We start from the raw sequence: 72,089 nt of genomic DNA on the forward strand, positions 1-72,089 counted from the left end.
AAACTTTAGACTTTATTGGAGCTCAGTTAGACACCATTCAGAGCAAGGTTTTTCTCCCTCAGACATCATGTGTTGTACATTGTTCAGACCCAATATCCCCCTGCAGAATCAGTTCTTCAGGTGTTGGGGTCCATGGCGGCCACCATCACCCTCATTCCTATGGCTCATCTGCATATGAGGGTTTTTTAATGGACCCCAGTGGTCCTTACTAGATCTACCATTATCCCATCCAGTTCATGTGTCTTAAGCCTGCAGGGATTTGCTTCTCTGGTGGCTTCAGTCCCTGGATCTCCTCTTAGGTCATCCCTTTATCTTTCCTGCCTCGGTGACCACGGATGCCTCCCTACTCGGGTGGGGGAGGCATTGCATGGGAAAGATAGTCCAAGGCACTTGGTCTTCCCTGGAGACCAAACTGCATATCAGTATCCTGGAGATGAGGGCAGTGTTGCTGGCGTTGCAAGCTTTTCATGCCCATCTTCCCCTATGGACAGTTACTATCCAGACAGACATGTCTGTAGTTTGGTATATCAACAAACAGGGGAAACCAAGTCTTATCCCCTTTGTCACAAAGCCATGAGATTGTGGAAGTGGGCAATTTCCACCAGCCATTTTCTGGTGGCAATGTACATTCTGGGAGGTCCAACATTCTGGTGGACAGGCTCAACAGATCTCTTCTGATGCCTTACAAGAGGTCTCTGAATCCTTCAGTAGTGGAACAGATCTTCCTAAAGTGGGGTCAGTCTTGCTGCAATCTCTTCTTCTCTCCTACCAACGTGAACTGAAGTGAGTATTTCGCTCTGGAGCCGCCCCCCCCCCCCAGAGACGCTCTTGATGTTCATCGTGCATACAGCTGCAGTCCTCACAGATGGGTTCTCCTGCCGTCAGGCGGGTCCTCGGTCGGCCGAATTCCAAAGTCTAGGTCCGCCGTCGGTTGTTGTCGCTTCTTCCCTGACAGTGCGACAGGGGTATAAAGGAACCAGCCGACTCCATTTTCTTCAGTCTTTCTTGCCGTGCGGTGCCCGAAGCAGAAGCAGTTCGCAAGTGCCGGTCGGCCAACTCCTGAGATTACGAAAATTTGGAAACCGAAGTCTTCTTAAAAGCCAAGTACCCCGTTGGGGAACCTTTTCTTGCCTCAGACCGATATCAGACAAAGTTAATAATTGTATTTCTTGTGGGAAGCAAATACCGCATAAGGATTTCCATTCCCTCTGTATACCTTGTTTGGGCCCAGACCACGAGGTCTCGGCCTGCCGCTTTTGTGCTACATTCAACAAACACACTATTAAGCATCGGGCGGAGTTCGCCCAGCATTATTTTGGAAAAGCATTTAACTATACTATGTCGGATACTTCGACTCCGGTTTTGTCTAAAAAATGAAAAGACAAGGACCGACACGCGAGGTCCGCGGCCTCGACCGACACCACGCCAAAGCCGGCTTGGCTACACGTGGTCCGGTTCTCAGTGAGGCACCTACGCAGCCCCTGCCTACCGACGACCTGTCTTTGTACCCGAGGTCGCAGGCTCCACGGCCCACACCCCGACTACAGATACCGAAGCCACTGTCGGAGTTGAAACTCAGAATGTAGACAGGTCCACCTCCACTCAAGGTGTCTTCAGACCTTCCTCTTCTTTTTCTATCAAGGCTTTCACTAAGTCTAAAGCAACCATGCACTCTAAGAGACCAGCTGCACAGGGGCCATCTCCAGGCCCCATGCCTAAGAAACAGATGCTTAAAATGGCTGAGGATTTAATTACTCTTATCAGAGGTTCTCAGCCCCCTCCAGACAAAAGACCTAGAGTGGAGGAAGATTCCCCTTCCTCTGATCAGGGCTCCATTATTTCCGAGCACTCTGATGATCAGGAACATTCTTACTCCCCTTTTGAAGACTCTGATGCGGAGGAGTCCATCCCTTCTGTATCTCCCCCCCCCCCCTGAGGATTACTCATTTGGGGAAACTTTGCATAACTTAAGGGAACACTTCCACTGGGAAGGCCAGGATTATTCTGATTCCAAGAAAAGGCTCAGGGAATTTCTCTTGCTCCCTCAGCACAGGCCTTTGGCTATACCTCCTGTCTTGGACATTCTAGATGATGTTTACTCGGAGGCCTGCATTAACTCAGACTCTCTACCTCCAGCTCCAGTTAAGCCTGATAGGTACTACAGGGTCCCTGACTCACACCAATTTCTATACAAGAGCCATGCTGCTGACCCAGAAACCATCTCACAGGGCCCCAAGGGAGTTAAGGCCTCCATTGTTAAGAATCCTTTGCCTTCCGAGAGAGATTCCAGATCCTTAGAAAGGTGGGGAAAAAAGGTATATACCTCGGCTTCATTATCTATGAGAGCCTTAAACTGTCAGTTTCATATGCTAAAATACCAACAGTCTATGTTATCACAATTGAAAAGTAAAATGTCACAACCAGATTTGAAGGAGTTGCAGGACTTGATACATAGTGCAGAACAAGTGGGTAAGCATACCTTACAATGTGGTTTTGATGCTCTAGAGGCCTCATGCAGAGCTGCTGTTACAGGATCATTCATACGTAGGCATGCTTGGCTTAAGGAACAAGCCTTACCTGATCATGTCAAAGCTAAATTACTAGACGCTCCTCTTCAAAAGGATGTACTATTTGGTGCTAATGCTAAGGAGGTATTAAGGAAAATGGAGGAATAGGCTAAATCAATGCAAACTGTGAAGGAATTTCTACATGTACAACCCCCACGTTTTAGTAGAAATTGGCCTTCCAAAAACTGGCCCTTTCCTGCCACAGACAGACCCCCAAAGAGGCAGATACAGGCGCCCAAGGGGCAGAGGACAATCCCAAGGATCGTACAGAGGCAGACAATGGCAAGCTCCTTCACAAAGAGGTGGTGAGGACAACTCGCAATCTATCAGAAAGCAAACACAATGACTTCCCACTTTGCATGCCAACCAGATCTCAAATGGCAGCCCCCTTGGGAGGAAAGCTGGCATTATTTTCAAAAAATTGGCATACTGTCACAAAGGACAAATGGATCCTGGACATTATAAACAGAGGTTACAAATTCCATTTTCACACTCTTCCAAAAATGAGAGGCATGCCAAACCTGCCACACAATCAAAGGGCAGAGGCACAAAGGCTAATTACAGATCTCAAAAACATGAAAGCTATTCAAGAGGTACCTATGCATGAACAAGGTCAAGGGTTTTATTCCAGGCTATTTCTGGTGCCAAGGAAGAGAAAAGATTGGAGACCTATTCTGGATCTATCCATCCTAAACACATTCCTACTCGTACCAAAATTCAAGATGCTCACTCTACAGCAGCTTCTTCCCATGCTGGGCAAGGAGTCTTGGCTGGTAACATTGGACCTCAAGGAGGCATACCTGCATGTCCCAATCAGACAAAATTGCAGAAGATACCTCAGATTTCTTGCAGGTTCAACTCATTATCAATTCTCTGCATTGCCCTTTGGCTTATCTACTGCGCCCAGAGTATTCACGAAATGCCTGGCATCAGTAATTGCCTACTGCAGACTTCAAGGGATACAAATATATCCCTATTTGGATGACTGCCTGATCCAAGCGGACAGCAAACACATCCTTCAGAAACATCTGGCTTATGTAATAATGTTATTGAACTCTCTGGGATACACAGTCAGCAAAAAGAAATCAAGACTAATACCCTCTCGGAAGATACTTTTCCTGAGTGCCAACTTGGACACAAACACCCAGATGGCCTACCTCACGCCAGAAAAGCAGGGGCAACTAATTCAATACTTCAGAACACTGGCAAATTGCACCAGGCTTACTGCAAGGAAAATACTGCAGGCTCTGGGATTCATGGCATCTTGCATCTTACTTATCCCATGTGCAAAGCTGCATATGAGGGAACTACAATGGTACCTGAAAAACATATGGTCTCAACACAGTCACAGTTTGGAAAAAATAATACCACTAATTCCATGTCTGCAAAAGGAATTTCTGTGGTGGGCTCAAGCATGCCAAACAAACACAGGCCTTCCTTTCGGCAAGCCTCAAGCAAATCAAGTCATCACAACAGATGCCTGGGGGGCGCACCTGACAGAACGGTGCATTCAGGGCAAATGGTTCCAAAAAGAAAAGCACCTTCACATCAATCAAAAAGAAATGCTAGCAGTAATAAATGCTATTATAGCTTTCAAGAACTTTCTACAACCAGGTCAACTTTTGATAAGAACGGACAACACCACAGTTATGTGGTACATAAACAAGCAGGGAGGAACACATTCTTACCCCCTATGCAGACTGGCCATGTCACTTTGGAACATGGCCGTGGACTTACAAATGGAACTACAAGCACAGTACTTGCCAGGCAAGGAAAACACGCTGGCAGACAACCTAAGCAGGAATATGACAGATCCACACGAATGGAAGTTGCATCCAAAGGTTTTTACAGAAATAATCCAAGAATGGGGAAGGCCAGACATAGATCTATTTGCCTCCCAAAAAAATCATCAATTGACAAAATTCTGCTCAAGGATCTTCCATCCAAAGGCCTGGAGAGTGGACGCTCTCTCTTTCAGTTGGACATCAATGACAGTTTATGCCTTCCCTCCTCTTCCTCTGCTACCCAAAGTACTATTGAAGACCAGAGCAGACAGACCAAAGATGATCCTCATTGCTACGGACTGGCCAAGACAACACTGGTGCCCACTCCTGAGGAGCCTGACGCATTCCCCTCCATGGACCCTGCCTCTAATGCCTCTTCTTCTGACTCAACACAGCTTCAAAACCCTTCACAGTCAACTAAAAACACTCAATCTAGCCGCATGGAAGATTCCTTAGCATCACAGCAGGCCCTACTCTCCAAGGAGGTGCAGGATGTCATTTTGGAGGCCAAAAGGCCATCAACTAGGAAAGCTTACTCCGCAAAATGGAAATGTTTTTGTGCCTGGAATGAGAAAAAGGGCCAGGACCCTGGAAATCTGAATTTTACCACAAATACTACAATATTTGACTGAATTGCTAAGCAGTGAACTTTCTTTCTCCATCAAAATCCATGCCTCAGCCATTTCTGCAGAATACAACACTGATCCACCTTTATTCTCTCACCCTCTCTTAAGACAGTTCCTCAGAGGGGCTAAGAATTTGAGACCTCCAAGGAAACAACCAATACCTGCTTGGGATCTTAATTTCATTTTGGAAAAACTGACCCTGCCTCCTTTTGAGCCAGCTGCTTCAGCAGATTTGCAATACTTGTCCTGGAAAACAGCTTTCCTTCTGGCTATCACCTCAGCTCGTAGAGTTTCAGAATTACAGGCTCTCATGGCTGTCCAGCCTTTTATCATCTTCCATCAGGACAGAGTTTCCTTACGAACCAACCCGTCCTTTATGCCTAAAGTGGTATCCAGGGTAGCTTTAAATCAGGCCATACACTTACCTACTTTTTATCCTAATCCTCAAAACAAAGGGGAGAGATTACTACATTCCTTGGACATCCACAGACAACTGCGTTATTTGGACAGAACAAAGCCTTTCAGAAAATCGAAACAGCTCTTTGTGGCCTATGCCGTAGGATCTCAAGGAAAACCAATTTCCAAACAGACAGTTTCAAAATGGATAGCCCACTGCATACGCTTTTGCTATTCCTTTCATGGCAAAACTGTACCTACAGGCATTAGAACTCATTCCACCAGGGCCACAGCCACCTCTACAGCCTTCCTCAGAGGAGTCCCTACCAAGGATATCTTGGAAGCAGCCACTTGGAGTTCTGTGCATACCTTCTCCAAGCACTACAACTTACCATTATACTCCAAATCTAGAGCAGGCTTTGCCACTGCAGTCTTGCAGGGCATTTTGGCTCCTCCTAGTTACACCTAGTGCCTACCACCCCTTCTTAGTTTTGGGATTCTACCCATCTGTGAGGACTGCAGCTGTATGCACGATGAACATAGTACAGTTTTGTACCTACCATAAATGTAGATGTTCGAGTGCTAATACAGCTGCAGTCCAGGTTTCCCACCCTCCTTCCCCTCTAGGGGTATTCTTTTATGGTGTATTTGCTTGCAACTACTGTTTTTGTGATTATATTGCATGGCATTATTACCTAATTTTATGTATTGCCTTCTTTCTGGGGGCACCTGACATCTGGTGCAAGAAAAACTGAAGAATATGGCGTCGGCTGGTTCATTTATACCCCTGTCGCACTGACATCAGGGAAGAAGCGACAACAACCGATGCCGGACCTAGACTTTGGAATTCGGCCAACCGAGGACCCGCCTGACGGCAGGAGAACCCATCTGTGAGGACTGCAGCTGTATTAGCACTCGAACATCTACATTTATGGTAGGTACAAAACTGTACTTTCATGCATGGCCCTCCGGTCTTCTGTATGCTTATCTTCCACTTCCTCTGATCCCAACGTTCACTATGAAAGCTTGACAGCTGGGGAGCTTAGTGATCCTCATTACCCCCTTCTGGCCTCACCAAGTATGGTTCCTCTCTTTGTGGTCTCATGTAGTGTGTCCTCCTTGGACATTAGATCCAGTTCTGGATCTGATCTCTCATCCCTCAGGGATTCCCACACCCAGATCTAGTCAGTCTGAAGCTTACAGCTTGGCTGCTCAAGTTCCAGTGATAGCTAGGACTCCCGGGCTGTCTTCTTCGGTTAAGAAGATTTTGGTAGCGGCTCATAAATAGTCCACTAGGAGGGTTTATTCCAGTAAGTGGAAATGCTTTTTGATATGGGTGTCTCAACATGATTTGGATCCTTTCACTGCTCCAGTTCCTGTTATCCTGGAGTTCTGGGCAGATATTTTTCACCAGGGTGCCAGCTTTTCTACAGTTAAGCTTCAGCTGGCAGCTGTCTCTAGTTTTCATATAGGAAACAGGTCAGCTTCCCTAGCTTCTTCCAAGCTTTGTAAAGCCTTTTTGAAAGGTACCTTTTTACTTTGGCCCCCAATTAAGGACCCTATGCCACCTTGGAATCTTACTCTAGTTCTATAAGCCTTGTTTTTTTCCCCCTTTGAACCTGCAGCTACCCATAAAGATGGGGTGTCCTTACGCATGAACCCTTCCTTTCTTCTGAAAGTGTTTTTGGAATCCAACATTAATCAGGTTATCAGTCTCCCTGATGACTTCCCCAACTCCTTTAATAAGGGAGTGTATAATTTGCACTTGCTTGACGTTCATAGGCAGTTGTACTTTTATTTCCATAGAACAAAGTCCTTTCGTATGTCGGATCTTTTTGCTTCCTTTTCTAAGCCTTACTTAGGGAAACCTATGTCAAAGATGACTATTGCTCACTAGATCTCTCACTGCATACTTTGGGCATATGAATCCAAAGGTTTATCTCCACCAGTTCAAATTAAGGAGCATTTCACTAGATCATTGGCTACTTCAGCGGCCTTTTGGTCTAAGGTTTCCTTGGATGGCATTTGTTCTGGGGCATCTTCGCACACGTTTATTTCCCACTATAAGTTGGATCTCCTGTCCAGAGGCAGGGTTTCCTTGGCTCTGCTGTGCTTCAGAATATGCTTTCATGAGGATCTCCCAGGGTCTTGTGGAAGCTGGGGACTCTGTCCCACAGGTTAAAGAGCAAATGAAAACAATTTCAGATAAGTTATGTACTCACCATAATGGTTCCATCTGAGTTGTTGGTTTTCGTGGGTCTTCAACCGTTCCTCCCTCATTCCCCCTGCTTTTTGCGGACTAGGTGGATGAGATACAGCCCTTACTTTGGCAAGGCTTTTTCTTTCCTATAGTGCTTTCAGGATACTAATACCAAGGTGTTAGGCTCTTGGTTAGGTCAGGGTGTTATGGTCGGCAGCAAACTTGATCTGAGAGTAGGAGCTTGGAGCGCAGATCTGATGCTAGAAAATGTGGCTGAGTCAGGTCAGTGTTGAAGATAAATGAGATGCAACAGCACTGATGGAATGTTATGGTGAGTATATAACTTTTTTTTTCCTAAATAGTACTATTAAATGATGCATGACGCATGATTTTCTTTGCATGTTATAAAGTTTTTAAGTGTAGTGGGGATACTAATGTAAATAGGTGTGCCTGTTTTTTTCTTTCTTTCTCCTTGTTCAGTTTTTAAGAAATGTAGGCACTAAAATGTATTACAATGGTTAAAAAGAGCATGGCAAAATAATTTTTTTCTCTTTCTCACATAGAGAAATGACTGGGTTAAGGCCATTAGTTTAATCTAGTAACAAGTTTTATGAGAAAGCAAATACATGGGAAAAAAGAATATTGCATAGTAAAAGGCTTTTCTGTTAAACAGTTTGTCTCTCGTTCTCATGTCTCTAACAGACAATCTGATAAAGGGAAATGGCTTAGACAAAATGTTTTCTGAAAGCATTCAAGTACTTTTCCCAGCTAAGAGAGTTATAAAGATAAAACAAAACCAGACAGCACTTAATAGAACTACAGACTATACCATGAATCTTAGCATAGATAACCTTTCATTTGGGTTAGCTTGAGTCTGAGTGTGGCTGTCAGTTTGGAATTTTTGTTGTTATTAGAAAGGTAAAACTTCAATATTGGAAAATGTACACAGTTTTGTGTGCTATTAAGTTCTGTAAGATGTGACAGGCTCACATATCAATACAAAAAAGTATAGTGAACTATATTAAAAAAATGTAGAGCACAAATGGCTATGCTGTGAATTTGATACAGAAAGGTTTTCAGAATGGTTATCCAGCAGAATATCTGGCACAAAGGAAGACAGGAGTACTTCTGTAACTATTGGAACTCCTCTTGCAACTCATAGAAGAGGATTTAAAAGAAAATAAAAACAATAATGGTAGATTTTATTAGTACTAAGATGCTACTGGCAAGGGAGGAAGATTACTCTGGCATGTATTTATAGTCCACTGCAAACTCTTATAATGAAGCTTAAGAAAATTCTGGGAGAAAGAATCAGCTTTTAGCAAGGAGTATTACTTACAAATCAGGACTGGAATTTGACTTGCAATAGTGAAGATGTGTTGGGAGCAGAAGAAAATACAACAAAGAAGGGTATATGTTTAAAGAACTTTATGAAAACATTTTCCATAAACTATGTGAGTTTCAAGTGAATTTACATAATTTCCAGGATACAAAAAGACAGGGCTAGGCTAGACAGAATTTAAATTTCACAGGAACACATGTATTTAATTGAAGGTCTTGATACACACCCGATAACTTATAGTAATAACTGAAATAAAAATGAGAAACTGGCACTTTCCTATCTGTTGAAGAAAGAGGAATTTAAGGACTGGGTAATGGAAATTATTCAGGAGCTATTAGAGAAGATAAAAAGTTCTTCTGAAAGTATACGTAGCAAGTAGGATAAAATTAAAATGGAGTTTTAAAAATAGGTTGGATATAAAAGAAAGGGAGATATGGTTAAGAAGTAATGAATTATTTAACATGACTGATAAATGTTAAAGTCTTGCAAAATAGGCAGAACCTCACAAAACAGGAAGAGGAGCAACTGCAGCAAACAGACAATAAAGGATTACCTCAATAATATGCATGAGTTGAGAAAGATTGCTGTTAAGCAACTGTTTGTGATAACTGTGGAGCACAACTCAGACAACAAAGTACAAAGGGCTGTCCCCAAGCATAGGGAACATGTTAGAAATGTCAAATTCTATGAAAGTTTGTATAAAGCAGAGAAATATGGAAATCAAGAAAAGGTACAAATTAAAATTTTTATGGAAGAATTAAATATGCCAAGATTAGAGGTAGAGGAGGCTCAATTACTAACAGGATAGGAGGAGATAAAATAAAAATGGTGGTGTATAGCCAATCTGCAAAAATGTTCCCAGGAAGAGATGGTATTCCTGTGGAAGCTAGGAGGGGAAAAACTGATAAAGATCTGGTTTAATAGTATTTAGAAGTACCACAAAGTACCAACTTCCTGGAAGAAAGCAGTGGTAACTGTAAAACTTAGAGGGTAAAGCTCAATCAGATACAGCTTCATACAAGTGTATTTCAATACTAGACCAGGATTATAAAATGTTTGTCTTTAATGGCAAAAAAATGGCAAACATGATGCCAATATTGATAGGTATGGATCAGTGTGGTTTTTTGGAGGGGAGGCCAACATTTAATAACAGCACTGATGATCCAAAGGAGGCAGAAAGTAAGAAAATACTACTGTTGCTGGTAGGTCTTGAGGCAGAAAAAGCATCTGACAGAGCAAGACAGGACTTTATGAGTAGAGCAATGGAAGCATTTGCATTCCCTGATAAAATTATAAGGTTGATCAGGAAGATATATGAGGGATCAGAGGCAAAAAAAAATTAAAGTGGGTGGGGTCCTCTTTGATAATCTTTGCTTGAGCAGACACCATACAGTGGAGATATTGGTCCAAGGCCACTTCCCCCAATAAAGTCTGTATTCCTCAAGGCTTTTGATGTAGGCCCATCTTTGACCTGGGTGGTACCCCCAGCAGACTGTTTAGTGGACTTGGTGTCCCAACAAAATTGGTAGGAACTAGATGTAACAGAGAATCCCATGGAAACCAGACAGGATTGTGGTGTTCCCAAAAACCCAGCATTTTTGTGTAAGGGCTGCAGTGGATGCCACTGTGTTGGCTGCAGCAAATCAAAAGGAACTCTTGGAGAAGACTTTGACTGTTCAACCCCCAACAGTGAGTCCAGGGAGATGGGCAGATATGAGAGGGGAATGACTGTCCAACCCCCAACAGTGAGCTGGACAGATTTGAGAGGGGTTTCTATGCTTTAGTAACCTTTGCCTCATGATCGATAAATTACATGGCCCACTTGACCAGGCTGCAGAGGGATGTGAGGAAGGAACTGTCAAATTCCCTGACAGGTTCCACTGTGGTGACCTGTATGACTTTTGAGTTCCAGTTGGTGACCATGCAGTCTATCACCAACTTATCCATGTGTCTGTTGTCTAACACAGGATAGTACAGTTATAGCAGCATGCACCAGCTGTACTTTCCTCTGTTGTGACTGCAGAAAGTTTCAAGATATTCTTCCTGAATGCCCCATTCTCTGGATCAACTTTATTTGGACCAAGGGTCAATGGCACATTAACCAGGTGCGAAGAGGATGACAAAATCTTGCCTGCCTTTGGAAACCATTTTTTCCAATGCTCAGATGTACTTCTCTCACAACGAGAAGGCTAGAAAACATTTTTGATACTGGAAATTTTGCCCAGGACATTTCTGGTGACAGGGCCCCTGGGGCAGAGGGGGAAAACTATAATGGGTGTCACCCTAGAGAGAGAAGCAAACTGTAGAACCAGTGTTTAGAGGTTCTTTTGCCAACAAACCCTTGCAATGCAACTGAATGGTCACCCTTAACACATTTATTGAATTATCCCTTAAAACATACATTTGTATAAAAGAAACCCAACCATATTAACTTATTCCCAGTTGCCAATATTATACATCACATAAATATACAAAATAATACATCAATCCAACATTACATAAATTGATCAATTCATGCCTTCTTTTAAACCTCACCCCTCCTCCAAAACATTATTCTGCATATATTGTTCATGTAATTTCCATTTTTTCTATGTAATTTGCCCTTACCCTTTTCTAAAGGTCCCACTTAATTTTTTTTCTCTGTTAAAATATTCATTACAGCTGGTTTAGACTTTGCTTTCCATTTTCTAGTAACTGCTTTTTTCAACAGCTACCAAAATTAAACTTAATAAGGCTGTCTAGACAATTTTGATCTAGTATCACAGCTCAAAAAAAATAAATGTCTGTAGTCACACCCATTTGTGCACCTAATATTTTTGACAGAGTACTTTGTAGGGAATTTTTAAAGTATGCCAGCTCATTACACTCCCAAAACATATATTCCCACAGTTACCTTTTCTTACCCATCACACCTCCAACATTTGCCATCTAGCTGAGGGAAGAAAATCTATGTAGTCTGCTTGGACTATATAAATACCTATACAAACACTTCCAAAGGAAAATTCTAAATCTTCTAGATTTTGTTACATGTTTAGAAGCCATACATATGTCCTCCCATTGTTTCCTTTTGAAATACTTATCCAATCTTTTTCAACCTCCTCTGATTGAGTCCTGTAGTTATTGTACAGTATTTTACATGCTCTACTATTCCTCTTTTTAACAAGCTCTTCTTCTAGATTCAATTACAAATGCTGCCAAGCAGGTCTTTAACTTAGGATTCCCTATCCCTTTCTACTCATTCCCTGATAGGGAAGGCAGTCTCTTCTAGCTTCTTCCCTTTTGAATACCTTTGCCAGTTTTCACCAGTAAAGTCCAGCCCCCCTTGTCTATTATATGTATCTGCAATTGAAGTAATCACTGTCTGCAAAATCTCCTCTCATGTTTTCTGTTACTTTATGCATGTAATATGCTGTGTGGCTGTCATTCTCATTAAAGATCTGCATCCAAAATACCACACACTCATTTTTTGAATTCCCCCCTGCTTCATCATCAGTTTCCACTTTGAATTATAGTATTCTGCTTGTGTTATGGATACAAGCCCTAAATGTGTAGTTCTAAAATATCCCTTCAAAACAGGTAATCCTAATCCACCTGGTTATATTGGAAGGATCAAAGTATCTCACTCTTCTCTTGCCCTTTTCCTGTCCCCGATAAAATCCTTAAACTTTGTCAATCACTGTCACAACTACTTCTCCAGTTGATAAAAAATATGCCTGACTTGTATGTAAAACTAAAGGGACTAAACATTTTTATTCCTTGTATCTTGCTATCCATATCTGTAAACAATAGTTTTCAGTTTCTGTATTATTTTTTTTAGTCTCTTCCCACATATCCTTAACTCAATCCTTTTTAATCTATACTCCTAAATACTTCATTGTTATGTCCCCATAAACGTGGGTATTGCTGGACCAAGTCATGTGCGGGTACATAGTTTACAGCTATAACCTTTGTTTTATCTTCATTAATTTTATATTCTAAAGACATGAAACTGCCTCAAGATGTTCCATCACATGAAGATATCCTTTTCTGGTTTTATCAGGTAAAAAATATAATTGGTAAATAAAGCTAACCTTCCTTGATTATCATACAAATTATATCCTTGAATTTCTAACTCCCTTATTTTCTTTGCCAGTGGCTCTAAATATAAAGCAAACAGGAAAGAGAGCAGCACTGCCTGGTTCCTCTATTCAGACACAACTTGTCAGAAAAGCACCATATCACTTTAACTTTTGCCTCCTAATTAATTTCATTATTGTATCAGGGAATGCTTATGCTTCCACTGTCCTACTCATAAAAAAATCATTGTTTAATGCTTTCTCTGCATCAAGATCCACCAACAGCAGCAGTATTATCTTACTCTGCTTCCTTGAGGATCATCATTGTTCTATTAATGACAAGTGATTGCCTCCCCTCCACAAAACCATACTGATCCCCTATTGATCAGTTTTGACACATTTGCTATTTATAGACAAACATTTTTTAATCATGGATTAAAACTGTGCTAGACCTGTATAAAGCAGGGTCCTTTGGTACTACAGCCACCTCAGTTTTATTCCCCCTCATTTTTTTAAAAAAAAAGATATATACTGTTAAAACTTTCAAGATCTTAGCAGAGAAAGCCAGTGGACCTAGATTTCTGGGTAAATGCCCTGCCCAAATGCCAGGATATAAAGGACCTGGAGGAAAGGTATCTGTAACAGTTGAGGGGAAAACCACAGACTGGTAAAAGTACTGCAGTTCTGAAAGAAGCAGTGCAAGTTCCAGACATGACTTACCATAACATACAGGAAGATATAAAGCAGCTGCACACAGACCTGGTTAAAATAAACCAAACACTGATGGAGTACATCAGCACAAACAATAAAAAAGCTGGGAAAAATAGGTGACAGAACTACAAAACTCTGAAGCTGAAATGAAAAGACTGGCTTAATATGAAACTGCACAACAGATGTTTTTTTTTTTTAAAAAAAAGATAGACTTGGAGGGCAGAGCACATAGGGAAAACCTGATATTTTCTGCTGTACCAGAAAAGCTGGAAGGAACAGATTGTATTAATTTTATGAAAGTCCAAATAAGAAACTGGACTGGTGTTCTACACCAGGAATTGTTAATTGAAAAGGCACATCATGTCTATGTGCCCAAACCTGGCTATTAGAAAACAACCTAGACCTTTAATAGTAAAAATGCAATCTTACCAGCAGAAATAGTTGATTCTGAAAACTGTGGCAGAAGGGCAAAGTACTAAAAGTGGGAGAGAGCAGTGTTTGTGGACAATGACTACTCACTGCACACCAGGCAAGAGAAATACATTTATTCCATTATGTAAGGAATGCTGAGAAGCAGGCATGAGTTTCAAACTGCTGTACCCAACTATCCTCAAAATATTCTTCCCTGTAGGAACAAAAACATTTTTTGATGAAGTACATGCTAAGGAAGAAATACAAAAGTTTGTCCAACAAAAAGTGAGCTGTGAAACAGAAGATTCTGCTTGTCTTTCTTCTGGTAATAAAGACCACAGTGAAGCCTTTCCCAGTGTTTTAACAGAAAATGATTAAGAGAGGGGAAAACCAATACAGTTTTTTAGATGATTATAGGTATCACTTAAGCATGTTTTGTATTCACATATTTAATGATATTTAAATTTCTGCTTTTAGGATTGGTCAACACTTTGATGTAACTATATCAATTGTTAGATTTATGTTATCCAATTACTCTGATGAAGCCTAATTATTGGTGAACGCACTTAGTCGTTGGAACATTGTGTGAAGAATAAAGTCGGAGTGTTTTCAGCTGGTTGTTGGGATTATTAATTTTTAAACTAAGTAAATTAAGTGGTGCATGATTTTCTCTGCATATTGTAGTTTATTCAGTTGTTTTTTGAAAAGTAATGAGGATAAATGTGTGCTTCTGTTTTTTTCTCCCTTCTTCTGCCTTTCTCCTTTAGTTTTAAGAAATATAGGCACTGTAATATGTATAAAAAAAAGGATCCAATTAAAAGAACATGACAAAAGAAAATGTTCTCATTCTTGCATAGGGGAATGACACTGTTAAGGTCTTCAGCTTTTATATAGTAAAACATTTTGACAGAAAGCAAGTAAATGAAAAAGATTATTATAAGATCTGTTTTCTAGTAAACAGTCCTGTATCTGGTTCCTGGAAAAAATGGCTTGGATAGAATGTTTTCTGAAAGCATTCAAGTGTTTTCCTAGCTGGCAAAGCCAGACAACACTTAATAGAATCACAGGTTCTACCACCAATCTTAGTATGAATAAGCTTTCTTTCGGTTTAGTTCAATTGTGTGTGTGGCTGTCAGTTTGGAACTTGTGTTCCTGTTGGGGGAAGGGGTAAAACTTCAATATTTGAAGATGTACACAGTTTTGTGCATTACATTAGTAGGTTTTAGGGGGGATACTGTGTGTATTTTAATTGAGGGTCTTCAGTAAAAAAAAAAGTTCTGCAAGATGTGATACAAGCTCAAAGGGAGATGACAAGAAACAGCTGTATAAAAGATTAACCTGCCAAACAGTGCATTCATGCAATATGAAAGCTGTTATACATAAAAGGTGGGAATAATAATCCCTCAAGAATATGATTCTTTGTATGTCTTTAAACATTAATGGCCTCATAGAGAAATTCAAAAAGAACAAGTAGTGAACTAAATTATAAATGTAGGGTGCATGCTAAAGGAGAGACACTTGGAAAGAACTGAACATGTGAATTTGATAAAGTTTTTCTGAGTGGTTATTCAGTGGAATAGCTGGGGCATAGCTAGAGAGGAGTATAATTGCAAGAGGAGTTGCAATAGTAATATAAGGGAGGCAAAAACTAAGTAATGGTATATTTGTAGTACTAAGGCACTACTGGCAAGGGAGGGGGGATAGGATTACAGTGTCATGCATTTATATTCCACCAAAAACTGCTATAATAGAGCTAAAGAAAATTCTGGGAGAAATCAGTTTTCAGCAAAGAATATTACTTATAGGTGGAGACTGGAATTTGATTTGCAACAGTGAAGATGATTGGGGGTCCAGAAAGGGAAACATAAAGAAGGGTAGATTTTTAAAGAAATTTATAGGAATATTTGGTATGGAAGATGTGAATTCATTATGGATTTATATATTATTCCCCATGATACAAAAACTGGGCTAGGCTAGACAGAATTTACATTTCACAGGAACATGTGCATATAATTGAAGGTCTTGATATGCACCCAATAACTATTTTAGATCATGCACAAATAACTAAAATAAAAACTCATTTTTATTTCATTACCCTGTGACACTGGCACTTTCCCACTTATCTGTTGAAAAGAGAGGAATTTAAGGGATGGGTAGTGGAAATTATTCAGGAGCTATTACAGAAGATAGAGACAATCTGAAAATATAGCTAGGGAGTAGGATAACATTAAAATTGTATTTAAAAATGGAGTGGAAATGAAAGGGAGATAGAGTTAAGAAGTAACAAGAATTATTTAGGATTGACAAATATTAAATTATTGCAAAATATGGGGGTCTCACAGAACATGAGAAGATGCAACTACAGAATGTTAAGCAGAAAATAAGGGACTACCTTGATAATATGCATGAGTTTAGAAAGATTGCTGTTGAGCAACTTTTTTTTGATAACTCTAGAGCACAATAACTCAAACAGAAAGGGTCATTACCAAGCTTAGGGAGCCTATTGCAAGGAAGATAACTAGTTGATCCTGTAGAAGTATTAGAAATATTTTGGAAATTTTTTAAAGTCTGTATAAAGCACAGAAATCAAGAAAAGGTACAAATGGAAGAATTAAATATGCCAAGGCTAGAGGCTCAGTTGCTAACAGTTAGGGATAGGAGAGGAGATAAAAAATGGTGATGTATAACCGATATACAGGAAAGTCCCCAGGATTAGATGGTATTCCCGCAAACATTTGGAAAGAAATTATGAAGATCTGGAAGGTTGTGTTTAACAGAATTTTAAGAAGAGCAGAAGTATCAACATCCTGGAAGAAAATGGTAGTAACTGTACTATTTAAAGAGGGTAAGGCACCATTTCAATACTAAATTGATTATAAACTGTTTATGTCTATAATGGCTAAAAGGGCAAAAGTAATGCAAAAATTAATAGATATGAATCAATGCAGTTTTGTGGAGAGGAGGCAAACATTTGACATTAACAGAACAGTAATGATCCAGAGGGGAAGCAGAAGGTAAGAACATACCACTGTTGCTGGTGGGTCTTGATGCAGAGTAAGCTGTGATTTTATAAGAGCAATGGAAGCATTCACATTCCTGATAAACTTATAAGGTTGATTAGGAGAATTGAAGGCAAAAATTAAAGTGGGCAGGGTCCTCTCTACTTGAGCAAAGAACTAGGCAGGGGTGTCCTCTCTCTCTCTCTCTCTCTCCCCCCTTTATTTACATTATATTTAGTACCATTGGCAAAGAAAATAAGGAACTCAGAAATTCAAGGATATAATTGGTATGTTAGCTAAGACAAGCTGGCTCTGTTTGCAGATATTATTTTAACCTGACAAAACCAGAAAGGGTCATTATAGTACTGTGGTACATACTGATAGTTTCAAACCTTTTTGGGATACACAATTAATGAAGCAAAAGAGGTAAGTTATGTACACACACAAATTGGTTCAGCAATATCCATATTAATGGGGACATGACAAAATGAAGTATTTAGCACTATGGATTAAAATGATACTGGTGTGTGGCAGCTAAGGATATGTGGGGAAGAGACCAAACAAAAGATAATACAAAAACTGAGAAAATGGGAGCTCTGTTATATGGATAGTGATAGTAACATAAAAGCTAAAATGTTTTTGTTCATTTAGTCTTATACACTGGTCAGGCATATTTTTATCAACCAGAGAAGATGGTGATAACAATTAAAGAGCTGAAGGATTTTATCTTGGGTGAGGGGGCGTAGCAAAAGCCAAGTTGGATAAGCTTATTTTTCAAAAGAACAGGGTGGATTGGGATTACCCAAGTTGAAGGGGAAAGCTCCTCCATGCAGCTAATCTCTTATGCAGCCGATGGAGCAAGTAGGGCCACTGGTACAGGCGTTGCGTTGAGACGTCACGCTTGGATGCAACTCTGTAACTTTGCCAACCCCTTCAAGGTGTCCTTCACCAACACCCCCTTTGACGGTTCGGAATTCTTCGGGCCTCAGGTGAAGAATACCCTCACTAGATGCGAGCAAGATGGTAAGACTCTCGCTGCCGTGGGAGTCCGTTTTTCCACACCTTCTAGACCTTATCCTAAGGGACAGAGGGGTGGAAAGATGTGGTTCCGCAAACCACAGGGAGTCATGCCTGCCGCACGTGGTGAATTTCCCCCTAGAGGCAGAGGGGGGAATAATAACAGACGCCGCCCCAGGGGCAGAGGGGGTCCACAGAACCAGGGAATCTTTCCCTGACCAACCCTTTCAGCATCCCTGAGAAGCTGCCCGACTGTCCGCCTTCGGAGGCAGTTGGGGGAAGATTATCTCTGTACCCGGAAGCCTGGCAATCCATCTCCCAAGACACATGGGTACAGAAGATCATATCCGAGGGTTACAAAATTCCTTTCACTTTCCCTCCGGTACAACCGCCAAAACCCCTACCAGACGTACCACCCGCACAAAGGGGTCAGGCTCAGCTAGAAATAAAAAAGCTGTTAAACAAAAGAGTCATCCAGGCAGTCCCAGCAGATCAGCTAGGATCCAGAATCTACTCCAGATTCTTTTTGGTACCAAAAAAGACAGGAGATTGGAGACCCATTTTGGACCTCAGTAGGTTAAACAACTATGTATTAAAGACAAAATTTCGGATGGTAACACTGCAGTCCATTCTACCCTTTTTGGGCAGAGACAACTGGATGTGCTCGTTAGACCTCCAGGACGCGTACTACCACATAAAAATACACAGGCGCTCCAGGAGGTTTCTCCACTTCCGGCTGGGAGTCAGTCATTTTCAGTTCAGGGCCCTGCCCTTTGGTCTCACCACAGCACCCCGGGTGTTCACCAAATATTTGGCAGTGGTCACGGCTTACCTGAGACAGAAAGGATTCCAGGTGTTTCCATACTTAGACAACTGGCTCATTTCCGTTACCACCAAACAGGATCTCATAACGGCCAGGGATTATACTATCCATCTTTGCAACAGCCTGGGTATTTCTATAAATTTTGCAAAGTCCTCCTTGTCGCCTTGTCAATGTATAAACTTTATAGGCGCTGTATTAAACACTACAGAAATGTCTGCAACATTACCACCTCAGAGAGTGACAGACACAAGGCGGAATGTTCAGCTTCTGTTTCAGCCCAGCAGAGTCCAAGTCAAGCTAGTATTGAAAGTGTTGGGCCTCATGGCGGCGGCGATTCTTCTACTTCCATTAGCCCGCTTCCACATGAGACTCCTTCAGTGGATGCTGTTTTCTCAGTGGTCCTTTCAACAGCTGCCAATGACCCACAACATTTTGATAACACCATCTTGCAAGAAACATCTCTCCTGGTGGATGGTTTCCCCTCAGCTTTTTCAGGGCAGACCCTTTGTTCTCCCCCCTCCAGTTGCACGGTCACAACGGATGCCTCCCTGATCAGGTGGGGGGGCATTATCAGGGCAGGACAGTCCAGGGCACTTGGCAACAGTCAGAATGCCACCTGCACATAAATGTCCTGGAGATGAGGGTGGTGCTTTTGACGTTGCAGGCCCTTCAGAGCTCTCTTCCCACGGGGACTATAGCAATTCAAATGGACAATATGTCTGTGGTGTGGTACATAAACAAGCAGGGCGGAACAAGGTCCTACCCTCTCTGTCGAGAAGCACTCAGACTTTGGCAATGGGCGATTTCATCTCAACGGTTTCTGATAGCAACGAACATTCCCGGGAAGTCCAACGTCATAGCAGACAGATTGAGCAGAACTATCCTCATGCCTCACGAGTGGTCTCTAAATCAAGTGGTAGTAGATGGAATTTTTCGGAAGTGGAGCCAGCCTTGCTGCGACCTTTTCACAACTCTGCAAAACAGCAAGTGCCTCGACTTCTTCACACTTTTTCCTCTACCAGGCCAGCCCCTCAGAGACGCTCTTGTTCACGTTTGGCCCCGGGGTCTTCTTTATGCCTTTCCTCCCTTTCCATTGATACCACAACTAATTCAGAAAGCAACCGCATTGAGATCCAAAATGATCCTCATTGCCCCGTTTTGGCCTCGACAAGTTTGGTTCCCGTTCCTGCACAAATACCTACTGGAACAGCCTTGGCATCTGGAACCCCTACCGGATCTATTGACCCACCTCACGGGCAAGCTGCATCAGTCTCTACATTCCATCAACCTCACAGCTTGGTTGCTCCACTTCCAGCCATAGCCAGGCTTCCCCTTATTTCTCCTCCTGTTCGTGATATAATTCTGGCTTCCCATAAGTCCAATACTAGGAAGACTTATGCGAGTAAATGGAAGCATTTTTCACACTGGGCACAAACTAGATCCTTTCCATGCACCCATTCATGAGGTTCTAGACTTTCTGGCGGAGCTTTTTCATTTGGGGTCATCATCGGCCACCATCAGGGTACAATTAGCAGGCCATTGCTAATTTTCATGTTGGACTTTCAGAAGCAAATATGTCCCACAAACTTTGTAAAGCCTTTCTCAAGGGCATCTTGTTGCTCAGACCTCCAGTCAAAGATCCACCCCCACAATGGGATTTGAATTTAGTTCTAAACTCACTAATTCTACCCCCTTTTGAACTGCCAGCTTCTTGCTCCCTCAAGCTTCTTTCTTGGAAAACGCTGTTTTTAGTAGCTATAACATCTGCCAGAAGGGTATCGGAACTTCAAGCTTTGTCCGTCATCCCTATGTGGTTTTTCATAAAGATTGGGTAACTCTCTGAACAAACCCTTCCTTCCTACCAAAAGTGTTATCGGAAGCAAATCTAAACCACTCCATTGATTTGCCTGTCTTTTTCCCAGACTACACCAACAGGGCTGAACAAAAATTACATTCATTAGATGTTCGTCGCCAATTACGGTATTACCTAGACAGGACAAAACAATTCAGAAAGTCAGACCAGCTCTTCCTCTCATGCTGCAGGCAAGAAAGGGCTTCCAGTATCGAAAGTTACTCTTTCCAGATGGCTGACATCTATTATTACCTTGATCTATGAGTTGAGACACAGGCAAGTACCTTCTAGGCCTAAAGCTCATTCAACCAGGGCATTATCAACTTCATCGTCTTTTCAAGCAAGGTTACCACTAGATGCCATTTGTGCAGCAGCTACATGGACGTCCGAACATACCTTTATTGCCCATTACAAGCTTGATCTAGCCTGCAGAAATAGAGCTGATTTTGGTTCCACTGTACTCAGGAGTCTGTTCCATTGAGCCACCCAGGACTAAGATGCTAGGGACACTGTCCCATCCAGCAAGAATGAAGGTGAGAATGACAACTTAACATTAAGAAGTTATGTCTTACCATAACGTTCCATGTTAGTTGTCTTCTTCTCGCCTTCTTTCTTGCGTCCCTCCCTCCTGCCCCCTAGCCTGGATAGACTCGAGGTTCTGAGTCCTTCCATTTCTGGAGATACAATATGTTGCGTCTTTCCTGGTATCCTTAGTGTTACTAGCAGGTAACCTGTACTCGTAAAGAGGATTATAATATTACTTTTTATACTATGTCTTGGCTTCCAAACGAGATCTGGGGAGTTAGCGCATGGTATTGTGGGATATAGGGCTGCCTCGAGCCGGTAAAAAATAGCTCTCGAGCTATAGTATAGGCCGAGTTGGAGCCGAGGATCGGCTCCAAACCCATCCAGCAAAAAAGAAGGCGAGAAGATGACAACTAACATGGAACGTTATGGTAAGACATAACTTCTTCTTATACCCCAAGCAGATTTCAAATAATTTTTCCTCAGGCAGACAGCAAATGCTGGCGGTGTGATAGGGCAGAAACAGGTAACTAGTAACATATTTTCTGGGAGTGTAATGAGTTGATAGGCTTTAAGGATCCCCTGCAGACTGCTGTATCAGAGATGCTGGGTTAGCAAGTTGGATTGACTAAGGAAATGAATTTTTTGTGAGTTATAATACAAAGTTGGAATTGCCTAGACATAGGAAGGCCTTGCTGAGTCTAAATATGATGGCTGGCAAAAAAGCAATTACTAAAAAATGGAAATCAAAGCCTAAACCAACTTTACTAGAAGCAGTGAAGATAACAGAGTTAAAACAATTGGGATCTTTAGAAAAGGATACGAGTAAATTACAAAGAAAAAATGGGAACTGTGGAATCAATAAATGCAGAGAAGGAACAAGGTTTAAAATAAGGCAAGATTTGAATGAGCTATGTAATGGTTGACTAACAATGACTGGTTATGTTAAAAGTGATGTATGTTTGCAGCTACAGCTGTGTCGGCATGGTTTGGAATGTATAATGTTTGCAAATGGAAAAGCTCACCCAGACTCTGCCACAGCTTGCTGTAAGGGAAATGTTAGTTTGCTTTTGATTTCTTGTACTTTGCTTTTTTTCTTATTTTGTATACTGTGTTTTACTTGTATTCTGCTTTTAATTGCATATTAAAACTTGGAGACCACAGTTCTGTCTCTTGAGAGCCAGACAGAAATTAGAACAGGCCAATTAAGGAGTCACATAGAAGTAAGAACAGGTCAGTTAAGGTTAATCCTCTATGAACTGAGGGGGCGGAGCTATGAACTAAACCTTCTACTTAAAGGGTAAAAAAACATTTCAAAGCTTTACTGAAAAAGCTCACCCAGACTCTTCCAGTTTGCTATGAGGGAAAGGTTTGCTTTTGATTTCTTGTACTTTGTATTACTTTATTGCCTTTTTCTATTTTGTATACTGGAATTTTTCTTTACATAGTGTTTTACTTGTATCCTGCTTTTAATTGCATATTAAAACTTGAAGAGACCACAGCTCTATCTTTTGTGAGTCAGCCAGAATTTTTCCCACCCTGTTACTGTCATGTTCTTAAACACCTTTGTCTTTCTAGTTGCTTGCCCCTTATGTTAATTTGGGTATATATCTCCTTCCCTCTGTCCTTTCACTGGCCTGGTGTGAGTAAGCACAAAACGATCATTTTGTGAAATCACTCCCCATCAACTATTTAAACTTATTGGCCATCTCACTGTATTCCATAGTACCAAAGTACAAAAGTGCCCACTCATTTACAATATATTTTACTCTTTTTAAAACTAGTGGCTCTCCACTTAGCTAAAAGTTGTTACCCACTTTGATATCTAACTACTTAGTGAACACTGCTGTGTTTAGGATAAACCATTTTTACATCTTACCTTTAAACATCTATTGCAAGGTCAACTGTTACTTAAGAGCCCACATTCTGCATCTTGGGATTAGTGCTTCTATTTTCTCCTAGCGAGATGAGGAGTACAGGGACATTATTTCCTGGAAACTGCTGATCACCAGAAAGCCTAATAACTGCTTTATAGGTGACAGCTTGGAATCTGTGCTTATATTCTTGTCCTGGTGAGAGAAGGAGAAGAGTGCATTGATTCCTGTTTTTGGTTGGGCGAGTGAGTGTCTGTGCTTAACATGTCTGGTTGGTATTCAAGGCATCTACCAGAAAAAGTCTACAGACCCTTGCATCATTGGAGACAAGACTGCAGATTACCAAATAGGCTGTGGCCTACTTCTCTGCTTGGGATTGGTGCTAACATTTTATTTCTGGTGAGAGAAGAAGCAAGGGAGCACTGTATCCCAACAGAGTGAAGCTGTGGCAATACCAGCATTAGTAGTAGCCATTCATGTGAGTACTCTCTTTTCTTCACTGACAAGCTAATTATTTGATTTCAGTAAATAATGCTCAATTTGTTTCTAACTTCAGAATATTTGCCTAAATATGTCATCCTTAAATTTTCAGGGTTTACATATTAGTTTCCCCTCAAGTATTTGGCAGTGCTCTGTACAGACTCAGACACCTTAAGTGACATTTTTCCTGTAAAAGCACAATTGAAATTTTTGCAATACCTAGTTGTACACAGGACAACTAGTTAGCAGTGACAAGCACTATCCACATAGTTGCAAACCAGATACTCTTGACAGTGATTGGTATTCTCACTCCAACTGTCTAATCAATAAAAAAAGGTCTGTTGGCATGGATATGAACTGTCTTACTGTCTCTGTTACTGGCTTGATGGATATGGGCAATATAGAAATTGCCTCATGTTTACTGACAACCAGTTAATTCTCAAACTGATATGGTATGTGACTGATGTATTTACATAATGTCACTGGAGGCAAAGCTCTCACATGAAAGTAAACCTAATGTCAACAAAGTTGTCAGTAGGACACACACTGCACCCATCACACACAATTCAAAGCAGCCATATCAATCCACAGATGCTAAGGCACTTGCATGTAAACTTCCTAAACCACAAAGACCTCCTAGACAAAGTACACAAAACAAATACCCTCACCAGCCCCAAATGCACTCTTTCAAAACACACATCAACACAGAGCTACATCTCATCTCTACCTGTAAAGCCCATAAGGCAACCCACCACACAATCCAACATTCTATTGGGAGACACCATCGTGAGACAGACTGATGTCCCTCTCACCAGGCTGAGTAAGAAGAAAGTTACGGTCAGTTGCTTATCAGGGGGCTAGGATCCACCACATTACATATGCACTCAGGTCATTGGACCACAATTACCAATATGACTCAGTCATAGTCCATGCGAGAGTAAATTACCTGAGACGTACCTCCTTAGACTATATGAATAGACACATCATGGAGCTCTCAGAATGCGTTTCAGGTTGATATGAGCCTACAGTTGAGCAGCATTTAACCTTCTCCAAAGATGATTTGGCAGGATATGGTCAACATGCTTTGCCAGGGATGGTCTGCTCCTCTTCTCTCTAGGCTTTCGAATATTAGCTAAAACATGGTCTTCCCCCATGGTGGTTATTTTTTTTTTTTTTTTTTTTTTAAGGCAATGCCAAACTGAAAGTACTTCCATCATAGCAAATCAAAACCAAGAAAATCTAAAGGTATTACTGCTCAGTGCTAGGAGTCTAAACAAAATACTCCACTCCCTAGACGCTCTCTTTACCATAGAGAATGCTGATGTCTGTGCAGTCACTGAGATATGGTTTAAAGCCATGGAGAAGACACCAGCAGTGCAAAGTTATAATGCCTTCCACACATTTAGGCTAGCTACTTCACAGGCAGGGACTAAAGGTGGAGGGGTGTCTATTTACATCAAAAATATACTTCAAGGTTGGTCAAACAGGACAATGCACTTGAGTGGCTCCATGTTCAATTCACCATAGGTAAAATCCAATACCACTTCCTTGCAAGCTACAGGTCCCCCTCTATGACCCAGGAAATCCATACCATGTATTTAAACTTATTAGAAATTACCCCACTATTAACTGGGAATACTATACAACACCAAGTAAACACACATTTCCTGGACCAGGTAGTGAATACACCAACCAGGGGTGCAAACATAATGGATGTAGTCCTCACTAATATGGGAGACTGCTGCACACCACCTACTGTAATGCCTTCCTTGATAAGGTCAGACCACAAAATGGTCTCCTTTGAAGTAAAAATAAAACCTGGAATATTCATGAACTATTCTAAGGCTAATCTGCTATTAAGTGGGAACCTGACAAAATTTCAAGCTCCCATAAATCCCGAGAACACTGCTGCCTATGCAGAACTGTTCACAGAAACCCTGTACATACATAGAGGCAGCAGTACCCACCAGGAAGAAGTACAGAACAAAAAAAAAAAAAAACAAGCCACCCTGGTGGAATCACAAAATCAATAGGCTGTAGAACAGGAGGAAGAAAATCATGGCAAAAATTAGGAGGTGCAGCACCCAGCAGGATAAAAGTACTCTCAGACTAAATAACTCAGAGGGCAGATAAAGTCTACCAAAGCCAGATTTGAGGTAAGTTTGGTTTCCCAGGCCAAGGATAACCACAAAGCATTATTCAGCTATGTCCGCAACCTGAAAGACAATATACAACTGTGTGCAGAGCTCATTGTAAATTGAGCCACCTATACTGAGCCAGAAGATATAGCAAACCTCTTGGCTGATAAATTCAGCTCCAACTTTACCCATCCTACCCTCAATCTTCCCTCAGGAAATATCATCAAATATAACTTCCCCTACTATCACTAAGAAACAGGTCCTTAATGCTGTAAGAGCAAGAACACTGGATCAATGGGCTCAGACAATATCCCATGATGGCTTCTAAACAGCATGATATATGACTTATCAGGGCCTCTGCCATTACTATAATGTTAGTCTCCAAACAGGCTTCATTCCTCATGAATGGAGAGGGGCAACAGTCATCCCTCTGCACAAAGGTGGGGCATCTACAGACCCAGGAAACTACACACCCATGAGTCTTATATGTAAAGCCATAAAAAGAATTATGGAGATGATCAACAGAGATATAGTAAACCTCCAGACACTGGACCCAACCCAGTTTGGTGTTGTCATGGGCAGATGATGCCTACTCAACCTGGTGGACTTCTTTGAGGTGGTCACCAAAGCAATGGATGATGGCAAAAATCATTCACACTGCCTACCTTGACCTAGTCAATACATTTGATACAATACCCCACTCAGGCATTTTTAAACTCAAGAGGTTAGGTACAAGCCCATATGTCACCGGGTGGAGAGCCAACAGGCTCACAGACAGAACCCAGGAAGTTATAATTGGGGAGTCCATTTCTACAGAGGTCAGTCACAAGTGGAGTCCCTCAGTCCTTGGACCTCTCCTTTTTGGCATTTACCTCTCAGAAGTCAAGGCCAATGTTAGTGGTCTCTGGCTGACTAAATTTTCAGATGATTGCAAATTAGGAGCGGTCATTTAATATCACACAAACACAAATGTTCTCCAGGAGGGCTGACACAGACAAACTGGTGTTAGAGCCATGGACTAAAACTAAATGCCAAGAAATGCATAATAGTATCTTTTGGGAAGTCATCCATCCCTGGTAACTATCATATTGACAAAACACCCCTTAGAGTTGACCCAGTAATCAGGGACTTATTGACACACACAGATAGTAATCTAGCCTTTGACTATCACTTGTCTGCAGTGGTGAGGAAATCATTCTATGCTGCGCAACTTATAAACAAAGGTATGGCATCTAATTCCAAGGAAGTCATTGTTCCACTGTCCTCTGCATTCATCAGACCTATCATTGAGTACAGTTCCCCCTTTGGTGTGTACCTAAACTAGGCATATCCAACAATTGGAATGTCCACAGAGGTTCTTCACTAAAAGAATACAGGGCACAAGTAAAATGTCCTATGCAGACCACCTCAAGCCCCTATCCCTGTATGGTCTCCTACAGGCTTTTGAGGGGGAGATCTATGCCTGGCATATAAGGGTACTGTCAGACCCCACTCTGATGGACCTCCTGCATATCCACAAACACAGCACCAGAATTACCCATTCTAGAGACTTAAACCTTGCTTGTGATATAAATAGGACCTGCTGGAGAGATAGGTATGTATCCCAGAGACTACCCATCTATGGAACAGGCTCTCCATCCATATGAAGCAAAGTTTCTCCCAATTCAAGTGCAAATAGGGCAATTGGATGGGGAAAACAGAAATTCATCCCTGGTTTGGCACCTATGGCTCTAATGGACTTGGGTAACCTGCAAATGGTTCACCTCCCAGGCCCATGCTTACACTTATCAAGGGTATCAAAACTTGTCAGAGATTTGGGATGTATAGCTAGACTTAAAAAGGCCCTTGTGGTCATTATCCTAGTAAGCACCTATGAACATAGGAGATTGTGTCTCTATGGTTTATGTCATACTTGATAATTTAAAAAATACATTTCTTGTTTAAAAATATATATCTAATATCACTACAGAATCTCTGGTTATTTTAATTGTTATACACTTCCTAAGTTTGGCAACAACCCTTTCCACTTTGTTGACAAAGTCATAAAACAGTTGCTTAATAGCAATGTTTCTAAACTCATGCACATTAGCCAGATACTCCCCTGTTTTCACTTTAGAACTCTACAATTGCACCTCTTCTTGTTGTGTGTGATAACCCTTAGTCTGCAAATACTTTAATCTTTGTCAACCACTCTAAATTATTCCTTTTAATTCTTAAAACTTTTTCTTTTATTCTTAAATTCCACTTTCATTTCATCACACTCATCAGCTATAACATCTGAAGAAATGTCTGACTTACTCAATAACTCTCAAATGATTTCCACTACCACTTCCTTAAATTGCTGTCTTTCCAACAGGTAGATGGGGAAGTACCAACATCTCATTTTTACTTTATTACCCAGCAATTTCATCCCAGTTGTTATTGGTGCATGATCTAAAGTAGTCATCAGATGTGTTGAAGCTTTCAACTAAACCCACACATTCTTTTGATATACAATTTCTGTCTGTTCTAGCCCCAGTTATTGTTCCTTTGGGAATAATATGTAAATTCTCTCAAAGTTTCTACTGCTGAATTTACATATTCCATACCAAATATTTTAATACATTTCTTCAGAAATCTACCCTCTAGTTATATTTTCCCTTCTAGGTCCCCAGATCCATCCTCACTGTTGCAAATCAAATTCCAGTCCCCATCTATAAGTAATATTCACTGCTGAAAGTGGATTATTTCTCCAAAAAATGTCTTAAGCTCCATAATAGCAGTTTTAGGTGTAATATAAATACATGCCAGTAACAGTCCACCTGCCTTGGCAGTAGCCCCCTTACTACCACAAATCTACCATCATTTTTTTCCTCTTCTATCACTGGTTGAGCTCCTCTAGCAGTTAGTATGAGACCTCCAGTTTTCTTTCGTCTGCTTAATATCCCCTCTGAAATCATTTCTTTCAACGTGCATCTCCTGGAGCATCGCTATTTCCACTGTGCATTTCTTAGTATAATTTTAACACTTTTTCCTTTTTGTCTACATCTGTGAGGCCATTCACATTCCAAAATAATATATTTAGTGTAGCCATTAAGAGAAGTAGTTATTATTCCCACCTATTATACATGACAGCTTTTTTACGTCTGTTTTCAGCTTTTGTGTTACATGCACCCACTACTGTTAGGCAGGTTGATCTTTCATAAACTGTCATCTCCATTTGAACCAGTGTAACATTTTACTAAAACTTTTTGTTTTAATGACCCCCCCCCAAAAAAAAAAACACCTCCAGAACCTATTAACTTAAAACACAAAACTATATCTTCATTCAATCATTCAATGAAGTTTACCTCTCCTGCTAGGAAAAAAAAAATACCCCATATGAACAGCTGCATACACATAGTCTAACCTAAAATTAAGGCTATCCATGCTAAGATGCACATTACAGCCTGTGCTCCTACTTACAATAATTGCTGTCTGTTCTTGTCCTATCTTTATCCTCCAATGAGAAAAACAGCTTGGACATTTTCAGAAAAGTAGTTATGTACTCACCATAATATTCCATCTGTGTTGCCTGTCTTCATTTATCCTTGACAGTTGGGTTTGTTTCCGATATAGGAACAGACTCGAACATTACTACAGCTTGAGCCTGCCAAAAACTCACGAGTTTTGCCTCTACCCAGAATCCCTCTCTCTCAATTACCTCAGATTGAGTTTGCAGAAAGTATGGAAACATATATATATATATAGGTCTACTTTTTTTGTTCAAAATTACATTTTGAAGAAAATTACAGCCCCCACATCCACAAAATGCACTTTCGTGAAAGCTGACTCAGAAGCATGATATAGTGGGGTAAGGAAATATATCCTTTTCCCCCACTGTAGTGCAATCTCGGAGTTGGTGTATTTAAGTAGCAGGGGTGTGGGGGCACAGCCCCCCATTTGTGGGTGCAGGGGGGCTTGCCCCCCTGCAAAACAATGTTTATTTTGTATAAACAAAGAACACTGTTTTGCAGTGGGGGGGCAAGCTCCCCTGCACCTCCCACACCTCCGCTACTTAAATATACCAACTCCGAGATCGCACTACATTGGGGAAAAGGATATATTTCCTTATCCTCATTGTATCATGCTTCAGTGAGTCAGCTTTCGTGAAAGTGCACTCTTGCTGAAGTCAGGTCGTACTTTTGTTAGTCAAAGTAATGTAACTTTGACTAATAAAAGTAGACCTAGATATATATATACACACACACATTTGTACAGAGACTCTATCCTTATGGAAAATCAGATAAGGAGGTTCCAATGATAAGACCTGGATCTTTGAAATCCTCCTGGTGGAAGTAATGGCTACCAAAATTAATGTCTTCCAAGATAAAAACTTTAGATCACATTCCACAGGGGGTTCAAAGGGAGGAATGCATTATGGCTTTTAGTACTAAGTTCAGGTCCCAAGGAGGAGTGGGATCTTTGAACAGCAGGTTTTAATAAAAGCATGCCTTTTAGAAACAATTTACAAAGTCCATGAGAGGCTAAAGAACTTTCTTCTAAACTGTCATGAAAGTTAGAAATTGCAGCCAACTGTAGTCTGATGGCAGAAGGAGAAGCTCCAGCATTGAACAGAGAGGCTAAACAATCTAAAACATGCTCTATTGAAGCAGAAAAAAGGATCAATTTGCTATTCATGGCCCCAAATGGTAAATCTCTTCCACTTACTTAAATATAGCATTCTTGTGGAAGGTTTATGAGCTGACAAAAGGATGTGCCATACTGAACAGGAAATAATAGGATTCCTGGCCGCTAATGGAATTGGAGGAACCACACAGTCAGCTTGAGGTTCAAAATGTCTGGGTGAACAAGACCATCTAGATGGGGCAGATCTGATACTGGTTCCCGAATCCAAGATTGTCGAATCAGAAGGCCAAAGAAAGGGGAACCACATCTGTTGAGGCCAAAAGGAAGCAATGAGGATTACTGTGCTTTTCCACCAGAGTGCTAAATATTTTGGAATTAGAGGTAACGAGGGATAGGCATACAGGAGACCATGAGGCCAATTGTGGAGGGCAGCATCTCTGGGTGACTTCCTTAGAGGGGGAATAAGGGTGAAGTAATTTCTGTACTTGTTGCTTGGGGGCAGGCAAACAAATTGCACTTCTAGATTGATAGACCACTCGTGAGGCTGAAGGATGCATCTGCTTTGCTTGTCTGCAATCACACTGGAACTCCCCACAATGTGCGTTGCTGTTAGAAAGCAGTTGGAAGAAATCATCCATTGCCCCACACTGTGGGCTGCTTGACAAAGGGAATAAGACTTGGTTCCTCCCCGCTTGTTGATGTACCAAACCACTGAATTCTTTGAATTGCAATAGTGCCCAGAGGAAGAGCTGCAAGGCCTGCAATGCAAGAAGCAGTGCTGTTATCTCCATGATAGTGATGTGCAAATTGTCCTCTAATGAGGACCAAGTGCCTTGGACTGTCTGATCCCCATTACAGGCCTGGGAGGCTTCCATGGCCACTATGGATGTGGGCTCCAGAAGAACAAAGGGACAACCATGGAGCATTTGTTCGGAATGTACCCACCAAAGATGATCCATTTTGCAACAATTGGTGATCAGGACTTGATCAGACACCGGTTGTTGAAGGATAGACCACTAGGAAGCTAGTAGAAATTGCAGAGTTCTCATTTTTAATCAGTCTAATGATACTAGAGTTACAGAAGCTGCCAGCAACCCTAGAGCTTGTAAGACTAGTCAAACTGGTACCCTCTTTTCTGTGGATTATCTTTTGAACTTGTACCACTATTCTCTGATGTATTTCTGGAGGAAGTGATGCTATTGTTTGTGTAGTCAGAACCACCCCTATAAAATCTAAATTTTGTGTTGTGGTTAAATGTGACTTTTCTAGAATTACTGTAATCCCCAGGTGGGCACAGATGGGTGTAATCTCTGGCTATCACTAATTGATACTTGGTCAAAGTGGTTATGAGCCAGTCATCCAAGTAAGGAAACACTCAGAATACTTACAGTCTCAAGTGAGCTGCTACTACTGCCATGACCAAAGGGCAGTACTCTGAATTGGTAATGACTGTCTGCCAGCCTGTAGCAGAGGAATTTTCTGGAGTGTTTGTCCATCTTTATGTGGCAATACGCATCCTGCAGGTCTGTTGAGCACATCCAGTTATCTTTCTTCAGAAAGAGGAGAATAGACTGTACCTTGACCATTTGGAACTTTGTCTGATGAACAGATTTGTTAAGCACACTAAGATCTAAAATCAGTCTCCATTCCCCCTGACTTTTTTGGCATTAAAAAGAATCTTGAGTAGGTTTTGGATCCTTTCTGGTCTGGCAGGATCTCTTGGATGACTGTTTTGTCTAGCAGTTTTTGAATTTCTTCCACTGCTGAATCTCTCTGATTGGATGGAATATCAGGGATTTTCTTGAGTACAGAGGTAGGGTGAGAAAAGGGAATGATATAGCCCTTGGATATGATCCGTTGCACTCAAATGTTTAGTCAGGCATTTTTAGGTGCAAGGATAAGCATCCCCTGTCTGCCTCCAGAGGAAGACAGTCAGTCCTCCCTAGAAAAAAATCCTTAAAGTCCTGGTTTTGCAGACCACTTCTGTCACAAGGGAGGCATCTTCTGTTTTGGTTCCCCCTCTGCCCCTGGGGGAAATCCCTCCACGTGCAACTTGGAAAGGCCCTTGGGATTTCTCGAACTACATTTTACCACCACTCCTCTGGTTCCTAGAAATGGACCTTTGGGGGGTTGAAGAAACATATGCCCACAGCAGAAATGGTCTTATCATCCTTCTCTCACCAGGTTAAAGTCTCTCTTACTTTAGGGCCAAACATAGAAGTTCCGTCATAAAGGGCATTGATGAAAGGCAACTTGAATGGTTTCACAATATCTCACAGGTGCATCCAGGTGTCTCCCCTTATGGCTATGCCTATACCAGCTGCTCTAGACATTCCTTTGGCTGGATGAGTGATCAGCCTCATGGACAAACTGAACACAGACTCCAGGGTTGCTAACTGGGAAGCCACTTTCTCTTGGACTCCCTCAGCTACAGTTCCCACCAGGGTGTCTGACAACTCCTTAATCAGATCCCACTGGAGTCTGGTGAAATTTGCCAAAAAATTCAAGGACCTTATGGAGAAGGTCGAAGCATAGACCCACTTCCAAATTCTGTCCATAGCCTGAGACTCCCTGTTGGGAGGATGGACATAGGAATTCTCCTCAGTAAGTTCCTTTTTTAGTGGCAGCCGCTATGACCGTAGCATCTAGAGCTAACCCCTTGGCCCAAAACTATATCTTTGGAAGCGGAAAGTATCTTAGGTTTTTTGGGGATGGGTTTGAGGGTGTCTGGAGCCTTCCACCCCCACTGTGAAATCAACTCAATGAGTTCATCAGTAGGTGGTGTCACCCAAGATGTAGACGGGTGGGTGCCAAAAGCTTCCAGGTAAGCAGATTCCGGAGAAAGGGTTTTGAGACTTCCAGCCACCCCTCTGTTTTAAAATTTCCAGGATGTCTTCAAATGAGACATCTTCAGGGGGTGACCCATGGGGACCTTTCCCCCTCATCGAAATCTGTGTCCTCAGTGACCAATTCCTGGTGGAATTCAAGTGCTTCATCTTGCACTTTTTTTCTGAGGGACCTCCTCAGGAGGATGATCTGGGGAGGTATCAGAAGATGACAGCACCTGATCCTGTAACACCTGAGGTTTCAGCACCTGCTGTCCCAGTGGAAAGGCAGGAGGAATAACTGAACTAGAGGGTAACTGTTCCAAGGGGAAAGGTGCTGACAGTCTCTGCAAGAGAAAAGGCCCTCTGCATAGCCTCAAAGGCCAACCCCCCTGAAGAGGGAAGGGAACCCAGAAATGAGAAAGACTGTCTCGGAACCAGGGTCTCTCCCTGATCCGATGAACCAACCCTCGAGACTGAAGTTAGCGCCAAACTAACTTCAGTTGAAGCTCTGGGGAGCAGGGCCAGTTCTGAAAAAACTGGAGTAGAGACCTGCCCCCCAGAAGTGACAGGGTAGCTACAGCTTCGAGAGATCCCAATTCAGAAATAACTGAAGAGCTCAGAGTAACTATTCAGAGTAGCAAACAATTCCAGAGCTGGAGCAGTCAATGCTGGGAGATCTGAAACAGAGGACCCCAATACCTCCCAGGAGGCTAGGGGAGGAGTAGTTTAGTGGTGTAAAGGAAGTTTCAGTACCAAAACCTGAAGGGGGACCTGAAAGCCCTCTAGCCCATAAAATTTTATTCACTAGCCTCTCCATATTGAGTTCTGAAAGACTTTTGGTGGAACAGACCAACGATGTAAAAAGAAATTTGGGTATCTGCAAAATAACTTCTGGGAGCTCCACAACAAAAGGATCAATTGAAGAAGAGTACATAGTTCTAAGCAATGTGGTCTTAGCAGGTGAGAAAATATTAATTTCCTGTATTGAGGCTTTCGACATCAATGGGCTCAAAATGACAAATCGGTGACAGAGTAGACATTGGCACTAGAGTGTCAGCAGCAGAAGCCTGGGGTTCTGCAGAAACTTTCAGAACTGAGGTCTTCAATTTCTTAGCTTTCAGAACCGACTGGGAGGTTGGAACAGAGAGACCTCTTTTCCCTCTTTTTTCCCCAGAGTAGATGATAATGGAGATGAGCCATCTGTCTTTGCTTTATCTACAGAAGATAAGGCTTTGCCAAAAGCTGAAGGAAGTTGTCCTTTAAAGATAAGCTTATTACACCTTTCCACAAGAGCTCAGTGGCTAAAGGTGTGACAAATGCTGCAGTCTTCCTGTAAGTGGTGGGGCCAAGACAAACACAGAGTGAAAAATCTGAGGAGGAAATTTTATGCCTACACTTCCGGCATTTTTTGAAGACGGAGGGGCCCTTACCCTTCTCAGCCATGTCAAATCAATTAAAGAGGCTATTAAAAATAGCTACTGAAAAATATCACACTACAAAGAAAAAGGTCATAGGAGAAAGATTTTTATTATAATTTTATATATATTTAAAGCAAAGAAAAGAAAGGGGTAAGGGACTATCAGCAATAATAGTTGTAGATGTACACAAGTGTGTACAGGGATGTGAAAAAACTACAAGAGAGACAGGGAGGGAACTATCAACAATGATAGAGGGAAATGCACAAAAGTGTAAGGGGAAAATGTATCAACAATGATACTTGAGGAATACACTAAGTATAAAAAGAAAGATTAAAAGGAAAAGAATCAGAAACTAAGAAAAGGACAAAATGTCTACATAAACCCACTAACGCTCAAGAGTAGAAGCTAGACGCAACAGTTTCATAGTGGCAGACGAAATCTGAGGTCACGTCCAAGTCAGTTCAAGTATAAGAACTTAACCCATCTGTTAAGGGTAAAATGAAGATTGACACAATCAGATCAATAACTTTTAGCCTTCTGGCTTTCACTGCATACCAGTCAGCTTGTCCCCATGGAAACCTAAAAATAAAATTTACATCTGCCATCAGCTACAGACTTCACAAACTGAGAACGTATTTGCTAAAAATAACTTTTCATTGCATTCAGTGCCTTATTTACTTGCTTACACAAAAACATGTCTTGTTAAACCAAGAGCCTTAATCCAGACATTCACCTATGGATAAAAACATAGGGCTTAATATGTGCACTTTTACACCTCATCCTACATCTTAACAATCCAATATTACAACATATTAGCTCAAAACATGCTTTTATTCAGACTTTCATTTTACATTGCAATACGTACATTTTAGGAAAGCACTTGCTTACTTCAGTACCTTTATTACATACAGCAATAATGGAAAATACATTACTACATAACATGCAATTTATATCATGAAATGTTTTATACAAATACTTTTTTTGTTCTGCTTTCCCTTTAATGTCCTGCCAAGCATTAATGACAAAGTGAGGTATACACTTTTCAGTCCCTCCACAAGTTTAACAAAGTCAACAAAAGTCAAGTCTTCACTTTTTCTTGCAAAGCCATATTTCACAAATGTGATTGGTGCTTTATAATTTCACATTTATTCATTCATTTCATTGTTGCTGGTCTTTTTCCTGTTCACCATCTCCCAACCACAAACTCTGGTTCAAGTTCAAGGAACTCCTGATTATTCTAGTCAACTCCTGATCTTTTGGTGTCTCAAGCATTGTCCATTGGAAAAGGTTGTACTGGCAAAGTCTATCTAGGAGCCTTATCATTAGAACAACAAGAAGCAGAGTCCCCTTGTTTGTTGGGCAAACTTCCTTAGCCTATTCTACATAAAAAAATACTTTGATCCTCCATTAAAAAGTATTCTGAAGACAGGATACAACAGGTTGAATTTCACATATGGCTCTTGAATAACATTCCCTGATTGCTGAGATAAATTTGCGTAGCTCCTACTTGGTGTACAGTTAAAAGTCACTTTCCACAAATACTCTACTGTCTCTAATTTGTAATACTTTGCCCTTCTGCCACAATTTTGTCAGGATAAACTATTTTTCTTGTATAATTTTTTGTTTACTATTACAAGACTTGGCTACTTTCTCATGGCCAGGTTTGGGGTATACATACAATACCAGTCCGGTAGTTTATTTGTGCTTTCATAAAATTAATGGACTCTGTTCCTTCCAGTTTTTCTGGAACACAGCAGAAAATCTCAGGTTTTCCCTGTGTGCTCTGTTCTCTAACTCTACCATTTTTTGAAATGGGTCTTCTTGAGCAGTCTCGTATGCAGCGAGCCTTTTCTTCATTTCATTCTCAGATTTTTTCAGTTTTATCAGTTCATCTTCATCTGAACAGCTGTTTAAAGCTTCTTCCATTTTTTTACATCTTTTTATTTGAGTTGATAACATTAAAATAAATGAAACACTGAAGAAGCGTATCAGCTCTGAAAACATTTGGTTTATTTTTTCCACTAGGTTACAGGAAGGCATGTCTTGCTCCAAAGCTGGAGATGGAACTACTTTTTGCTGAACAGCTGCAGGATTCTTCCCCAGTTTTCTTTTCACTTTTTCTAGTTGATATTCGTTCAGGCTCTCTAAGTTTCTTCTTTGCTGGCATCAAGGCAAGGATAAATTTGCTTATTAGCCAGACACTGAACATACTAAATATGGAAGAGTTACTGACCCCTATTTCTCTCTTTTCACACCAGGACAGCTTAAATTAAGCTGATCAGTGTGCAGCCACCATGGAAGTACCCAGACTGTCCTTATTTGCAGGCAGTAAGAGATGCTTAATTCTGCACCCTCAAGCTTGGAAGGTCATCACCCCAAATTATTTGGGGCTAAGAGTGATAACTAGAGGCCATTTCATACCCTTCACATTTCATATAGGAACATCAAACAAGACCCTTCCAGACGAGAAGTGCAACATTACAAGAAATATTAAAACTGATAAGAAAAAAAAGTAATCCAGCAAGTTCCACCATACTACATAGGATTTGGAGCTTATTCAAGATTCTTTTGATGCCAAAAATGAATGGGGACTCCAGGCCAATTGAATCATTTTGACAAGCAGACATAATTATGGATCATTACTGTACAGTACGTATACTGCTTCTGACAAAGGATGACTAGATGTGCTTGGTGGACCTACAGGATCCCTAGTATCACATCAAGATAGGCAGTCCAGGAGATTAACACACTTCCAGCTCAGAGATAATCATTTGAAGTTCAAAATACTGCCCACTGGTCTCAATACAGACTCCCCCAGGTGTTTACCAAGTGGAAGACAATGGTAGCAGCCAGACTCAAGTTGCAGGTGTTCCTGCACTTTGGGAAATGGAGATGAACAGTAATAAAACCAATAACTTAATGTGGGATTACAATGTAATTATAGTTGTGAAATATGATAGAACAAGGAAATATTGGACTTTTCCAGAATTTAAGATGTGTGGGGGACTCTAAAGTATATGCCCTACTTCATGTCATTAATGTTTGGAAAAATGCTTTGAGGAGGGGGAAAAGTTAACCAAGTAAAGAAAACTTTTTTTGTCTCAATAGTACTATTTTTTGTGGTGGATGACTTTCTTTGCATGCTATAAAGTTTTTTCAGTTACCGTTAAGTGTAATAGGGATTGTAAATAGGTGCTGCCTCCCCCCCCCTTTCTTTTTCTTCTTGTTCAGTTTTAAGAAATGTAAGCACTCCAATGTAAAACAAAACAAAAAAAAATGGTTAAAAGAGCATGACAAATGAAAAATGAATGTACTTTTTCTTATTCTTGCATGGGGGAAATTACTGGATTAAGGACCTTAGATTGATTTAGTAACAATTTGAAGTAAATTAAAAATTATTGAATATTATGAGGCTTTTTTTCTAGCAAATGAATATACACTTAGTAGCAATTCTGTATCTGGCCCTCATGTCTCTATGGAAACAATCTGATACAGATAAACTGGTTCTCCTGTCTCCATGGAGACAATCTGATAAAGAGAAATTGGTTACAGTCTGATGTAGTGTGCCTAGCTGGGGGGGGGGGGGGGAGAGAGAAACTGGCTAGGAGCTAATTTTCTCTGAAAGCATTCAGGGGAGAGCTATAAAGAAAGACAAAATTGGTTAGCACTTAGTAGAATCACAAGATGCATCATGCATCTTAGCATGGATAAAAGTCTGGGAGTGTGGCTGTCAGTTTGGGACATTTGTTCCTATCAGGAGGGTAAATCTTCAATATTTGAAGATGTACATAGTTATATGTTACTATTAATAGGTTTGAAGTTTGTTTTCTTTGAGGGTTTTCAGTGAAACAAAAAGCTTTGTAAGATGTGACATAGGCTCAAATGGATATAACAAGAAACGTGTGTGTGTGCGCGCAAGTTGAACCTGCCAAACAGTGTATGCATGTAACACAAAAGCTGGAATTAGACATTTGACAAAAAAAGGTATTGCACATAAAAGGGAATAATAACAATACAATTATGCTTTCTGTGGTATCTTTAAATGTCAATGGTCCCACAGATAAATACAAAAGAAAGAGTGGTGAACTATATTAAAAAATGTAAATTTGAGAGGACAGAAATTACTTCTGAAAATATAGCTAGGTAGTGGGATAAAATTAAGGTGGACATGAAAAATATGGTGGAAATATGAAAGGGAGCTATGGTTAAAGAAATGAATTTAGAGGGACTGACAAATATTAAATATTGCAGAATAGGGGGGAATCTCACATAGGAGGATCAAATGCAGAATGCTAAGCAGAAAATAAGAGATCTGATGTTCTCAATTTTCATTCTGTCCTCAAGTGATGGGTTTGGATCTGATCCATCAGATCTGACTTGGTCTTTGCTAAAGCTCATGGCAGCCAAAAGTCTCAAGCTTCTCCTAACCCATAATGCACCAACCCCAACTACCCCAGATCTTGTTTGCCACTTCAAGTGAAAGACAGTCTTCCATCACTTTTGAGCATACATCAGATAAGTTTCATATTTTCTTTCATACTTTGTTTAAAACCTTTATATATTTTCCCTTACCTTCATCTATAAATTTCTTGTGATTTCTTACAATTTCTTGCATTTTCTTCTGTCTTTAGCACATTTTTCTGTACCTCTCAGACACTAAGTATGTTTCTTACCCCTACGACACTTTTGTACTTCCTAGTTTTACCTTGTTGGCATTTCCATCTATCCTTTTCCTCTATTCCCCTCTTATTAAAAAAAAAAAAAAAAAAAATGGGCTTCTTATCTGTCCTATTCTGTTGTATTGCTAATGATGGTGGATAAACCGGCAGGTTTTAAGAAATGTATGAAGTGTGGTCACAAGCTGCCACTATCCCATGCCCACATATTATGCATCTATTGTTCAGATCCTCTCCATTTGCAAGCAGATTGCTCAATATGCCACAGTTTTAACCGTTGTGCTTTAGTAGAGCAGAAAACAATAAACTGATTCTAAAAGGTCTTCTTCCTTCATCTTTTGGAGTGGCCTTATTAAAGAGTTCTTCCTCTTGTAAAATAAAAAAATACAAACATCAGAAAATGCTCTTCTCCAAAGCCATCTTCCTCCTCCTCCTCCTCAGCATCGGATTCCTTGAAAAAGAGCTCTCATAAGGGTGAGTCTCAGCCCCAGACCCTAAAAAGAATAAAATCAAAGACTTTGTAAAAGAAACATTATTGAATCCAATGCCGCCTATGTCAGATCCAACTTTGATCCAGGGCAATCTGCCAAATTACTACCTAGGACAAGGTACTCTCCCTCTCTGGATCCAGTTCCTGACAGGTTGGCTTCCTCTTTCTTGGAAAAACCCAGGTCACTATCCATATACTCCATTCACTCTTCCAGACACCTCATGGAAGGCGGGGAGAGACTGGTAAAGAAGATTCTCTTGGAGCAGAGCCAGATTGGTGTTCCTTTGGTTCCTACCCCTCTATGGCAGGAGATCCATACATCTGCTAGTACCCCATTACAGATTCCTCCTCAGACTCCTGTAACTTCAGAGTTTTTGCATCTGAATTCTCCAGCTCTATCTGGATCAGATCACAGGATAACTATCCACAGAGCTGACATCTTCTCTGAGGGCTCCAATTACATTGGATCCAGAGAGCTCCTGGAGATGTCATCTACCTGTTGGATCAGAGATGTTGCATTCAACTTTGAACCTTTTAGTGCCATCTCTACAACTCAGAGCCTCAGCACTGTATAGCTTGTCTCTGGCTTCCACCTTGGAGGTTTTCCCTTGGAGCACGGGAGGTCTATGATTCAGAAGCTTGTCTTTTCCAATCCAACATTTTCATTCTCTCTCTCTCTCTCTCTGAGCTGCTTTGCCTTCAAGGCTGCAGAGTATTTTCTGCCTCGACAGTTCAGACGGATCCTTCTCCCTTAGATTCTAAGACCCCTGCTATGATGTCTCAGTACTTAGAGCTTCACCTTCTCCTTCCACAAGGGCAGCCAGTATCAAAACCCAGGCTCCCACCCAGGGAACTGTAATCTCCTCTTCTGATACCGCCCAAGAGCACCCCACTCAGGAGATCCCTAGGAAGAGCGCATGTATTAGGAAACATCCCTGGAGGAGTCATCACTCAACACAGATTTCAATGAAGCTGAGTTTAGCCATGATAAGGAGTATAGCAACAAAGCGAGTAAAGATTAGACATAGTAGGGAATATAGCAGCAGGAGAAAAGACAGAGATGGGAAATTGGATAACAGGTTAAGTAAGAAAAGCAGGAGGCATAAGTAGCTTAAGTATAAAGTAAGAGTAGAGGTATAAAGAGAAAAGCAAAATTTAGCAGAGATTGTCCTAGCAGTAACATATGGGTATTGACTAAGGGGTTAGAATTAGAGGTGGAACTGGAAGGAAGCTAGAGAAGTTCCATTCTTTTGCTGATGAAGCTGGAGTCAGAGAGAAAATAAGGGGAAAGGGTGGAGGGGTTGGTCAGCCAGGTGGGTAACATGCATATCCATGTGTGCTTTAGGTGTTTTCAGGAGTTTTTCAAATGCAACCTTTGAGCCTGCTGAGGTAATAGCAGTAGGCAGGGTGTTCTAAATTTTGCCTATGTGGTTAGGGAAGGAGGATTCCCCTGTTGTGTTGTTGGTTTTGGTGACCTTGATTTTTTTTGCCGCTACAGTGAAGTTGTCTAGTTTTAGCTTGTAGTTCTAGTAGATTGGTCAGAGCTGGAGTTTTGTCTGGGAACAGGACGAGATTGTGGGCAAAGGAAAGTTGATAGTTTAGGAGATTAGGGCATTCAAGCCAGCCAAGTTGTTTTACGGAATGGCAGTGGTAGGCTCGGGTAGGGGGCATTGGTAGCAAATTTTACAAATTGATTGTAAATTAGATCTGGTCTCCAGAGGAAGGGCATCCTTTGGTTCTGTGGTGCTCAGAAATATCCTTTCTTGAGGCTAGCCTGGAAATTAGGCAGCGGGGGACTCTGTCCCATCAATTGAGGACAGAATGAAAATTGACATCAGATAAAGAAGTTACTCACCATAATGTTCCATCTGTGTTGTCTATTTTAATTCTTCCTCAACTTCCCTCCCAACCCCCATCCTTAAGGCATCTGGAGGAATGAGTGCTTAGTGGACCTGTATGTTCTCATCTTGTTATACAAGTTCCAGATAAAGCTTCTCCATAATAATTTCCATATTTTACTTTCTACTAAGGCAGCAAACAAAAACTATGGTAGTTGGGGTTAGTGCATTATGCGGGTGAAGCCTGAGTTTTTGGTTGCCATGAGCCTTGGCAAAGACCCAGTCAGATCTGAAGGATTGGATTCTAACCCATCAGCTGAAAAAGAATGAAAACAGACAACACAAATAGAACATTATGGTGAGTAAATAAGTTCTCGATAATATACATGAGTTTAGAAAGATTGCTGTTAAGCAACTGTTTTTTATTTTATTTTGATAACACTAGAGCATAAAAACTTTTAGAACATTGACCCAGGCAACAGAAAGTACAAAGGGCCATTGCCAAGCTTTGGGTCCTGAATAGGGATTAAAATTTTTTTGGAAAAAAAAAAGTATGCAAATCAAGAAAAGATGGAAATGTTTATGGAAGAATTAACTATGCCAAGGTTACAGATAGATGAGGCTCAATTAGTAAGTTAGGATAGGAGAAGATGAGATAAAAAGTGTGATGTATACAGGGAAGTCCCCAGGAATAGATGGTATTCCTGTGGAAGTTTAGAAGCTAGGAGGGGAAAAACTGAGATCTGAAGGTTTTGTTTAACAGTATTTTAAGAGGAGAAGTACCAACATCCTGGAAGAAAGCAGTTGTAGCTGTAATACCTAAAGAAGGTAAAGATCAATTAGATCCAGCTTCAAACAGGTGCATTTCAATACTAAACCATGACTATAAAGTGTTCATGTTTAAAATGGTTAAAAGAAATGGCAAAATGGATGCAAAAATCGATGGATATGAATCAGTGTGGTTTTGTGGAGGGCAGGCAAACATTTGACATTAACAGAACAATGATTTTCCAAAAGGGGAAGCAGAATATAAGAAAATATCATTGTTAGTGGATCTTGATTCACAGAAAGCATTTGACAGAGTAAGCTAGGACTTTATGAGCAGGGCAATGGAAGCATTTGCATTTCCTGAAAAAAATTTAGGGCTGATTAGGAGGATACATGAGGGAACAGAGGAGAAAAAGTAAAGTGGGTGGGGTCCCTCTCTCAATTTCTGCTTAAGCACAGGAACCAGGTAGCGGTGTCCTCTTTCTCATTTGTTATTTACATAATATTTAGAACCGTTGGCAAAGAAAATAAGGGACGCAGAAATTCAAGGACATAATTGGCATGGTAGTCAAGAAAAGCGGACACTATTTACAGATGACAAAATCAGAAAGATTCATTACAATGTTGTGGAACATTTTAAAACAGTTTCAAGATACAAAATTAATGAAGCTAAAACAAAGGCAATAGCGGTAAATTATGTACCCACATATAAATTGGTTCAGCAGTATCCATATTTATGGGGACATAATATAAATATTTAGAAGTATGAATTAAAAATGATTCTGGTGTGGTAGCTAAGGATATGTGGGAAGAGACTAAATTAAAGATAATACAAAACCTGAGAAAACAGAAGCTTTGTTATATAGATAGTAAGATACAAGCAGTTATAACGTGTTTAGTCCCGTTAGTCTTATACACAGGTCAGGGATATTTTTTTAATCAACCTGAGGAGAAATTGTGGATAGCAATTAATAAAGAGCTGAAGGACTTTACCTGGAAGGTGAACAAGGTAAGTGTCAAATGGGATAAGATGATTCTTCCAGTAGAACAGGGTGGATTGGAATTACCTGAAGGGATATTTCAGAGCTACACAGTTAAGGCTCCTATACATAGCACAAGCAGAAAACTATAACTCAAAGTGGAAAGGGATAAAGAAGCCGGGGGAAGCTCAAAAACAAGGAGAGACTGGGATTTGGATGCAGGCCTTTAAACAGAATGACAATAATCATACCGAATATTTTATCTATAAAATAGCAGAAAGTATCCTAAGAACTAAGCCAACACAGGAAAGGAGAGTCTACCAAAAGGGATGACTGTATTTAAGGATATAGACAATAGGCAAGAGGGGGCTGGAATTTATTGGAGAAAACTGGGAAGAACCAAGGTAGTGGGAGTAAATAAGTAGAGAGGAAAAGATAATAGACTGGGAAGACAGCAAGAATTTATTTGGACTGCAGGTTAGAAACTACCTTCTCTATCCAGGATTGATAGAGTATAGGCAAAGAGAAAGAAATAGGGGGATCCTAAATGAAAGACCAGCACTGTTAAGAGTTTTTAACAGACTCTAGAACGGAAGCTGCCATTAAAAAAGAAATCAGTACAGCATATAAAATACTGCATAAAAACCATAAGAATCTATCAGAGGAGGTTAGAAAGGATTGAGGAGAGAGCTTGGATAAGCAATTCACAAAAACAAAAGGAGGATATATGTGCGTGTGTCTAAATATGCAACAAAATGTAGAAGACTTAGGATTATTGCTTAGAAAGGTTTACAAAGATATTTTAACATCCCAAGTAGACTCCAGAGAATTATTCCTCAGGTAGGCAGCAAATGGAGGTCAATGGGAATATACTTTCTGGGAGTGCAGTGAGTTGGCGAACTTTAAGATTTCCTGCAGATGCACTGTCAGAGATGCTGGGAGATGATTTTTCTGAGCTATGATGCAGAATCAGAATTGCCTAGACATGGTAAGGCTTTAGTGTATCCAACTATGGTGGCTGGCAAAAAATGCAATCACTAGAAAATGTAAATCAAAATCTAAACCAGCTTTACTAGAAGTAGTGAACATAGTAACAGAAATAAAAAAAAAAATGGGAGTGGGATCCTTAGAAAAGAATAGTAGCAAACTGTATATGAAAAATGGGAATTGTTGGAGCAATACATACAGGGAGGAAATGAGGTTTAAAAGGCGGCAAGACTTAAGTGAGCTATGTAACGTTTAACAATGATTGGGTAGATAAGTGATGTATAATGTTTACAACTAGGAGTGTGGCAGTATGGTTTATGATGTAAAATGCTTGCAACTAGTATTGCAATGGTGTGGTTTGCTTTCACTTATATTAATGTAGGATTGCCTATGTCATAAGTGATGGCTTAATAAAGATGTTTCTTGTTTAAAACAAAAAGGGCAGAAATTGAATAATTTATGTAATGTTGCTTAGGTTATATGATAAACAGAAATATATATTGAATTAATGGCACTGAACATCAGGAAGACCAAAGAACTGACTGTGTACTTCAGGTCGTCTCAGGGAGCACATCAACCTCTGGTAATCAAACAAGTAGCAGTAGAAAGAGTCAGGAACACTAAGTTCCTGGGTATACACATCAGAGGACCTGTCTTGGTCAGTGCACACCAATCACATTGGCAAAAAAGCACAGCAGTGTTTGTACTTCCTACAGAAACTGAGGAAAGGAAACCTATCACAGTCCATCCTCCAAGCCTTCTATAAGGGAACCATTGACAGCGTACTGACAAACATCATTGTGTGGTACAGGAACTGTAATGCCTCAGATTGCAACTCTCTCCAGAGAGTAGTACAGCAGCAGCAGAAATAATTATTGGCACTCCACTGGCATCTTTGGACAACTTACATGAATCTTGATGTATTGGAAGAACTACCAAGATAATAAATGACCATACTCACCCTGCTTGTGGTATGTTCTCCTGCCTTTTCTCAAGTAGATGTCACTGCAGCATGTACTATAAGACTTCCATGCTCAATAGAAGTTTTTACCCTTATCCACCAGATTACCAACAGGCATGCCAGAAGCCATTCTGCTCTTTCAACAAATTACCTGAATATTTTCTTGACTAATCCAGTAAATGACATACTCACATGTCCATTTATTCTATGATGACTACTACTAGTAGCATACTTTAGTGCAATATCCAAATATTCATCTGTCCTGAAATCTGAATGTACAATTCTCTATGCAATGTTTTTGCTTCACAGGCACCTGTTAATTTGAAAATTCAAGTTTGTGCAATATCTTCTTGTGCAGTACCCTAAATGGCACATTTTTATACATGTAATGTATGTAAGTCTCTGTCTTACTATTACTAATAGCAGCTGTATGTATGTTTCTTGCACTGGGAATTAAGCAATGTAATTTGGTTTAGCTGCACTATGTACAGATCTAAATGACAGTAACGTTTACTTTGACTTGTATGTGAAGTATAGTGTTTGTAAACATGAACTTGTTAAAATAAAGTTTGATTGCTTTTCTATAAGTATAAATTTGCCTGTGTTACAAGGGATAATTCAATAAAGGTGTTTAAAAAAGAGTGGAGTGCTGTTATAGTGCCTTTCATTATTGTAGCTGGTGAGGGATGTCTGATCATACAGCTAATCTTCCAGAGCTTTGGCTATCCCCCAAGTGGTGCTAATTCTCTCCTCCTGCTGAGTTTGACAAAAAGATAATCAGCAGAAAAGGGGGAGTAGCCCATTCTATTCCTAGAATTTTTTGCTGCAAGGGTGAGTGTTAGTTTATCTTTCAGTTCCATCCAAGTGACTTGACTTCCAAAAGCATTTTGATAAATAGTTTGGGCTACTACAAATCTACAGCTAAATTTGCTGATATACCTGTTGCTCAAACTACTGCTGAGAGACTGACTTACTGGCTGCTGTGATATTCAGAAAAGATAAGAGTTTATTGTCAATTATCATCTGTACATCTCTGTAAAACTGTTTTTTCTCATCCATCCACCCTGTTCTTGTGGTGGTCTTATGTCTTGGTGGCTTTGAGTTGCCCACCTCTGGTATAAAGTTGATACTGGACACTCCTCCACCCCAGTCACATTACATCAGCTCATTTGGTTAATAGTGAGAACTTAGCAAAGGCCCACCCCTTTAGCTTCTGCATATTGAATTATCTCATCATCTTCCTTTTCACTTTCTACAAAAACTGTTTCCTACCTTCCCTTGAACTAGTGTAGCCCAGATACAGATTTGCTGTATCCAGGATTTTTTGTAAGCTTTTGAGCGGTGCTCTTCAATTTTTTTTCCTTAGATCTGCTAGTTCTCTGCTCTCCTGCATTTTTATTAGCCTAGCACTTTAAACTATTCCCAGTGCCAGAAAGTCTGCTCTTCAAGTTTTCCCTTAGAACTAGCGGGTTTCTCAGTAGTAGCACTAAAATCTGAATCCCTGTAACTAGCACCTGCCTAAATCCTGCTGGAAAGCACTAAATTAATACAAGCACTCAATTCTCCTTGTTAATAAGGAGAAATTAATTGTTGGCACTAAACAGCCTATAATTGCAAAGTACCTTGCCAAGGTAAGGGAAAACAGCTCTTGTACTTTACAAAAGAAACACCCAACCAGGCATGTCCAGGGGTCAGCTTCCGGTGATTGCTCCTGTCCACCTGGTGAATCTGGGCATACTGGGGCAATGTAGCAATTGCCTCATGTACACAGCCAAACCTCTCCTCCCATCACCCAACACTACAACCTGAGAGAGATACACTTATATTGCTAAACTGGAAGTAAAGCTCTCTCCAGCCAAGATTGTGCTAGACAGTCAAGAGGAGAAGGTTAACACCGGAACTACACCTCAAGCAACACACAGCCCTTCAAAAGTCATGCCACCACCATCCACACATAGTAACACTAAACCAACTTATGCAGAGGTCCTTAACATTAACCTGGCCAAGCAAAAGAACTTCTGATGCTGAAACACAAACAAACACCAATCACAACCAAAGTGACACATAGAACAAAACACCAGTGTGCCACCAAACAACCACCCCCTAAGGCAAGACAACGTACCCAACACTTTAGTCATAGGTGACTCTATAGTTAGGCACACTGATGTCCCACTCACCAGGCTGAAAAAGGTGAAAATTACTGTCAGCTGCCTGTCGGGTGGCAGGATCCGTCACAATGCATGCACTCAAGTCACTCCACAATAAGTACAAATATGACTCTGTCATTGTCCATGTTGGAGTGAATGACTCGAGACGTACCTCCCTGGACTACATAGAGACATGGAAAAGCTCTCTGATCATCTGCCCCACATAGCCCCAAGTGGCATCCTGCCTTCGCCCAGAATGATACCACAGTATAAGGACAAAATGACTTCAACAATTGGCTAAGTTTCTGGTGTCATTCAAAGAGGAGCCAGTATCTGTCTGCCTGGGACGACATGATCAACAAACCACGATGCTTTGCCAAAGATGGTCTGCACCTGTCGCCGCTGGGATTCAGGTTACTGGCTAAGGCTCTTGACACCCCTATAGTGCCTTTTTTAGGCAAGGCTCAAAGGACAAAACCACCTCCATAACAAATATAAGCATGCAAAATCTGAAGGTAATGCTACTCAATGCTAGAAGTCTAAACCTCAAAATGCACTCTTTGGAGCACTCCTAAAAATGGAGAACATCGATATTTGTACAGTAACTGAGACCTGATTCAAGGCTTCAGAGAGCACCCCTGCCCTGCAATACCAGGCTACAACACTTACCACACATTTTGGCCACCAAACCAGGACTGAAGCACTAAATGTGGAGGAGTGTCCATATTCACCAAGGATATTCACACCTCCAGGCTAGTTACCCCAACACAATGCATCTGAAATTCTACAGGTGCAACTAACACTAGGTAAGACTGCAATCCAAATTGTAGCTTGCTACAGATCCCCAACCATGCCCCAAAATTTTCACTACACCTTTGTAAACATACTGGAAAATATTAAGATACAACCAAACACCCTAATACTGGGTGATTTCAACTACCTTGCCCATTAATTGGGAAAACTACTCGGGTACCAACACCTTTGCCCAATGGTTCTTGGAATTCATAAATTCCAATGCCCTGGATCAAGTAATCCACAGTCCCACCCGGGGCTCAAATATCCTAAACCTGGTCATTACCAACATGGGAGATAGATTCTCCACACCACTGGTCACCCCCTCGGTCAGGTCTGACCATAATCTAATCACCCTTGACATCCACATCCCATCCCACCCCACCCACCAGTAAGGAAACCTCCATAAAAAAACTTCTCCAAAGCAAACTTCATGCTACTCAAGTCAGAAGTGACAAATGTCATGACACCCATGCAGACAGGAACTGAAAGTTTGCTGAATCCTACAGTAAGGCATTGTACGAGCACATCCACTCGTGCATGAATCATGCCATTCTAAACAAAACCAAGATGGTTTCCTCCAAAAAAAAAGAAACCCAGTCTGGTGATCCCCTGCCATAAACAAACTATACAACAGAAGGAAGAAACTGTTGCAGAAAAGAGAAAAATCCCAGGATGCAAAAAAACTCCCTTGCCAGCCTCAGTAAGACGCTGAGATCCCTCATAAAATCCTCCAAAGCTAGTTACAAAATTAAAATTGCTAAAGATTCCAAGGACAACCACAAGGCATTCTATAGTTATGTCAAGAATCTAAATGGCAATGCTCAGATCTGCTCTGAGCTACAACAGAATGGCATTAAATATACCGATCCCAAGGATATTGCCAATATCCTGGCAGATCGATAAAGTGCCAACTTCACCCCCTCTCACTCCCTGAACGGCCCATCTCAATACCAGTAGATTGCCAAATACAGGTAATCATGGCCACACAGATTAAAAAAATGCACTCTCCAAAGCTAAGAATACAGCATCCATAGGACCAGATGACATCCCGGGCTGTGTACTACATGAACTACAAAATGAACTGGTACCTCACCTAAGTCTCATGTTTAATCATAGCCTCACCTCAGGCTTCATGCCCAATGAGTGGCGCACAGCTACACTTATCCCACTCCACATGTGGGGATCCACCTTGGATCCCAGGAACTATCTTCCCATCAGTCTGATGAGCCTGATCTGCAAAGCCATGGAACGCATTATCATGGAACTTATAAACAAAGACATTGGCAACCTTCAAACACTGGACCCCACCCAGTTTGGTTTTGTAAAGGGCTGATCTTGTCTCCTCAACCTGATTGACTTCTTTAAATCAGTCTCGGGAGCCATGGATGAAGGTAAGGTGGTCCACACAGCCTATCTGGACTTTGCCAAGGCCTTCAACACCACCCCCAACTCTGGGATCATAGATAAACTTACTAAGCTGGGCATTAATCACTACGTCACTCGATGGGTTGCCAACTGGCTTACTGACAGGACCCACACTGTAAAAGTAGACTCAAAATCCAGCTCCAGACAACTGACAAGTGGAGTAACTCAGGGTTTAGTCCTGGGACCGCTCTTGTTTGTCATCTAATTCTCTGAAGTACAGGCCAACACTAAGGGACTCTGGCTAGCATAGTCCACAGATGACTGCAAACTGGGAGCCATTATTGAACCCCCAAATGATGTGAATATTCTACAAAAGGGCCTTACAGAAACATATGCTTGGTGTCAGAGACATGGGCTCAAGCTCAATGCCAAAAAATGTATAGTTATCCCCTTTGGGGAAAATGTACTACCACATAAGTAGCAGTACACTAAACACCGAAAGTGTGATAAGGGACTTAGGAACACAGGTTGGCAGTGGTCTCACCTTCAATAACCACATAGCCACAACAGTCAGGAAATCCTTCTATGTGGCACACCTCATCACTAAGGGCTTTTCATCCAGAAAAAAGGAGGTCATTGTCCCACTGTACTCATCCCTCATTAGACCCATTATAGAGTACAACGCCCCATTTGGTATGTACCTCACAAGACATCTGCAACAACTGGAAAGGCCACAGAAATACCTCACTAAATGAATCACAGGCCTAAGGCAGATGCCCTATGCTGACCATTTTAAAAAAAATTCCAACTATACTCTTGTCGCACATCACCTACTCAGAGGTGATCTCCGTTTAACATACAAGGCCATGTCAAACCCAGTGCTACTGGACATGCTACACTTAAAGAAATCCCAATCCCTCAGAGCCACACGCTCCAGGGATCTAAACCTGGTCATCACAATGAACAAAACGTGCTGGAGGGATAGGTTCCTGACCCAGAGACTCCTTACACTCTGGAATAGACTACCCATACATGTCAAGCTGAGTGCCTCTTTGGCTCTCTTCAAAAGGAATCTTGACAATTGGATAGGAAATTCATCCTGGGGATCAAGTCAGTTACCCTGCTAGATGCTAGACAGGGGACCAGGGAAGTAAATATTCTGGGAAGAAATAGCCAGGGAATTGTTATGGCTAGGCTTGTATAGGCCCCTAGGGCCGATAGCCTAGTACCGAACCTATGGTTATTAGTTATTTGCAATTTGTTGGGTTTGCCCTGATGGCATCCATGTAAAAGATCTCCAGCAACCATTACTGTCAGAGCCACATTTCCCTAAAGGACCATCACCTTTGTTGTTTATTTTTAATTAGTACAAAGCCACCAGGTTTCCTCTGTGAACACTGAACTTCCTTTAATAAGAATACCCTCTTTCATAGGACTTGAAATCTTCAGGATTTTCATGAATGTAACATTTGGCCAAAGGGCATCCTCACTTCTAAAAGCAGGCTAGGGAAGGAGTATGACAAATACAAATGAGAAATCATAGAAGATAGTGGCAAAAATGTCAGTAAGAAGATAATGATTTGCCAATGCTCCAAGAGCCTGTGAAGTGCAGTACTGTTGACACACAGCCCCAACGACTTCTTGTACTATCATTTCCTGTCAGAGCCCCTTTTGGAGACAAAAGAATGGGATCATGATACAAGGGCACAGCCAGGTCTCACTATGATCAATCACTGCATCACAGCCAGCTGCTAGTTTGCAAACAAGACAACACTTGTGGCAGACTGTTTAGATATGCCCCACCTCATTCATCCAAGAGTCTGAAATTCAAAGACAATTTGTTGCAGTTGTTTCAGTTGATAAAATAACCACAGTATCTACATAAACCAGCAGTCAAGTAAGCTGGTGGACAGATGCAAGTCTCTGAAATGTCTGTCCCACAGATGCCCACCCAGGTTCTTGTTGATTTTAAGCACTTTGGTGAGGAATATTTTGCAGTGTGACAAAAAGCAGCTGCACACTCCTCCCAGCTAACCTCCAATTCAGGTATGACTTGACAAAGAACACTCATCAACTTGGATATCTGATTTGGAAATTGAGAAGGACCTGTCTTACTTTGTGGCAACTTTAGTCCAATGGAGATTATGACATGGATGAGGAGGAATCCTTAACATCTAACTCTCTCCCAGAAGACTTCCCCTGTTGGAGGAACCCCCAGTATCCATAATTTTTACCAAACATAATATTTTTAAAAAGTGACTCAGGTACACGTACAATAGACAAAAAACATTAATATTCCCACTATTTTTCATGCATTATACGGATTTTCCGTTGAACAATTTTCATTCACTCTGTTACACAAATTGTTCAGTTCATGCATTCCCTTAAATCTTACTGCTGTACCTCCTCCAGAGTGGTTATTCTGCATATACTGTTCCTGTACATTCCATTTATTTCTATAAATTTGATCCTTATCTTATCTAACGATTCTACCTTCAGTTCTCTTTCCTTTACAATATTAAGTACTTCAACAGGTGGTTTAGATGTTGATTTCCATTTTCAAGTGATTTGTTTCGACAACCAATACCATTAAACTTTGTATTACTGTGTCTAAGCAATTTAGAGTCTATGCCCTAGCTCCAAAGTATCATTTTCTTATGTAAAACATTTCTGACAAAAGTACACAACCGGGGATTTTTTAAAAATCCGCCAGCTCATTACTTTCCCCAAAAGTATGTTTTCAATTTAATTTCCACTTTCCCATCACATGCCTGGCATTTGCCATCTACCAGAGGAAAAATTCTGACGTCTGCCTCTAACATAAAAATAAATATGCAATTAGTAGTAGTTGCCCACATTTATATTAGCCATTCTAGTTGAAAAGATATTAGCTCCATAGGTTATGTGACTGATTATTTTTTAATATAAACTTTACTATAAGTTATGGAGGGAAGTCTTGCTCAAAGTAATTCAAGAGATTTTGTGTATAGTGTGAGATCCAATTACAACATCCCCATCACTGCAATGTATGGTGTGGGCAGGGGCTATAAGTCCTTATATCTGCTTCACTGCCCACCAATAAATTATCTTAAATCTATGGATATGATCTCCAGTCATACCACATCATTTAAATTGGGTAAAGTGTTAAAAATGCACACATGTGAATCAATAAGTGCAGCTTGGCCTCAACAGCATACAGGAAATGTGCAAACTTGCTCTGATTATGGACTTACAATAGTCACACTGAGTATCTCATCAGGCAAACTTTGGCCTAACACCACTCTCTCAGGGTCTCAGTGTCTACTAGTACTCAATTTGTCCATAGAACTATTTTTGAATAAACTCTTACATTCTCTCTCTCTCTTACACCCACTTCTATGGAAGGCTGGTAATATTCTCCAACACTACAGCCTTCTCTATTCTCCCAAAATAGTAAACTGTCCCCATTCGAGTTTGCCTGATTGAACAATTACTAGTAATTGTTCCACTCTTGGTAATAAGGTAAATAATTGTAAACACAAATAGTGTATAGCAAAGAAGTCTGTCCAGTAAGAACAATCACCCACAAACCTGTAAAGGTGAATAAGCAAAAATACACTAGAAAGAATGTGTTAAGCACTAAAATTGACAGTTAAATATACACAGAAATGTAAACTGCAAGGAAAAGCAAAATCACTGAGGAAATACATTACATGAAAGAAAAAGTTTGCTTAGCTGTCTCTCAACTAAAAGAACTACTGTGGCCTATGATACATTAGTTCAATTTTTAGAAGACATCACAGAGACACATGTACGAAAAACAGTTCTGTACATCATATGCTCCATGGCAGCTCTTCAAACACTCTTCTGACTTTTTGTTATTCATCTGGCCTAAGAATATTAACAGACATTATGATTAAAGGGCAAAATAATGTGTCTGTTGTATATCTTGCTATACATTTCATATATTGTATGTAACTGCTATATTTCAACTAGAATACAGTTATAAAATATGTACTGTTCTAATACATTGTAAAGAAAAGTCACTAGTTTCATGCCACTGAAAAATACAAACTGCAGACTCAGTCCCGTACCCTTTAGCTTACCTGCTGTAAGTTTTATCAGCATGGAGTACAGTGCACACATCATTTACTATGACTCAGAAAACTAACAGATTTACTCTCAGATCTCACACACTAATTATTTTTGTTTGTGGCACTAAATCTTATTTCTATGAAACCATTCTGTTTTCCACAATTCTCATTTTGTTAAAGAATGCTGTTATGTTTCTTTTACAAGGCTCCATTCCTTTTGCTTCAGGAAGTTTTTGAAGGCCTTTGGAATACAACATATCTTTGGAGAAAACAGGCATCAGTTCTAGTCCTAAGTATTTCTAACATCTAAGGAGAACCTTGAAATATTTGTGGCAGTATTTTAACAGCTGGCTGTATCAAGTAAGGAAAGTATTCTGATGTAATTCAGTTGATTTGGTGTTATTTTATTTATTTATCTCATGCTGCCAGCACCTGCCATTTTCAGCCCCTCACAGCTAGTTGAACCTTTTCCTCTTTCTTCACCAAAGTTGGCTGAGAGAGGCCTTTATGTAGACAGCCATCACAGGTTGTTTGTAGTTTTAGGAGCTCTGCTGAAAGATTGTGGCAGACAGTGGGAGGAGGGGAAACATTTCCTAAGGAGAAAATTTTTCTTCATTATGCAAATGAGTGAGATACTGAAATTCCATGGGGAAGTTTAAACACCATCAACATTTACTGTGGACATTTCTTAAAGGATATATTCTAAAAGTGGGAAATCTGAGTCTAACAAATCTGTCCCATAGTTTTGTACATCACACTGAACTAAATTACACACAGACAAATGATGCAACCTAGCCTCTTTGAATATTGTTATGGCTCAAGTGAAATAAAAGGTTGTGTCTAAGGGCTTCATGTCACAGCTAAGCAGTATATGGAAGTTATTCCAAGAATGATACATCTGATCACCTCAAAAAAAAATAAGTTTTTCATCTTTGTCAAATATTATATCAGAACATTAAGTGGGGGGGGGGATAAAATGTCCAGATTATATTAGATAACATATGCTCATCCATCTCTTCATAACATTGAAGAAACTATTTTTGCAAATATGATAATGGGTCCATCCTTTGTAAGCACCACTTTACCTAGACCTTTATCCTAGGAATGTTCAAAATGATTTATAGTGTGCATGGGGCTGCACTCAAGGCACTTCCGTGCACCTTTTTAAAATTTTCCTCAGAGAATTTACCAATTGGCTTGGTTCTGTGTTTTATAGAGAAAACACCCTGGCTATATTAGCATCCCAGGCTCAAACTGAAGGAGTATGTGGAAGTGAACATCCATCTGCTCACCTACACTGGAGAGGAAATGGTCCATACCACTGCAAAGCTAGCAACTACTAGAAAAGAGATGCATGCCATGCAGCATATGGGCCAGAAGCCTCTATTTGGACCAGCTAGGACACATTTGAACAGTGCCTCTTATGACTAGATTATTACAGGTCATGCATGGGGGTGATGTTTTAAGGGTAGCCCAATGGGTCAGCATACCAAGATGCCACTACTGTCTTTCCAGCAACAAGGGCAATGGGACAACCTATAAACAAAAGGAAGTCATTGTTCCACTGTATTCGGCATTCATCACACCTTGTCATTGAGTACAATGCCCCCCTTTGGTATGTACCTAACCAGGCATATCCAACAACTGGAACATCCACAGAGGTTCCTCAGTAAAAGAATACAGGGCATAAATATGTCCTATGCAGACCACCAAAAGGCCTTATCCTTGTATTCAGTCTCCTACAAGCTTTTGAGGAGAGATCTATGCCTGGTATACAGGGCATTGTCAGACCCCACTCTGATGGACCTTCTGCATATCCACAAAACAAACAGTACCAGAATTACCCATTCTAAAGACTTAAACCTTGCCTGTGATATAAATGGGACTTGCTAGAGAGATAGGTATGTATCCCAGAGACTACCCCTGTCTATGGAAAAGGCTTCCCCATCCATGTAAAGCAGAGTACTTCCCTAATCCAATTCAAGTGCAACCTGGACAACTGGATGGGAAACTGGAAATTCATTCCTGGTTTGGCACCTCTGTCTCTGATGCAAAGAGGTTACCTGTAAATGGTTCATCTCCCAGGCCCATGCTTACACTTACCAAGGGTATTAGAGATTTGGGATGCGTGGCTAGGCTTAAAAAGGCCCTTGTAGTGTTAGCCTAGTAAACATCTAGGAGCAAGGCAGACTGTTTGACATTAGGGTAGCATCAAAAGCAGATGTGAAAATGAAGCCAAGGCTGAATGAGGCAATGCAACAAGTGAGGAAGAAAGAGCATTCCGGATTACTTTTCTTGGTACACCACTAGTCGTAAGGCCAATCTTCACAGAGAAAGACAGCATTTCACTATTCCACAATTCTCTCCCACTCAAGGTGAGCAGGATTAAACATTTACATAAACCAGGAAACTACGTATTCTGTTATATCCGTAACTCAAGGGTTAACTACCCCATAAAGAAGAATAGAAGGAAAGCAAGAGTAACTGGACATAGAAATGTTCTCAAAATCAACCTTTACTGTATGTAGCTATATAAATAACACTTGCTCTTAGTGTGTCAGTTTGATCTACAAGGGAATCCCCATCTTTGATGGCATAACCAACTGGGTTCAATTCTCTCAATCACCTACAATTCAACATTTTAACACTTTTTTCTTCAAGGTCCCACACTCAGAGGTGTATGCATCCAATGCCAGTGAATATCATGATACTAACACTGTACATGCATACTTAAACTTCTGAGTCCAACAGCTCACCCCATGAAGTTTGAACTACAATGCAGATAAGAAACACTCATAAGTTTGCTCCATGGCATAATGTGATAAAGGTCTGACTACAGTCTTCATGATCCAGGTTCAGTTAATGGCCTTGGCACTGGAAGACACAATCAAGGGAGGAGTGATACCAAGTGGCCAATGCCAGCTTGCCATCCTGGAAGAGTTGGTATGCATTCTGCAGTGCTTGCTGGACAAAAAGAAGAGGGGGCTAGAGAAAAACTAAAAAAAACTCGTAGCACCTTTTGAATCAGCCTAGTGATGCTCCAGTACTGCCCCATCCCTGAATAAAAGATAGGGTTACCTAAAGGTATTCCCCTGAGGAAAGTGGTGAACACCCATTGTGGTAATGTTGGGTGATGTTATGTGTAATAGTGAAAAGAAAAAAGGATCAACACACTGCAAGGGAAAGCATGAGAGATGAAGACTAAAGGGGAAACCAGAATTAAAAAGGAACATATAAACACGTTTGACAGACCTGCAGATACTGTTGATGGCCAAGGCATGAGGGGATGGCATTACAGGCCCACCAAAGGTGGTCTCAAAATGTATTTATTGCACCGAACATTAGGAACCCCCTTGGTGGATCAAACACTAGGCCGAATCCCAAGCTGTGAATAAATCAGAGTGAAAGGGTCCAAAAAGCATAAGTTCAAACGCAGAGTCCAGAAGTACGAAAAACTAAATATTACCAGGTTCCTACAGATGCATAAGAAACAATGCATTGCACAGGTGTGAACCAGTGATCAAGGAGCTTTGGCAGACAAGTCTGTAGTGGAGACATATGAAGCAAGCACTGGAAACAACCACACCACCAGTGAAGTAGATCCTACAGTCATGCATCCAGTTCATATAAAATCTTAGCTGATGAAATGGTGGACATCCAGGACATGGAGGACCCATCTCTCTTCTTTGGTTGCTACCTCCGCAAAGAACAGGGAGATGAATGGGCTAATTCAGAAACCGTTCAGAAACTACCTACAAAAAGGCACTTTAATTGTTTCAAGTAATACCCGATTACTGAAACAGAAAATGACTGAGTATTTTCTGGTTAATACCCGATCATTCTGAAAGGCAGATGTGGTTCCTATACTTAACCCACTGCATCTTCAAGATCCCATTACAGATGCAATGGCCAAGAGAAAATCGCATTTCAAAGAAACTCCCTGGGATTCAGCAAGCTCTGCACGGCATGCAGGAGCTGCTGGAGGCAATATGGCCACTGAGAGATCCAGGAACAAGCTCCTGGGACATGCACGAGCACTCCTGCACAGACACAGCTCATGTATGGAAATTACCCCATTTGCAGGTGAAAACCATGCAAATGAGGTGAAATTGTGATCCAGGAAGCTGGCAGCCGGCTGTGCAGGACTAGTGTAATCTGCAGAAATGTACTCAGTAACAGAGTACATTTCTGCAATCTACAAAATGGAGCCATGACAGCTCCAAATAAAGGGTGTATATAACATGTAAAGCATGCCAATGGTCAAATATATGGCCATTGGTGTGGAAAACAGTTGCAAAAATAAAAAAAAAAATACTTTTTTTGGCAGACTTCGGCTATTTAAGTGTAGGGCAGCAGCGAGCAAATGGGATCTGCCCCCCCCAAAAAAAAAATTGAAATAAGCATTCTATCCAAAATCACAATTTTGCCATTATACTCAATGGCAGGCAGAAGACAACATGGCCAATGAATAGTGGTTGCTAAGGGGGAAGGCTCAGTGTCAGAATAACTAGGCATTAGCAGGCAATCCTATGAAAATGAAGGAGATTATACTGAATCACAGATTTCCCCTCATGGCTAAACTGCACCCAACCGTGTAGGTGCAGGAAGACCATGATGCAAGCCTAAGAGATACCTGACATCATAGAGGGGTGTGTCAGGCATACTGTAAGCTTACTGTAGCCCTGTGGCTCGGGTTTGCCCTTAGCTTAGCAGAGCTAAGCAAGGGAGTGCGTGTCTGAAGCTGCCAAGCACTCTTTACATTGTCTAAGTGAGTGTCCATGCTGTGCACAGTGTTTTAAAGGAAAAAAAATAAAAAGTAAACCACTAATTGTGCGGCGCTCCCCTGGGCTTAAACAAAACGGTAAGGGAAAACAGCAGTAGGAAGGTAATCAAGGAGAAATAACATAGCTGGCAGGTGAAATGCATCAGAATCAGCCAATTACACAAGCAGCAGCCCAGCACACCATTATAAACTATGCAAACACCTTTCCCTCTGTTTTTTCCCACAAATTCTGCACCACCAGTGTTACACAAGCGGGGAAATTTTACCAAACAAAAGCAACAAAATGATAGGGGGCTGCAGCAGCTATCATAAATCAACATGTGGAAGAGGCTGAGGGTGGTGAGGATGAGAATGCTGACAACCAATCCACAGTGAGAAGAAGGGTGTACAGACCCAGGGTAACCTACCAGGGACTACATGAGCTGGAGATAGTGGAGCACTATAGGGTGGACAGGGACCTCCTACAGCAAATTGTTGAGCTGTGCCAGCCACACCTCACACACAGAACCAAAAGAGGGGGACCCCATCCCAGTGGATACCAAGGTATGTGTAGGCCTAAGAATACTAGCCACAGGTACCTTCTCCAATGGCCAACTGGGGATATTCATGGGGATCTCACAGGTATCAGCATCCAGGGTACTCCACCAGTTCCTGGATGCCATGTCAGCACATGCTGGTGAGCAAGTACATTTCCACAACAGCCGTGAGGCGTTGACCAGCAATATGTCTCTCTTCCACCAAATAGCAGAATACCCTGAAATAGTGAGTGCTATAGACTGCACACACACACACACACACGCATCAAAGTACCACCCGGTGAGCAGGGTAGGGTCTACAACAACTGCAAGGGCTTCCCCTCCATCAACTGCCAGGCTGTGTGCGATGCCCAGGGCATTATAATGAATGTGTGAGCTGGCTGCCCTGGAAGCTATCACAACTCCCACATCTGGCATATGACGCAGCTGTACCAGAGATTTGCCAATGGGGACATCCCTTACAGACACCTAGTGGGAGATGCTGGTTACACACTGGAGTTGTGGCTGACGACACCCATTAGAAATGCACACACACAAGAACTCCATAATGAGGCACACGCACAGACCAGAATCATAATAGAGCATGTGTTTAGGACGCTCAAGTCATGGTTCTGGTGCCTGGACATATCTGTTGGAGCCTTGCAGTACTCACCAGCTACATGTACCCAAATTGACATATGTGCCATGCTACACAATATGATCCTGCAGAAACAGCTGCAGCAGGGACACCATGGGGCAGGGCCACACAGCCCCCCACCACTGCCAAGGCCTACACAGGCACAGAGCGACTCTGAGGTGGAACAACCTGAGCCTACCCCAGTAGGCAGAAGGAGGCATGCCCAGTATGCCCAGGCCATGGCAAAGAGGCAACGCATAGCACATACACTGACACAGTAGGAACCCAGGGAATGACACCTCTCTCTGACTCACCCATACAGTAAAAGGGATGCCAAACATGACACTACCTGTGCTTAACCATGTATAGGGAGTGTACTATGTGCATTCAACATAGTCACCCCTCCAGCACTATCCTCAATACTGGCACAGCCACAAGGTAAGTCACTCTCCCTATAATTTGCCGATTGGAGTAGTATGATTTGTTACTTGTATCCATGGTATGGATGTGAGCATGCAAGGGAATCGGGTGGCTGAATGGGATTCCAGCAGATAGTAGACACCTCTAGTGGCAGCATGAAATCTAACAAATACTGGTGTCACCATAGTAGCCAGTACTAGACAAGGTGACAAAACTCACTGCAGGAAATGTGGTGGGCCACATTATGTGTCTGCAGGACACACACATGCCAGTCAGGGAGGCTCACATACCCAACAACTGTCTCAGCCAGCAGGACAGGCATAGACAAACACAAACAAAGGCTGTGCGAAGGCCTCTGATTGATGACTATGCAGAACACCCCCCCCTCCAGACCTACACAGACTACAACAGGTCAGGCAGTGGGATGTTAGTTCTGAAGGGTAAGAAGTCTGAAACTGAAATGTAGGTCAATCAAACCCAAGACCTGTAGTACACTGATACGCCTCTAGTCAGCATGATAGGTCAGAATACAGAATGAAATGGAGTACCTGAAATACCAGTACAGTCATAGCAAATGTGTACAAGTGTCAGGTGTGACCCCCCAATCCTATGTAGAAATGTAGTAACATATATGTGTAGGTATAATAGTGGAGCACATATTACCTGAGCCGGCCAAAGTAGCAGTAGCATGTGTACAATATTCAGGGCTGAGTGCGTTAGGTTGGTGTGTGTTGTATATTGTGTGAGAGTGGTCAGTATGTAGGCATGGTGAGGTTTGTCCTGGTGGCCACTGGCCAGTACTGCCCGATGACAGGGCCAAGTTCTCACAATAGCAGTGCCAAAACAATGCATCCCAGCAGTAAGCCATAGTAAATGCTTGGAAGTAATATATCACCATCTGAAAGATGGAAATGCCATGAATGTGGGCCCAGACATACAAACAGTACACAGGTGGAAGTACCCCAGACAGACCGTGTATAATATTTTACTGTCAAATGGACACACCTTTGGAATTGTACATACAGGTTAGCAGCACATTAGTTGGGTTTGTAGTATGGAATACCGATGTCTGGCCAAACACTGGCAGACCACAAAGGTCAAAGGTATGAAGTACTGAGAAAATGCTGATGTCCCTGCACAAGCCAGCACAAGTGGAATGCCCCATTCATATCTGTGAGTCAGATGCAAGTAGTTTCCATAGCACACATTCACCCAGCTCACCCCACCATCACCCCCAGCTACCTCTCTGATCTTATCACTGCTGTTGGGAATGAGTACAATATGACCACCACCTCTGTATGGCAATAGCCAAAGAATGCAGCATGTAGAACAGGTGTCCCATGCAGGTGTCTCTCTAGCTGTAAGCAGCACCCTGCCAGCATCCACACCACTGGATTAATAATGACAAAGTACTGGCATTAACACCTTGCACACCTACCCTGTCACCCCAGGGGAACATAAGTGTCTTGCAGTCTGGGACTGTAGGAGTGACACAATGCAACAGCCTGCTACAGCTGGCCTGCATCACTACCAAATGGCCTACAGTCCTCTACCAAAGGCCTGTGTCTCACCTGTACTGCCAATGTATGTTATGTCATGGACTCCCAAATAACAACATACCAGTCCACAGAACCCAAATGTAAGCCCATGTGGACAAATCCCAGTAAAATGTCCACCATGTCCTACTGCATGAACTGTGGACCAACACCAAATTACTGCTGGGATGAGGGGATAATTAGGGAACTTATCAGATAATGTTTGGAAGAGGATAGAATAATAGGGGAGAGTAGGAGCATGGAGTGTATGAAGTCTGAAACTCAACTGTGTGCACATACTATACCTGCCTGCAAACACAGGAATGGGTGGCTGCAAACCTGCTCGTAAACCACAATGTGAAGGGGTAATGTCCAGAATTATGACCCCTGCTTCTGGGTAACCAGTATGAATCTACAGCTGTGAGGTATGGCCATACTATCACATCAATGGATGTACAAGCATGGGATCCTCAGCCACCACTGTACCAAGGTGCTGAACCATTTACACAGGCCCATCAGCAAGTGTCTGCAGCTTCCCCTCCAGAATGGCATGATTGTGCAAGAATATGTAGGCTGCAGACCACAATACTGGACACAGCTGCATTCACCCTGCGTTCCCCAGGACATTACTGCAAGCAAATATGTATACCTGACAGTACTTGACATAAAACATCACAGTGTAAAACGGTACATATGTCCGAGTATCACAGTGTAAAACAGTACATATGTCTGAATATCTCTGCTAACACCAAGACCATGTAGCAGAAGCAGCACAGACAATTAACTACAGCAACCCACTACCCTTTGTCCATTTTGACCCCATATGATCAACCAATCTACAGATATCCCACAGAAACAGGTTGCTAGCTGTATATGTAAAATACAAAAGCCTGCACTGGAGTACAACCTACCTGGAATGGATTCACACATTCAATACAGAAGGTCATACTGGGCATGCTCCTACACTTACAGAAATGAAGCCCATGACTGGCAGCAACAACAGTGGACTACACATCTGACAGTCACAGATGTTTGTGCGTACACTCCTCAGTACACACCAGTCATACTCTGCACACACACTGGATAGGAATACACACACATATCCAAGGACAACACACTATAATAGGCCAAAAGTACACATACACAGATGTTGGGAAGAGAGTGAGACAGTGACAAAGAGCCTCCCATCATGAAGCCTGTCCCACCCAGCACATATTCAGTTAGCTAAAACCACATGATGTGCAAATGTCAATCACTGTAGACATTTGCCTCTGGTATCCCTCAACACTATAGCATCTATGGTGCTTGTGATAACTGTGTAACATTACTGTACAAGTCAGTAGTCATCTAGCAGTTGTATACACGTACCTGTGAAATCTAAATGTGTGTGCCTGAGTGTTGTGTGTCTGCTTCCAGATGAATGGGTTATGGCCCATGCATGCACACACTGCAGATCCCTTTGCCCTACTACGACAAGCCTGCTGATGTCTTCACCTTGAAATACACCTTTGGGGAAGGAGTAACCCTATAAGCTCTGTGGAGTGTGCGATAACTGCGTAATGCTATAGTGTGATGTACTAGTTAAGGTAGGAGTTCTAATCCCAGACATGACAACTGTGTGTGCAGTTGTCTGTGTAGGGATCAATGCTTTTGAGGCCATTCACACTCACTACAATTTCAAATGCCCTACTTTGCAGGGCTGCTGCTGCTCCTAAACATGGAGAACATTGACATCTGTGCAGTAACAGAAACCTGATCCAAGGCTCTAGAGTGCACTCCTGCAATACCAGGTACAGCTCTCACCACACCTGTCGGCCACCAAACCAAGACCAAAACAATAAAGGTGGAGGAGCGTCCATATTTACCAAGGATATTTACACCATCAGGCTACTTGCCCAACAGAATGCATCTGAAATACCCCCGATACAACTAACACTAGGTCAGACTGCAATCCAAATTGTATAGCTTGCTATAAATCCCCCACCATGCCCCAAGATTCCCACTACACCTTTTGAAACATACTGGGAAATATGATACAACCAAACACCCTAAGACTGGGTGACTGACACTACCCTGCCATTAACTGGGAAAAGTACTTGTGTACCAAAACGTGTGCCCAACAGTTCTTGGAAGTCAATTTCCAATGCCCTGGATCAAGTAACCCATAGTCCCAACCAGGGGCTCAAATATCCTAGACCTGGTCATTACTAACGTGGGAAATCAATGCTCCACACCTATGGACAACCTCATCGGTGGTCAGGTCTGTCCATAAGCTAATCACCTTTAAAATCCACATCCCTCCCCCACACCCCAGTAAGGAAACCTTCGTAACACACATCTCCAAAGCCACATCATGCTACACATCAGACATGACTAATGTCATGACACCCATGCAGATAGGAACTGAAAAGATGACTGCTGAATCCTACATGAAGGCACTATATGAGCACATCCACTCGTGCATGAATTGTGCCATCCAATATAGAACCAAGATGCTCCCCACCAAGAAAAGGAAGCCAATGTGGTGGCCCACTGCCATAAACATACTGTACAACAAAAGGAAGAAACTGTTGCAGAAACGATGGAATTTTCAGGATGCAAAATACTCCCTTGCAAGCTACAGTAAGAAGCTGAGATCCCTCATAAGATCCACCAAAGCTAGTTATGAACTTAATATAGCCAAAGACAACTGCAAGCCATTCCATAGCTATGTCAGGAAATCTAAATTGCAATGCTCAGATCTGCTCAGAGCTGCAACAGGATGGTATTAAATATACTGCTCCCAAGGATATTGCCAATATCTGGGCAGATCGATTCAGTGCCAACTGCACCCCCCTCCCACCCCAAAAGGGCCCATCTCAACACTGAAGGATTGCCAGATTCCAGTAATAATGGCCACACAGGTAAAAACCACACTCTCCAGAGCTAAGACAGCAGCAGCCATGGGACCAGTAAACATCCAGGGCTGTGTACTACATGAATTACAAAATGAACTGGCACCTCACCTATGTGCTATGTCTAATCATAGCTGCACCTCATCTACGTGCCATGTCTAATCATAGCCACACCTCAGGCTTCATGCCCACTGTGTGGCACACAGCTACAGTTATCCCAGTCCACAAGGGGGGATCCACCTTGGAGCCTGGCAAATACAGCCCCAGCAGTATGACATGCCTGATCTGCAAGGCCATGGAATGTATTATCATGGAAATTAAAACAAAGACATTGGCAACCTGCAAACACTGGACCCCAACCAGGTTGGGTATGTGAAGGGCTGATCATGGCACTTCAACCTGACTGACAACTTCGAATCAGTCTCTAGAGCTGTGGACGAGAGTAAGGTGGTTCACACAGTCTATCTGGAACTCAAAGGTCTTCGACATCATCCCCTAGTTTGGAATCATACATAAATGTACCAAGCTGGCCATTAATCCCTATATCACCCAATGAGCTGCCAACTGCTGTACTGATAGAACCCACACTGTAACTGTAGGTGACACCAACTCCAGCCCCAGACAAGTGACAGTTGGAGTACCTCAGGGTTCGGTCCTGGGACCGGCCTTGTTTGGCATCTACTGCTCTGAAGTACAGTCCAACACTAAGGAACTCTAGCATACAAAGGTCGCAGATGACTGCACTCTGGGAGCCAATATTAAATCCCCACATGATGTGGATATTCTACAGAAGGGCCTTACAGTAAGAGATGCTTGGTGCCTGAGCCATGGCCTCAAGATCAATGCCAAGAAATGTAGTTATCCCCTTTGGGAAGGGACATGTACCTGTGAAGTACCACATAGGATGTGGCACACCTCATCACTAAGGGCTTTACATCCAAAAAAAAGGAGGCCATTGTCCCACTGTAGTCATCTCTCAGTAGACCCAGTACAGACTACAATGGGCCCGTTACGTATGTACCTCACAAGACATCTGCAACAACTAGAAAGGCTGCAGACATACCTCACTAAAAGAATCACAGGCCTAAACCAGATGCCCTAAGCTGACCGTCTGAAAATCATCCAGCTATACTCTGTTACATACCGTGGACTCAGAGGCGATCATTGCTCAACATACAATGCCATGTCAAACCCACAGCTGCTGGACATGCTACACTTAAAGAATTCCAAACCCTCACAGCCACATGCTCCAAGGATCTAAACCTTGTCATCACAATGAACAATACATGCTGGAGGGATGTGTTCCTGACCCAGAGTCTCCCCAGACTCTGGCATAGACTGCCCATACATGTCAAGCAGAGTGCCTCTTTAGCCCTCTTCAGAAGGAACCTGGATGATTGGATGGGAGATTGGAAATTGACCCCGGTGATCATGTCAGTTGCCCTGCCAGACAGGGGTCCAGGGAGGTAAATATTGTGGGAAGACATAGCCAAGGAATTGCCATGGATAGGCATGTATAGGCCCTAGGGACGATAGCCTAGTATGAACCTATAACCTACATTTTCCATTGCCCAACCTTGGCAAGGCTGCTGATGTCATTCACTTTGAAATACACCAGTGGGGAAGGAGTAGCCCAGTAAGCTCCGTGGCATGTGCTATAACTGCAGAATGCTGTAGTGTGAAATACTAGTTAGGTACGGGTTCTAATCACAGACATGGCAACCGTAAAACTTTGTATTTGTCTGTGTAGGGATCAATGCTTTTGAGGCCATTCACAGTCACTGGGCCTATTAAATGAAAGAACAGACCTCCTGCACGGTAGCAATTGCAAGGCTCAGGAAACAACTACAATCAGGAACAAAAATAAGAGCCAGCAAACGGTGACTAGATAAAATAAATGTATTGGCTGAACAAAATTACAGCATATTGTAACAAACACAAACCGGTTTCGGCTGGCAAAGCACAGCCTTCTTCAGTGTACAAAAAAATCATGGAATACAATTGCTGTATATAAACAGAAAACAGACATCCTATTGGCTAAGACCTAAAGGTGTTCATTAAGTCCTGGGGGGAACAACCCACCCAGTCTAATAATCCATTTCTTTTCTTTTGTATTTAATATGGAATGCCATTCAGATGTGTTTGCCCTATTCCCTAGAATCATATCAATAACAATAAAGTTAAACTTGCAGGTTGAATGTACTAATGTATGTTTATAAAGAGCATTGTGTATCCTCTTTTGTTTGATGTTACTGATGTGCTCGGAAATACGTATTCTGAGAGGTCTGGTCATTTGTCCAACATAAAATGAACCACAATTACAAAAGGCCAAATAGATGATCCAATCACTAGAACAATGAGAAAAATCTCAAATCAAAAACTTGTGGACAATTACGACTAGAAAATTGTTTAGACTTATTGATATATTTGCAATTATTGCAATGTCCACATGGAAAACAACCATATAGTGGTTCACCTGTCAGTGTTGTTTGTACCAAATCATGCACATTGTTGTCCCTATGTTTGTAATGAATGAAAAAAGAATTTAGATTCTTCCCTTTCCTATAAGAAAAAAGACAGTTCTCAGGAATAATACTGTTGATATCCATATCACATTGTAAGATGTTCCAATGCCTCCGTACACTTTGAATAAGGCGGTTGGAATTGCGAGCAAATGTGGTTGTAAATCTTAGATGTTGACATGATTTATTGGCATGTGTCTTATATGTGAGTAAGTCCATTCTCTTCATAGAACCAACCTTGTTGCTAGCCATAGTTATATCACCACTTCTATACCCACAAGATTTAAATCTGGTAATTATGTCAGATTTATGTTTCAAATAAGTGATCTCATCTGAACAAATACGTTTAGCACGTATAAATTGTGACTTAGGAATATTGCGTGCTATGTGAGGTGGATGGTAACTAGAAGCATGCAAGATTGAATTGTATTCCGGAAACTTCCTATACATCTCAGTGGATAAGGTGTGATCAGGAGCCCTCTGGATTAATACATCCAAGAATGTAATGATCTCCCTATCATAACTAATAGTGAAATGCAGACCCCAAGCATTGTTGTTTAAATAAGTTACAAATTCCATTAGAGAGCCTTCATCCCCCCTCCATACCAACCAAACATCATCAAGATGTCTCCATATATCAATCTCTGACAAAAAAGTGTTTCTTTCTTTGTCATAAATTATGTGATTCTCAACAAAAGCCATAAAGAGATCAGCATATATAGGGGCAAAAGAAGCCCCCATAGCTGTCCCTTTGGTTTGCCAAAAACATTGTTCTTTGTAGTAAAAAAACGTTACTCGTAAGAACATATTGTGCTAAACCCACCAAGAAGGTATTGAAGTCAGAACTATATAAGTTTGAGACTTCAAGCCAATAAGCTAGTGCATTAAGCCCGTCCTGGTGTGGGATGTTAGTATATAAAGCACTTACATCCAAAGAACATAGAAACCAACCCGGCTCAAGCTGTGTGTCAGAAACAATCTGTAAGAAGTTTGTTGTATCCTGTAGACGTGATCGAATGTTGGATAGCAAGGGCTTGAGATGCTTGGTCAGAAATAATGAAAGGGGTTCTGTAATGTATCCCCTACCGGATACAATTGGCCTGCCTGGTGGATGAGAAAGATCTTTGTGAATTTTTGGCAGAAAGTATATGTATTGGTTAATAGGATCATGAACTAAAAGTTGATTCATGATATCATTAGTAATGATAGCCTCATCCCTTGCCTGTCGCAAGTACCCCTCAATTTGTTTGCTGAACATATTGGTTGGATCAATAACCATATGCGAGTAATATCTTTGGTCATTAAGTTGTCACATGGCTTCCTTATCATAATCAGCCCAATTTAATACAACCACAGCACCACCTTTGTCAGCAGTAATGATAACAATTTCCCTGTTATTTTGAAGTTCAAGAATAGCTTGTTTTTCATCAAAAGATAAATTATTATGTTTTAATGAAATATCAGAACCCAAAAAGTGCAAGTCCTTAAGTACACTATTCTGAAACTGTAATACCATTTGATGCATTGGTGGAGAAAAATTGGATCTGTGATATATAAATCTATCATGATCATAAGTAGAATCAGTATCGCCAAAAAACAACTTTAAGTTCAACAAACGACAAAAATTAACAACATCCTGTGCAAATGATTCCTCTGACACAGTAAAACCTGGGATGAAAGTGAGGCCTTTATTTAACATTCTCATTTGAGTCTGAGAAAGTTCAAATCCTGATAAATTCAAAACATTATAATATGATGTTGTAATTTTGCCAAAGCAATGTTCAGAAGGCCCTGAATGTTCTCTATTTCTGCAGTGTTTGCGTCCACCCCGCCTGGTTTTAGGCCTAAAGGGATTGACCTTGGTATTCTTTTTGGGGTGGGTGACCCTGAGACTGTTGTGGCTTCATTATCTGTGCATGATGAGGTGTCCTCAAAAGAGGATGTAGTCTCAATCTCATGCCTTTTTAAGATTGATCTTGGTCATTTCCTTTTATTAGTAGGTTTAAAAGGAATAGGGGAAAACCTAACATGTTTGGAACTGAAAGAAAATGGATTGCCCCTTTTGTAATCTTCCTGGTCCCTAGTAAACTTTTTGTTTTTTCTGGATTTAAGTTCAGTGTCAAGCTTACGTAAATCAGAGGCCACATTATTTAATGATTTCTTAAAAAATGGTTCCTCCTGATAAACCTCCAGTTTGTTGACCAGAATATTGATTTCCTCTAATTCTTTATCAATGGCCCTATTATGGAACTTGAATAACTCAACAAATGCCATAGTTGCTTCTTGTTGTATTTTGTTCCATTGTGAGTTGAGTTCATCATCCGCGTTAGTAACATGGGGGATGGTGAGTATGCGCAATCCCCTCGGGGTTATTCCTGCAGTCTGGTAGGCTTTGAATAATTTGCTATGCCAGATGTTAGATCTGAGTGATCTAAGATGCTTATTTAAATTGTCAAAAAGTGATCCACAAATGGATTCTGAACCAACCAAATCGGACCCCCCAGTGTTCCCTTGAGAGGATCCGAGTCCAAAGACCCCAAGGTCCTCTGTCAGCAGCCAGCCCCCGAATGAAGCTGGAAAAATCCATATTTCAACAAGGTAATGGTCAATAAACTGAAAAAAGCAAAAGTGCTAATAAACCGACAATAATGGCCCAAAAGCAACCACGTCAGTTAACTCAAAAAATAAATTTGAATGTTGTATGGACCATAACAGTAAACAATGTCAAAAGACAAGCCTGCATCCAAGTCACCAAATAATATGGATGTGGAACACTGGAAAAAGTCCTGGTTGGTTTATAGAAAGAAAATATATGATTTCCAAATAACATAGACTAACCAACAAACCAGAGGATGGAGCACCTCAAAAATGTTTATAAATGACACTGAGCTAACCAGAAAAAAATTGCTCAATCTTGGCCAAATCTTATAAGATGATGCCATATTAGACTTGGTTATAAGCCATGGAAATAAAGTGACCAAGAAAAAACAAACAAAAATAGAGCTAGACAATGTGCAATGAAATTGTAATATATAACAATTAAGAAATAATGTAACAATCTGCTATAGTATCCCAACAGTCAGGGCCTACTGGATTAAGATAAAGACTTTTCAAACTGGATGTGCCAGCCACAGGGAAATGTCACTGTGACCTATGTCCATATAAGCATGTAGAAAGAACGGTATGTAATCAATAGGGACTAATCATACCCACTGAAATTGGAAAAGATGTAACATATTATGATATAAATATGAGCCATGTAGCAGGAATCCCAATGCATAAAAATAAATATGCATATGATTTATACTTGCTTGAGCGAAAATGACAGTGAACATATAAATATAGCATAAATACAATAGTTATTAATGCTATTAATGTTGCAAAGTTGTTGGAATAACCGTATTGTTCAGTTAGTCAAAAGAACCATATCTGATAGACAAGGTTATTAAATGACAATAAAATGAACACTATGTTTCGTTGAAAAAAACAGGCTATCCAATAACCAAAATCAATAATTATGTTCAAAAAAGCATATATGCAAAAATCATTTCCAAGAGCAAGTTTAACATAAGAATAGTATCAATATTCAAAGACATATTAGCATTAGGGTTGTCACCTGCAATCATAATACCATAGATGCACTAAAAAACCCTCATCATGGCAGTCTAGTAAAAGAGAAAACATACCTAACAGTGGTTCGATGTTAAAAATAGACTTAGTAACAAACTTGTAAGCCCGTAATACATCCAAATATTGTAAAAAATAGTGCTTATATTGTAGACACATATGACATCGAACATAGAGATCAAAAGAATGTATATTTTACCCTAACCCAGTCCAAATCTAGAAAGTCCAAAATGTAGTAAATCCACGCTTACAAAAAAGTAAACGGAACAGGCTGTGTGGACATCAAACACACTCAATAAGTTCCATGGTGTAAAGAGAGTCCCAAAGTCAAAAACATGATGACTATCTGTGAAAAATAGAAAAATGTATGCCGTAATGCACAAGTAAATATTTCCAAGCGTTGAGATTCAAATAATGAAATCCCCGTACCACTCTTGTAACCTTCTAGGAACGTTTACAATCCGACCCAGAAAAAACTGATGAAATACCAATAAACAGTCCATATGTAGACCCGCGACTGCAAAGTACTTGATGTTCAAGTAGTAAATTACGCACATCCAGACACACCAGTAGATTACATTCCCAAAATAACAAAGTAGAACCAAACTGGTAAATAGACCTGGTCACAGTATCAAAGCAATCCGTATCCAAATCGGCAATTGTGAAGTGCGTGATGTTTAGGTATTAAAGTACGCACATCCAACCACACCAGTAGTTAGCATTCCCAAACATGAGATTAGACCAAAAACGTATTTGTAGACCTAGCCACAATATCTGGAATACGAAACCAAACCTGTAGGTGTCCGAGAATTTTGGTCCCAACGCTGAGTCTTCCACGAAGAAGTTTACTTGAAAAATAACAGGCCCAAAAAATGGTAGCATGTGGCAAACGATCAAAATGCCTGCTGTGAGTTGACATAAGCCCAGCAAGATTTACAAATGGCAAACAAATGTAGGGTAAAGCCAACAAGTTTCTGCAACTGTAAAAAATAAAAATACTATAATATAAGCAAAAATCCAGACAAAAAGCTGGATGGTAAAGATGCTGCACAAGAATGCTGACAGCAGTCCCAGAGTCACCGGCCCCAGCAGGATGTGGAGAGGAAGTGCAACATGAAAGAACAGACCTCCTGCACGGTAGCAATTGCAAGGCTCAGGAAACAACTACAATCAGGAACAAAAAATAAGAGCCAGCAAACGGTGACTAGATAAAATAAATGTATTGGCTGAACAAAATACTATTATATGTCACAATGTCCACCTTACAAGGATAACAGATGTCAAACAGCAGAGAGGCTGGGGTTGACAATCCATACCCCTACATGTGACATCATGGCTTGGGGACCAATATAGGCAATCCTTGTATTACCCAGAGAACACTCTCCACCCATGTCTCATACACAAACACTCAGCTAGGCAACA

This window comes from Protopterus annectens, chromosome 8.part0 (genome assembly GCF_019279795.1).
Source record: "Protopterus annectens isolate FY-2018-M chromosome 8.part0, PAN1.0, whole genome shotgun sequence".
Classification (NCBI taxonomy): Eukaryota; Metazoa; Chordata; order Ceratodontiformes; family Protopteridae; genus Protopterus; species Protopterus annectens.